The sequence below is a fragment of the Homalodisca vitripennis genome, unplaced genomic scaffold, assembly GCF_021130785.1.
Source record: "Homalodisca vitripennis isolate AUS2020 unplaced genomic scaffold, UT_GWSS_2.1 ScUCBcl_2169;HRSCAF=6654, whole genome shotgun sequence".
Lineage (NCBI taxonomy): Eukaryota > Metazoa > Arthropoda > Insecta > Hemiptera > Cicadellidae > Homalodisca > Homalodisca vitripennis.
In genome coordinates, this window is record NW_025778305.1 from 4,426 (window position 1) to 76,514 (window position 72,089).

Below are 72,089 nucleotides of genomic sequence, written 5' to 3' on the forward strand. Positions count from 1 at the left end.
CTCCTCCTCAGAATCTACTTTATAAATGTCTATTTTGTGCTTTAATACAAGAATGAGTAATTCTTGTAGAGTCATAATTGTAGGTTATTTAATAGCCATATCTCGTATGTATAAAATATTTAAAAAAATTATAACTTTGATACCATCATGAAATAAACATTCAAATATACAAATCTATTTATATTATAGCTCTAATAATCTTAAAAAAATATCCAATTAATCTAATGTTTTGTTGCAGGCTTTATATCAGTCTTTTGAAATTGAAAGCTTGCGAGAAAACCCAAATATTCAGTCTTTGGAAGTAGTAAGACAGAAACTAAGAAACTACGATATCATCACACCTGCCAATATGAGGAAGAGGTGTGAATATAAAATCTGGCAACAAGTCTGCATGATTCAAACTCCATCCATGTACATAACTGTAGGTTTCTTAATATTGTCTGTGCCCAGGAGCTGTTATTCCTCTCTAGTAATTAGCAGACAATGTTAACTCAGAGTGACAACTTTGAATACAAACACAAGATGTTATCAACAATAATTGTTAGCCAATAGAAAAACTAACGAAATGAAGAAACCTACTACTGTATTTACTTGTAAAATAAAACATATTTTAATATCATTTTCTATCTCTTTGGACAAAGAACCTTTTTGTGTACACTAAGTGTATTGGGATGTTTCAGAACATTATCTTAAACTCTTTTAAATTCAATGTTTTTAAATTCTTTATTAAAAGACATGCTAATCATGAAACTAAAACTGTTTGTTCTGTTATATATTAATGATTCCTAAACAACAAAATCTTCAACAAAGAGTCGGATTCGAGAATAAATCGACAGGATGTCAATCAAATCTACAGAAACTTGCCGCATTATTTGTCTGATCGGTAGTACACTTATTAGTACACCCAAATAACTTACCTGAATTAATTACCAATTGGTTTTTTTATAATTTGTGTTTTAAAATCATTAATAGACAATCTTACTAACAAATTATCTCAGTTTTGTAATTAATATTTTGTTTGCAATTCTATATTTATTTATTACATGCATCAAGACTGTCTGCTGAGTATTTTGCAGATGCCAGTACACAAAGTACAGATCAATGAAACAAGTTTTAGTTGCGCTTTGTGTATGAAAAAGCATAGATACATAAATTATTTGTTTTTTTTTTCAATAATATTTTGCTTTCAGTTAGTATCTTCTATGTTTGTTTGTGCAATAATGCACATCTATGCACGGATGTCAGCTCTTCAGTGGGGAAAAGAAACTGATGATCACTCTCTTTTTTTTGTTTTGTGTATGTATGTATGTATATATATTTATTATTCCTCTATAACATATATTATGTTTTTATCTTAGTATTTTTTATCATGGCTAGTGGTGGTTTTTAAATGTTTAAACACAATAAGTTTAAATTAAATTACTTTTTATTTAAGTGATACAAATATATGCATATATGCCCATATCTTTTGCAGATTAAAGATATATTCTGGAAGCCTATATTATAACCTGTCAAATTAAAATAGAAGGTAAGAGATGTGTCTTAATTCTTAAAATATAGTTATTTGTATAAATCTCTGTGGATCCTTTTAAAATAGAGTGGTATGCTTGAAATAATGTAAAGCAGCATGAGAAGCCATGTGCAAAGTGACATGTGCCAGTTCTCAACCTCAAGTCTCCATAAATTATAATCAATTCAATGGGTTCTTCACTTCTTCTGTGAGAGAGGCAGTCGAGTAATGTGGAGGTGAGACAGCTGCTACCCTGGATCTTCTCAATTCATCAAGAGATCTCTCAAGAATCATCACAGCCCCAAATTTCCAATGGAGAACTGTGCATTGTTAAGAGGTAATGTCTCATATAAATTGTCTAAAAAGCTTGAACAGTCAAGATATCTATGGCCGATCCAATGTCTTACTTAAAGCTATTGTGAATGTAGTATTACAACCACTAACCTTTTGTTATAATAAGTGTCTAACGGAAGGTATCTTTCCTAGCAAACTGAAGTTATTTAAAGTAATTCTTATATTTAAGAAAGGTAATAGGCTTCCATATAGTTACAGGCCTATATCATTAGTACCTGTGTTTGGCAATGTTCTAGAAAAAAATTATGTACATGCAACTTCACCAGCACTTGAAGATAAACACTCTTTTCTCAGCATGTCAATTTGGCTTTAGGGCAAGGAGATCTACAATTCAAGCAGTTCATTATTTATTAAATAACACACTTGTAAATTTTGACGATAGGGTTGATACTAGGGTCACTCAGTAATGTTTTTGATTGTGTTGACCACATAACTTTGCTGTCAAATTAAATTACTATAGTATCTGTGGTACCTCCTTATCCTTAATGAAATCCTATCTTGAGGGGAGGCAGCAGATTGTTTTCATAAATGGTAAATTTTCAGAATGTATTAACGTATATTTGGGTGTACCACAGGGATCTGTGATTGGTCCTTTGCTGTTCCTGATAATGATCAATGACAAATTATAATGTTCCTTGTAATGTGATTTGTTTTGCTGGTGACACAACCTTGGTTAACTCTGGTGTAGATGTAAATAATTTATAGAACGACTGTAAATATTCACTGTAAGAAGCTACTGGTTGGTTTAGAGCCAACGGATTTTTATTAAAGAGGTAAAGAGGGATAAGACTCAGTTTATTGTATTCAGAGAGAAAAAAAAGTCTGTTCAATTGATATATGTACAAACTAAGGCCTTAGAAAAAGCCAAACTGCTTAGCATTATATTAGATAAGAAACTTACATGGCCATACAAACTATATTTTTAATAACTTGTCGAGGGTAGTTTACCTGATGAAAGACTTACTTACAAATGTACCAAATTGTATCTTAAAAGTAGCCCATTTCAGCTTCTTTCAGATCATACTGTTGTATGGCATTACTCTGGGGGTTAGTTCAGTGGAATAAATAACATATTAGTGATTCAGATGAAAGTTGTCAGAATATTGGCTGGAGCAGGGTTTAGAGACCATTGTAGACCTTTGTAAAGGAAAATATTTTAACTGTATATAGTTTGTATATTTTAAATGTATACTGGAGGCTTTAAATACAAAAATCCTAATGTTATTAGAACTATTTGTCATGCTGCACCATTAGATCATTTTCAAAATATCTATTTATACAGGTACAAATACTTACCATAATTAATCTCTACATTAACCATATCGCATTATACACTAAAACAAACCTCAAACTTTTTCATTCGAAATCAATTTCATGCACACAACACCAGAAATAAAAATAAGCTTGACATTACTCAACGTTGATTGACCAAATTTGGAACATCCCATATGGTAAATTGTGTAAGATTTTTTAACAAGCTTCCAGAAGTTGAAAATGAGAATGAGAATATCTTTATTTACAATCTTTGAGATTATAAACAGTGTCATTAAATACTACATGTTCCTCATGTTACTCCCATAACTAATTTAAAAAGACAAATTTATTTGTGGCTTTTAAATAATCCATTTTATTCAATTGACAGATTTTTAACTATGGATTCAATATTCAGTTTTAAATCATCGGGTTTTAATTTTAAAATATATCTTTATTTTTACAACTATAAGAGAAATGTTTTTGAGTCTATTAAATCCAGTTTTGTGGTTTTCTATGATAGTTTGTTTCTATATTAGTGTATGTTTTATACTAAAAAGTGTATTGACAATGCATTTCATTGAATATATGATCAATGGCAATAAAGATCTTATTATTGGACATTAAGAAAGAAGCTAATTCTTTAACTTTGAGATCAGATGTACATATGTATAATACAAGAAATCGTAACAATCTTGATGTACCTTATTGTAGGCTAAGTAAGGTTGCCAGTAACTATAAAATTCAGGGCATCGAGCTATTTAACAAGCTTCCCCTGGAGTTAAGAAAAGTTGAACCAACGTCAAAGTATAAAGACGTTTTGATGTGTAGCTTTGTTAACACCTTTTTATTCTGTGCTTTGATGCTGATTTTAATTCTATATTTAAAGGTTCTTTATCACAGAAGGGCATAATTGTTTTAGAATAGATCTATTTCTAAGTTATAAATATACACTGTATATATGTACATTAACATGACTATGTCTATTACACGTATATGTGTGTAATGACAATAAACAATTATTCTAATACTTTTTATATTATTGGATATTCTCAAAAGGTTTAAGAATAGCAGACATTTGAATTGGTGATAATTTTGCCTAAATCAAACCTAGGCTATAACAACATATTTATGATTCTAAATTTAAAAATCGGGAATCGATTTTTGCCCATTAGTGTACGCATAACCTAAATAATTGACAATATAGGCTACAGATGTTTAAATTACTATGTGCATAAATAGCAAAGGATTGTTTGTTAGTAGGTTTTTCTACTGCAGATCTCAGGTTAAAAATATATAATTGCATAGAGTTGTCCTTTAAAACATCTATTATATTAGAAATAAAATTGTTTCAATTGGGAAAACATTTATTTAAATTGGATTACATAATTTAAATTATTTATAACTACCTAAAGTCTTCATTTTGAATTATTGTTTATGATTACATATTATTAGTAGTGCTAATAGAATTGTGTGAAAACCTTTTAACAATTCGTAAGAATTATAATAACTTAGTTAAAGATTTGGTGATCAAATAATTAAAATACTCAATCCAAATTTGTTACCAAATAACATTAAACAATTTATAAACCAATTGTTTACTAAGGTTTTTTATGCAGATGTATAGTGGTTTATTTTAGTTTTGTTTTAACTAAACATTATTATTTCAGAGGTCATTCACCACTAGATAGTGTAATGTTATAATGTACAGACATGATACTTACTTCTACTAATAACAATCTGCTGTTTAATACCTACCACCAAGATCTAGAAGACTTAATCACCTCATATTTTGAACTTAGGAAATTTACGTAACAGGACAAAGAAACAATAAGTACAATTTGTAAAAAATTTATTAAAAACTTACAATCTATAAAACAAAAGAATAAAAACTTGCAGTCTATGAAATAAAGCAATAACTACAGCTCACTGCTCAGCTAGTGAGTTTATCCCAGCGCCAGATGGTGCCGTCATCGCACACACAGAGCAGGACGGAGCCGTCTCGACTCAAGCTGGTCTGCCTAACAGCAGAGAGGCAGCGTGGGTGTGACAGTGTGGTGAACCGGGCTTGTGCAGGGTCCGATACCTTCAGCTCCCACACGAATGTGCGTCCCACCTGGTTTCCCAGGGCTACCAACTGATAAACACAAGAGTCGAGTTTAGATTACGTTACAAAACATTTCTTTTACATTGGCTTCCCTAGAACAAATATGTTTATGATTTTTGCTGATCATGTCTTTTCATTGTCTTGCTTGTGTCGTAATTTAAACAATCATTAGTTTGTGTAAAATCATCGGTTGCTCTTAATTAACACTCCATCATGGGTCTTTTTCTGGGATAACAAAAATTTAAAAGTTACTTTGGAATCACCAAATTAGTCCTCAATTATTTCTAATACATGTTAAGTAAGGGCCATTGTCTTCTATAATTGTTAAATTCATGCAAGCGCCTTAATGAGCGTTCATAACGCCTCTTAGCATGCTCTATAGCTGCTTCACTGTGCGTCTGTAAAATGTCCAAGAATCATCTATTGCGTGCAAGATAAGATTATCGCTATATTTTTAGACAGCAAAAACACGTCAGCTACAGACATTCTTCATCAACTTTAATGAAGTGTATACTGATGATGCAATTACCAGGTAAATAGAACAAAATGTAATAGTTCAAAGGTGGCTGTGAAAATATTTGTGACAAAAAACATCCAGATCTGCCATCTATGGTCATTAAAGAATTAGTGAGTGAAATGAAAATTTGTGACGATATTCTCTTTAATTGTCTAGATCTGTCCTATATAAAATTGTGCGAGGAAACCTTAAATCCAGAGAATTATTCTCTCAATGAGATCTAAGCTTATCACAGAGGACTGCACACCATAGAGACAAGCCTTTATTCACAAAGTGTGAACTGTTGTAGAGGTAACCAAGGCCTTGGTTATCAGAAGTCTGGTAAAGATATGAGGGTGTCGGATAACAATAATGACATTCCTTTCAAAAGTAAAGCTAACTGTAGGAAATTTATAAGAATATTGCAGGCTAAATGTAACAATGCATACGTAACAAGCTACTTGAGCTTGAACATGTGGGCGAAAGTCATAAGATAGATGCAATTTGTGTTTCGGAGCACTGGATGACAGAAAATGAAATTGACTTGTTTGTGCCCAGTGATATTTGCCTGCAAGCTTCTATTGTAGAAGAGAAAAAAAAGAATGGGGGGTCGGGGATTTTCTTAAAAAGTAGTAATAAAGTTTGAAGTTTTAGATTTTTAGTCAGTATAATGCGGAGTTAGATATTGATTGTGTGGTGTCAGGCTGATTGAACAGAATATCATCCTTGTAAGTCCTTTATAGGTCTCCTCAGGGCAATCTCAAAGTTTTTTTTTTTACAATTTTGAATTGGCAATGAAATCAATCTTTAAAAAAAAAAACAGCCTGGTGACAGTCTGTGGTGACTTCAAACATCGAAATGGCGTTGATTGACCAAAATATTTCTATCAGTTTCTCTAATTTACTCAGATCTCTAAATTTAAACTGTACTGTCAAAGTCTCCAACCCATGCAAAGGCATGTATAGATAATATTCTAGTCAATTTCTCAGAGGACTTGTATAAAAATTGCAATATGGAGTATCAATTTGCCGATCATAAAATCTAGCATGATTAATATTTATGGTAAGACAATTGGAGAATAAGAATTCAAAAGAGAATATGGGTAGTATTAAATTTGAGTTTAGAAAACAAAATGCGGCACAAATAAATAAATTTATTATGTTTTTGAAGGAGGAAAAATGGAATGAATTGGATGAAAAATATGTTATTGAACTTAGGGGTAGAACAACTTTTTAATAATTTTTTTTAAGAAATATGTAGACTTGTGGCACTTTAGCTCTCCACTAATCAGTAAAAAGTAAAAGAAGAATATTAATAGTAATAGGAAAATCAACTGGTATAATGATAAATTGGCAGAAGATAGAAATGTTATGTTAAATTTTTTTAATGTTTATAAATGCCTTAGAGATAAGGGGGTCAGAGCAGACACCTGTAGCCTACAACGTGTATTTAGCTTCTAAAAGGACTTACAGGTCAAATCTGACCACCGCAAAAAGGCAAACTTATGAGCAGTATATAGAGACATCAGCTAACAGTTGTAAGGCTGCTTGGGAAATAATCAATTTGGAAAAATCTCCTGCTTCTTCCAAAGATATTTACTTAGATCCTGAACTTACTAACCAGTTTTTCCTTGATTCAGTCACTGAGCTCTCAAACAATCTGCCACACAATAATTCTCCTTTCATGGATTTATTGGGTAATATTCCTGTTCCTCCTAACTCATTTCAGTGGAAAGAAATTAAACCAGATGATTTAGTTAAAATGGTTTTCTAAACTCTCAAATTCCAAAAGTATGGACTATTACTGGTTATCTAACAATATAGTCAAGAAAACCATCCATGAAATCAAAAGGCCATTGGCTATTGTCTTCAATAAATGTCTGGAGGCGGGTTTTTTCCCTGACTCTTTAAAAAGTGTCAAAAGTTAATTCCGATTTACAAAAAAGGTGACAAGGACAAGCGCCGCAAAGTTATCGTCCAGTTTCTATTGTCCCCATTTTCTCTAAAAATTTGGAAACCATCATGCACCAACAGCTTTTTTTGTATTTTGAATATTTCAATCTCCTGTCTGAATCACAATTTGGTTTTCGGCCAGGCAGGTCCACAACTTCAGCGGTGTTGGAGGTTGTTAGTCATACTCTTGTGGCCTTCGAGAGGAGGGAATCAACGGCTCTATCTCTCTTAGATTTAAGCAAAGCTTTTGATTGTGTCCCCTTTGATTCAATCATTCAAAAACTCAAATATTATGGTATTTCTGAGAGTGCTTGTCAGATTATTACCTCTTATCTATCGGATAGAAAGCAGTTTGTATCTATTAAGGGTGTAATTCTTCAATGAAAGAGGTAACGATTGGAGTCCCCACAGGGGTCTGTATTGGACCTTTCTTTTTTACTGTAATAATTAATGACCTGTCAGTGAACTTAAATGTAAACTCAGTTATCTATGCGGATGACACGTCTCTTTTTCTCGAGTAACCGATATCTGGATGTTCTTCAAACAGAGATTGAAAAATGCTCAAACCGGAGCATTAAATTGGTTCACCTCCAACAAATTACATTGCAATCCAGAAAAAACTCAAAATCTGTTGCTGAGTTTAACATCTAAAGAAAAGCCTCATCCTGTAAAGTTGTTAGGCTTTGTTATTGATTCGAAATTGACCTGGGCTCAGCATGTAAATAATGTGTGTATAAAAATCTCGAGAGTCAGCTATTTACTATGGAAATTAAGAGCTTTAATATCAATAGAACATCTGAGGTCTTCCTATTTTGCACTGTTTCAATCACACTTATCTTATGGTCTAATTCTTTGGGTCATTCTTCTGGTGTATCGGATAATCTCATCATACAAAAAGAAAGTCGTCAGAACACTGTGTGGAGCCAGGTATCTTGAACACTGCCGACCTTTGTTCATCCAAGCTAAAATTCTTACAGTGATCAATTTGTACATCTACCATATCCTTATCTACACTAAAACTAACTTACATTTATTTTTCACTAGGCAGCATTTTCATTGCCATTTTGACTAGATTCAGCCATAAGCTTGAACTTTTGGGGGGGGGGGGGCCGCAGCATCGCCTATCAAAAACAGGCTCCTCACATCAGGTAAATTGTGTCAAATTTTTTAACAAATTACACGTTTCGGCTCATGACACTCCCATTATTTAATTTTAAGCACAAATTGACCACCTGGTTACAGAATAATCCATTTTATTCTGTAGAGGAGTTTTTACAAACTGATGTTTGCCTTAATCTTTTAAGCATAAGTAGCCTATTTATCTGTCTAATTGTTCATTCATGAAATGTCTTATTTATGTATCTTATTTAATAGCCTGTTTTTAATGTATACAATGTGACTGTGCCTATTTCATTGTAATGATACAATGGCAATAAAGTATTTGACTTTGACACAAAAGAGATTAGACAGTTCATTGACCTTTTTGACTTGTTACTACAAAGAGATTGTCACAGGAGATGAAATATGGTTATACCCAAATTCTTTTTACAGTGCAATATCATGACAACTGTGTTCTAGCTGGTGGAATGACCATCAACGCAAAAATCTACTGCCCAACATTGGCAAAACTCTGCCAGGCAGTTCAGAACAAAAGAAGCAGCAGTTGACAAAAGTAATCTTACTCTTCCATGACAACACAGGACCTCAAACTTCTGTCTTGACTCAGGAAATGTTTTACAAGTGCCTAAATAATCAAAATGGAATAGCATTGAAAAGCTTTATTGCAGTGTATGTACAAGATAATAAAAACAATTGGTAAAATACGACCAAGTTACAACTTTTAACTTTACTTCAGAATAATATTCACTCTTTGTACACTACTTCTATAATTTTTCTTTAGCTCCAAGATATATATAAAACATATTTTTCTTTAAGTTCAAAGCTAATTTTTATAATAAAAGTAAATAACACTTTCTCGGCTGTTCCGGTCCAAGGCAGGACTCAGTCCGACATTTGTTGTAACGTGAACATCTTCCTCTATGGTTTCACTTTCGGCATTAGTACAATGTGTAGTGTTTACTTTCAGCTGACCAACTACTTGTAGCGTCTGCTGTTGTTTGGTTAAACATTTGTTTTGAATTTGTTTGTTTAGGAATAGACATATTATGATTATTTAGTTGTCAACAAAAAACATGTAAAGTGAGTTTTCATTTTCAATTGAAATGGCATCAATGAGGGAGGCTGTGTGGGCGGTGATGCAATTATTGTTTTGCAGACATGAGAATGCACTGTTGATAGTTATGATGATATTGACTCTGATTTTGCTATTTCTGAGGACAAAAGTGTAGCAAGTGATCGTGATTTAAATGACAAGACTGAACAAACTTCAGCACCAGTTAGAGTTAGGCAAAGCCTATGCCCACGCAAACCTAGACTCCATCCTACTCGTAAATAACTACAAAGAGAATACCTCAGCCTAAGCATATCTGTTGGGTGATGTGTATATTTTGTAAATAGGTCTAAGAGAGTAAATTCTCTTTTTGTTCATTTTTAATTTTATGTACTGTTCAATAAGCAATTCTTATAGTAACAATTCTAGTCATTTTTTTAAATACAATATTTACTCTTCTATGCATAGTATGGTAGAACGTATTTGAGATGATTAAAAAAAAATTCAAATTAATAGAAATACCCTTTTTCTTTTAAACTTGACCCTTACAATTAAAAATTGTCATAGTAACAACATTTATATAACTTGAATTGTGAACTAAAATATAGATAAAAATAAAAAAGCATTACTGCACAAATATAGATTGCTACACTTAATTAAACACCAAAGTGAACACAACTAAAATTTATACCAAACCCTGCATTTCATCTGTGCGTACATGCAAAATTCTCGTAGCAAGTGTACCTAACTCAAAATATCCTGTTAGACAACCGTTACAATTTTTGTGTTAGAAGACTAATTATACCATTCTAATATTGTAAGAAATAAAATTTCCACTCACTTTTTGCCAGAAATCCATCGCAAATCGGACAAACCAAATTTCACATTCTTTGTATTCAAATCGATGAATGATGGAAATGTTTGAATCATTACTACGAAGCTCTTCATCTTCCAAACGCCCCGGCTTCCAGCAGACTATACAGTTTTCACATGACTACAACAGAAAACTCTCATAATAACAGATATAAAATAGTTTGATTTTTGTTGTTGTTGTTCTTTTCAAATATAATTTCAAAATTCCTGAATGAACATACAGAAATAGATTTATAGTTAGTCATCTATAAATAATTTGTCAAATTCAAAGCCAATCTGAATTATGTAGCACTTAGAAAATCATAAAAATATCACAAAGTAATTGTTGTTTATCCATGACAGCCTGAGTGGGCGGCTTGAAAGACGAAAATAAACAAACAATGCAAGTCATCTGTTGTTGATTTGTAAACGAGCTGTTGTAGTACATTTTAGTAGAGAATAACAACACAACACAATAAACATAAAATTATGTAGTATGTGACTGCGTAAATGCTAAGACTAAAACATTGACTTTAAAATAGTATGTTTTGCATTTTTGGGAGTTCTGCATTTGGAGTACTAAACAAACGTGAAAAAAATATCCTTTAGCTTAGAATTGGTAATTTTGTTTTGTACTATAGCATATGTTGTTCAATTTGTATAATATAATTTCATTAAATTCTTTAAAATTTTAACATTGTTCTACAGTACTTGCTGAGTAAAACAATACATTTTATATAATTATTACATTTGGCAATAGCTTGAATGATAAAAAAAAAATGAAAGGGAAGTAGTTGCAATTTGTCTACAAACAGTCACCACTAATGTCCAATAACTAGGACTAGCAAGCCTACCTTGGAGAGCACAAAATCACCATACCACCGCACGCAGTCTACATAATTTCTGTGTATGTCTCTTGTAGAAAAATCAGGAAAATGCTCTTTTAAAGTGTCAAAGGGTCTTGCACTTCGGCTCGCATTAAAATCATAAGATGCACGAATTGCATCCTGGATGTGATCTTTGTCCAACTTCCACAGTTTCAGAGAATGGTCCATCCCACAAGACATTATCCGCTTTCCAAGCAAGTCAAAGTCCTAAAACATGTGCAGTAATTAAAAAGTTGATTGGAGGAACATTATAGTAAATTGAATTTGTACATCAAGTACATTAGTTTTTCTGTTCACAAGCCTGTGAAGTCAAATAATTTTATTTTAACATTCGCCATAACAATTTGACTGTTATGAGAAAAAAATAATAACAAATGTCACTTGTTAAGAATTAAATACAGGTCAGCCCTCTTTTACAGCTAATAATCTTTGTGTCTTTAATTGTAGAATTATTTTTCCACAAATCTGGCAACATTGGATAAGATGCCACCATATTACATAGAGCACCATGACGTCTTATGTGACCAACATTTATTCTGTGCTAACTTTGTACTACATAACAAATAATTTCCAATAGACAGCATTCAGAACGGCACTGGATATTAAATTCTGTTTCCCCATTGTAGTAGTATTATTGCGGGAGAACACAAATTAAACATAATCCCGACCTGAATTAAAAGGGAAGCACAATCTATGCTGGCTGGTGAAATGATAACATTGGTCTCTTCTTAAGTTAAAACAGTAAAGTTCCATCTGTGAAGTGTTTGGCCACACTTGCATGTACTTATAAAATAGTTATATCCCACTATTATGAGTTCACTTTTCCAGCAATGTTTATTGGTACACATGTATCAACTAACCCCATTGGATTTATCAGGTAATTTATAGCATATATGTATTATATATATATATATATATATATATATATATATATATATATATATATTATATATACACATTTAACACCAATTTAATGTTTTTGGTACAGAACAAAGAATAAGGATGAGTGAAATCAAACATGCCAAGACTTCTTCAAAACAATTGAGATATTTAAATTCTTAAGTATGGAGCCAAGACTCCAGCATCCTTATACAGTAACAGTTTCTACTATTTGCTTGAAGTGTTTGTATTTTTGAGTTATCTATATTTTTCTTGGGTTTTTTTCTAAATTCGTATTTGTTTCTTAAGTGTTTTGCATAGGCTTAGGTTCTATCATAGCCGGCAGAAGCTTGTAGAATGTATCTTTGTTTTCAGTACTTATTTATTCTCTCGTTATTGTTCTTGCTTGTTTTTTCTTATACTTCATCTGGGTTAACTAATTAGTTTTAGCAACTTAGTTTGTTGTCTAATGTCTATGCCATCTTGAACTGCTAATGCCTTAATTTCTGGTTTAAGCCTGTCTTGATATTTTATTGTTGTATTATACAAATTGTAAATGGTATATAAGCCCCATAAATGTGAAATAAATCAAACTTAAACTAATAATTTGTTTGACAGGTTTAACTATTACCATGAGGCAGGGATTATCAGACTAAACATTTACTCAGCCCGAAATATAACTTTTGTGTATTGATGTTTTTAATACAAATAATGAAGTATCATCAACTAGTAAAAAACAATTTTTACAAAAAGTTCAGCAGGTAGGAAAAAAATATATATAGATAAAAACATTACCATTTACATAAAATTTTAGGAATAAGATGTGCATAACCTCAATAGTAATGTAGTACATGGAGAGTTGGGTTTTCAATAATTAATAATCTTTTTCAAAGGCTTATAAACAAAAAGAAAAAAGGTTTGTGGAAACATGTCTAACAAAAATATGTAGTCTGTAAACATGCCACAACATCCCATTTACATTTTGAAACAAAAGTTTCAACTTGGCAGATTTAAGACAGTGGTTCAGTATTGGCATCTTTGGAAATGTAGAAAAAAAAACGAGGACAAACACATCCTACTGATCATTTGAAAGCCTGTAAAAAGAAGTACATTCTGTTATAAACATAATTATTATCCTTTTTTTATATATTCCCACTTATGTAATATACAAAAAGCACTATGTGATGAAAAAATTGAATTTTGGTGTTCAATAGAAATATGCGTTTATAGTAATATCAGATTAAAGTCGGTTTTTGTAAAGTTACGATTGCACATGTAAAAATAATGTACATATTAGCCAAAATCAGGTAAAAAAACAGATTGTGACCAAATAGTGGCATGCAGGTGTATAATAGTAAACAGTGGACATATTTTTTTTTTGTTTTTTTTAATAATTTTTTTATTAAAAATCTAGTTTTTAAGCAAAAAACAAACCTTTTCTAAAATCCAAGTCTTTTAATGATTTTTGTTATATTTTCATTCAAGGCTAATCTAGCTTCTACTAATCTACACAATACAATAATAATGTACTAATCAGGCTTCTACTTTTTAATAAATACTGCAGTGTTTCTCACAATGTACAAAAATAACATCAGAAGAACCATTACTTCTTAAAAAATTCAACTAAAATGAGTGAAAGAATAAATGATTTGGATCGTACCGCACTGAGCACTTCGTCCCTGTGGCCCTCCACTCCACCAAATATCGCTATGCACACGTCAGTTTTGATATTCCACAGCCGCAGGGTGTGATCCTTGGACACTGACAACAGCAAGTTTGGGTCCTGAGGATGGAACTTCAGCTCATTTATTGCATGTCCATGACCTTCAAAATACATGTTAGTTTAATAAATTTAACGTGATAATTTATTTTTCATTTGATACTTGTATGGGTTTGATGCAAATAATTAAACAAGCTTTGCAACTTAAGTTACTAACGTTATCTCAGATTTTAAATTTCAAACAATATTTATTAATTATTTTTTTGCCATTGATGGAAAGTTTAGAAACTCTGTATACCTTTACAACTCTACTCACCGATATAATGCCTGATACACTGCATATTGGCGGGGTACAAGATTCTGATGATACCTCTGGAGCCTGCGACAGCCAGCAGGGGTCTCCCAGTGTCTTCCTCTTGAGACCAGGCACAAGTGTAAAAGTTTTCATCAACCTTTACAGAGTCAAGGAACATTTCCATTCTATTATGATTTACAAATTTAAGAGAATTATACAGAATGTGCATTATTACGTCCACACTGGAGTGTGTATATATTGCCACTAGATGTCACAATACAAATGTAAGAGAATTATACAGAATGTGCATTATTACGTCCACACTGGAGTGTGTATATATTGCCACTAGATGTCACAATACAAATGTAAGAGAATTATACAGAATGTGCATTATTACGTCCACACTGGAGTGTGTATATATTGCCACTAGATGTCACAATACAAATGTAAGAGAATTATACAGAATGTGCATTATTACGTCCACACTGGAGTGTGTATATATTGCCACTAGATGTCACAATACAAATTTAAGAGAATTATACAGAATGTGCATTATTACGTCCACACTGGAGTGTGTATATATTGCCACTAGATGTCACAATACAAATGTAAGAGAATTATACAGAATGTGCATTATTACGTCCACACTGGAGTGTGTATATATTGCCACTAGATGTCACAATACAAATGTAAGAGAATTATACAGAATGTGCATTATTACGTCCACACTGGAGTGTGTATATATTGCCACTAGATGTCACAATACAAATGTAAGAGAATTATACAGAATGTGCATTATTACGTCCACACTGGAGTGTGTATATATTGCCACTAGATGTCACAATACAAATGTAAGAGAATTATACAGAATGTGCATTATTACGTCCACACTGGAGTGTGTATATATTGCCACTAGATGTCACAATACAAATGTAAGAGAATTATACAGAATGTGCATTATTACGTCCACACTGGAGTGTGTATATATTGCCACTAGATGTCACAATACAAATGTAAGAGAATTATACAGAATGTGCATTATTACGTCCACACTGGAGTGTGTATATATTGCCACTAGATGTCACAATACAAATTTAAGAGAATTATACAGAATGTGCATTATTACGTCCACACTGGAGTGTGTATATATTGCCACTAGATGTCACAATACAAATGTAAGAGAATTATACAGAATGTGCATTATTACGTCCACACTGGAGTGTGTATATATTGCCACTAGATGTCACAATACAAATGTAAGAGAATTATACAGAATGTGCATTATTACGTCCACACTGGAGTGTGTATATATTGCCACTAGATGTCACAATACAAATGTAAGAGAATTATACAGAATGTGCATTATTACGTCCACACTGGAGTGTGTATATATTGCCACTAGATGTCACAATACAAATGTAAGAGAATTATACAGAATGTGCATTATTACGTCCACACTGGAGTGTGTATATATTGCCATAGATGTCACAATACAAATGTAAGAGAATTATACAGAATGTGCATTATTACGTCCACACTGGAGTGTGTATATATTGCCACTAGATGTCACAATACAAATGTAAGACAAATTATACATGTGCATGTGACGTCCACACTGGAGTGTGTATATATTGCCACTAGATGTCACAATACAAATGTAAGAGAATTATACAGAATGTGCATTATTACGTCCACACTGGAGTGTGTATATATTGCCACTAGATGTCACAATACAAATGTAAGAGAATTATACAGAATGTGCATTATTACGTCCACACTGGAGTGTGTATATATTGCCACTAGATGTCACAATACAAATGTAAGAGAATTATACAGAATGTGCATTATTACGTCCACACTGGAGTGTGTATATATTGCCACTAGATGTCACAATACAAATGTAAGAGAATTATACAGAATGTGCATTATTACGTCCACACTGGAGTGTGTATATATTGCCACTAGATGTCACAATACAAATGTAAGAGAATTATACAGAATGTGCATTATTACGTCCACACTGGAGTGTGTATATATTGCCACTAGATGTCACAATACAAATGTAAGAGAATTATACAGAATGTGCATTATTACGTCCACACTGGAGTGTGTATATATTGCCACTAGATGTCACAATACAAATGTAAGAGAATTATACAGAATGTGCATTATTACGTCCACACTGGAGTGTGTATATATTGCCACTAGATGTCACAATACAAATGTAAGAGAATTATACAGAATGTGCATTATTACGTCCACACTGGAGTGTGTATATATTGCCACTAGATGTCACAATACAAATGTAAGAGAATTATACAGAATGTGCATTATTACGTCCACACTGGAGTGTGTATATATTGCCACTAGATGTCACAATACAAATGTAAGAGAATTATACAGAATGTGCATTATTACGTCCACACTGGAGTGTGTATATATTGCCACTAGATGTCACAATACAAATGTAAGAGAATTATACAGAATGTGCATTATTACGTCCACACTGGAGTGTGTATATATTGCCACTAGATGTCACAATACAAATGTAAGAGAATTATACAGAATGTGCATTATTACGTCCACACTGGAGTGTGTATATATTGCCACTAGATGTCACAATACAAATGTAAGAGAATTATACAGAATGTGCATTATTACGTCCACACTGGAGTGTGTATATATTGCCACTAGATGTCACAATACAAATGTAAGAGAATTATACAGAATGTGCATTATTACGTCCACACTGGAGTGTGTATATATTGCCACTAGATGTCACAATACAAATGTAAGAGAATTATACAGAATGTGCATTATTACGTCCACACTGGAGTGTGTATATATTGCCACTAGATGTCACAATACAAATGTAAGAGAATTATACAGAATGTGCATTATTACGTCCACACTGGAGTGTGTATATATTGCCACTAGATGTCACAATACAAATGTAAGAGAATTATACAGAATGTGCATTATTACGTCCACACTGGAGTGTGTATATATTGCCACTAGATGTCACAATACAAATGTAAGAGAATTATACAGAATGTGCATTATTACGTCCACACTGGAGTGTGTATATATTGCCACTAGATGTCACAATACAAATGTAAGAGAATTATACAGAATGTGCATTATTACGTCCACACTGGAGTGTGTATATATTGCCACTAGATGTCACAATACAAATGTAAGAGAATTATACAGAATGTGCATTATTACGTCCACACTGGAGTGTGTATATATTGCCACTAGATGTCACAATACAAATGTAAGAGAATTATACAGAATGTGCATTATTACGTCCACACTGGAGTGTGTATATATTGCCACTAGATGTCACAATACAAATGTAAGAGAATTATACAGAATGTGCATTATTACGTCCACACTGGAGTGTGTATATATTGCCACTAGATGTCACAATACAAATGTAAGAGAATTATACAGAATGTGCATTATTACGTCCACACTGGAGTGTGTATATATTGGCCACTAGATGTCACAATACAAATGTAAGAGAATTATACAGAATGTGCATTATTACGTCCACACTGGAGTGTGTATATATTGCCACTAGATGTCACAATACAAATGTAAGAGAATTATACAGAATGTGCATTATTACGTCCACACTGGAGTGTGTATATATTGCCACTAGATGTCACAATACAAATGTAAGAGAATTATACAGAATGTGCATTATTACGTCCACACTGGAGTGTGTATATATTGCCACTAGATGTCACAATACAAATGTAAGAGAATTATACAGAATTGTGCATTATTGTCCACACTGGAATATACAAATTTAGATGTCACAATACAAATGTATACAGAATGTGCATTATTACGTCCACACTGGAGTGTGTATATATTGCCACTAGATGTCACAATACAAATGTAAGAGAATTATACAGAATGTGCATTATTACGTCCACACTGGAGTGTGTATATATTGCCACTAGATGTCACAATACAAATGTAAGAGAATTATACAGAATGTGCATTATTACGTCCACACTGGAGTGTGTATATATTGCCACTAGATGTCACAATACAAATGTAAGAGAATTATACAGAATGTGCATTATTACGTCCACACTGGAGTGTGTATATATTGCCACTAGATGTCACAATACAAATGTAAGAGAATTATACAGAATGTGCATTATTACGTCCACACTGGAGTGTGTATATATTGCCACTAGATGTCACAATACAAATGTAAGAGAATTATACAGAATGTGCATTATTACGTCCACACTGGAGTGTGTATATATTGCCACTAGATGTCACAATACAAATGTAAGAGAATTATACAGAATGTGCATTATTACGTCCACACTGGAGTGTGTATATATTGCCACTAGATGTCACAATACAAATGTAAGAGAATTATACAGAATGTGCATTATTACGTCCACACTGGAGTGTGTATATATTGCCACTAGATGTCACAATACAAATGTAAGAGAATTATACAGAATGTGCATTATTACGTCCACACTGGAGTGTGTATATATTGCCACTAGATGTCACAATACAAATGTAAGAGAATTATACAGAATGTGCATTATTACGTCCACACTGGAGTGTGTATATATTGCCACTAGATGTCACAATACAAATGTAAGAGAATTATACAGAATGTGCATTATTACGTCCACACTGGAGTGTGTATATATTGCCACTAGATGTCACAATACAAATGTAAGAGAATTATACAGAATGTGCATTATTACGTCCACACTGGAGTGTGTATATATTGCCACTAGATGTCACAATACAAATGTAAGAGAATTATACAGAATGTGCATTATTACGTCCACACTGGAGTGTGTATATATTGCCACTAGATGTCACAATACAAATGTAAGAGAATTATACAGAATGTGCATTATTACGTCCACACTGGAGTGTGTATATATTGCCACTAGATGTCACAATACAAATGTAAGAGAATTATACAGAATGTGCATTATTACGTCCACACTGGAGTGTGTATATATTGCCACTAGATGTCACAATACAAATGTAAGAGAATTATACAGAATGTGCATTATTACGTCCACACTGGAGTGTGTATATATTGCCACTAGATGTCACAATACAAATGTAAGAGAATTATACAGAATGTGCATTATTACGTCCACACTGGAGTGTGTATATATTGCCACTAGATGTCACAATACAAATGTAAGAGAATTATACAGAATGTGCATTATTACGTCCACACTGGAGTGTGTATATATTGCCACTAGATGTCACAATACAAATGTAAGAGAATTATACAGAATGTGCATTATTACGTCCACACTGGAGTGTGTATATATTGCCACTAGATGTCACAATACAAATGTAAGAGAATTATACAGAATGTGCATTATTACGTCCACACTGGAGTGTGTATATATTGCCACTAGATGTCACAATACAAATGTAAGAGAATTATACAGAATGTGCATTATTACGTCCACACTGGAGTGTGTATATATTGCCACTAGATGTCACAATACAAATGTAAGAGAATTATACAGAATGTGCATTATTACGTCCACACTGGAGTGTGTATATATTGCCACTAGATGTCACAATACAAATGTAAGAGAATTATACAGAATGTGCATTATTACGTCCACACTGGAGTGTGTATATATTGCCACTAGATGTCACAATACAAATGTAAGAGAATTATACAGAATGTGCATTATTACGTCCACACTGGAGTGTGTATATATTGCCACTAGATGTCACAATACAAATTTAAGAGAATTATACAGAATGTGCATTATTACGTCCACACTGGAGTGTGTATATATTGCCACTAGATGTCACAATACAAATTTAAGAGAATTATACAGAATGTGCATTATTACGTCCACACTGGAGTGTGTATATATTGCCACTAGATGTCACAATACAAATTTAAGAGAATTATACAGAATGTGCATTATTACGTAATATATTGACTAGATGTATACACCAGAATGTGCATTATTACGTCCACACTGGAGTGTGTATATATTGCCACTAGATGTCACAATACAAATGTAAGAGAATTATACAGAATGTGCATTATTACGTCCACACTGGAGTGTGTATATATTGCCACTAGATGTCACAATACAAATGTAAGAGAATTATACAGAATGTGCATTATTACGTCCACACTGGAGTGTGTATATATTGCCACTAGATGTCACAATACAAATGTAAGAGAATTATACAGAATGTGCATTATTACGTCCACACTGGAGTGTGTATATATTGCCACTAGATGTCACAATACAAATGTAAGAGAATTATACAGAATGTGCATTATTACGTCCACACTGGAGTGTGTATATATTGCCACTAGATGTCACAATACAAATGTAAGAGAATTATACAGAATGTGCATTATTACGTCCACACTGGAGTGTGTATATATTGCCACTAGATGTCACAATACAAATGTAAGAGAATTATACAGAATGTGCATTATTACGTCCACACTGGAGTGTGTATATATTGCCACTAGATGTCACAATACAAATTTAAGAGAATTATACAGAATGTGCATTATTACGTCCACACTGGAGTGTGTATATATTGCCACTAGATGTCACAATACAAATTTAAGAGAATTATACAGAATGTGCATTATTACGTCCACACTGGAGTGTGTATATATTGCCACTAGATGTCACAATACAAATTTAAGAGAATTATACAGAATGTGCATTATTACGTCCACACTGGAGTGTGTATATATTGCCACTAGATGTCACAATACAAATTTAAGAGAATTATACAGAATGTGCATTATTACGTCCACACTGGAGTGTGTATATATTGCCACTAGATGTCACAATACAAATTTAAGAGAATTATACAGAATGTGCATTATTACGTCCACACTGGAGTGTGTATATATTGCCACTAGATGTCACAATACAAATTTAAGAGAATTATACAGAATGTGCATTATTACGTCCACACTGGAGTGTGTATATATTGCCACTAGATGTCACAATACAAATTTAAGAGAATTATACAGAATGTGCATTATTACGTCCACACTGGAGTGTGTATATATTACCACTAGATGTCACAATACAAATGTAAGAACAATAGCTCTTAGTAGTAGCCTACTGATAAATACTGAGCCTTACTGTTGGACTAAAAAGAAAATGTACACACTAATAGGGCTATCAGTTTCACAAATCATCAACAGGTTAAATCATTTCTCATTCATTTCCTGTTGGAACCACATGTACATAACTGACTTAGATTATTCATGTTAATAAACTAAATCCGCACCTTTGAAGAACACCTGTGTGTGTGTTATCATAAAATAGTAAGACACAATTTGCTCAGCCCATAAATTCAACTCATACAGCAACAAGAGGAAAATACAAAAAGAACAACATGGCTAGACCTTTCTGAATATAAGTGGTGCAATGCACACCTGTCCACTGCAGCCTTGGATGCAATGCTGGGTCTGCTACCACTTCACCTACACGTGAGGAAGGAAGCAATGGCCAGTGTCATAATGCTGTCGGACGAAACTTCTTTCCAGAGAACCTAATCTGCACTGGATTATCCTCATTGAGATAACTTGGGGTGAAATGTCTTAATTCAGTTCCATACATCATACAAGTTTGCTATAACTTTGAGCATCCATTCACGTAACTCTACTGGAACGCTAAGTTGGACTTCAGGAACACTCGAAACAAAGCCTGGTACACGGATGCATCTAAAATTAAAGCTGGAATGGGCATTACAGGACCTAAGTGTAAGGTTGCATAATTCCTAGGAACACATGCCACGGATTTCCAAGGGAAAGTCTATACAGGAATGTGCCTTAATAATCCTATAGAAGAAGAACTGACAGTCGCGCAGCGCTAAAAGTTCCAAGTTCTTATACCTGTCAATAGTCAAGTAAACCTTTGATGAGTGACCACAGCATCTGCCGTTTGGTTCCTTATGAAGGAGCACATCAATCGTCGATGTATTGGTGTATTGGACATCTACGTTTTCTGACAGTTTGAGACAATACACGCCTGAGTGGTCTGTTACTATACAAACTCGAGTGGTGTAATGTAAGGTGACACTACCTTACAGGCTGAGCCTCACTACACTAGTGTGGTGGTTAAAGGATACATCAGGATCAGAGTAACACTGCAGGAAGAGTATTCCACTGTCCTCAGGGCACTCGTAGATGGACACTCTGTTGCTGCCGACACAAGCAAATATCATGGGCTGGCCCTCCTTCAGCAAATGGTTAAACTGAACTCCAAAAAGAGGCTGTGCATGATCTTCTTTCACGCTGCATCTGTTTAGGGAAAAGTACATAACTCTTGTTTAATTTCTCCATAACATTTTAAATACTACATTTTTTAATTGGTAGATAACAATTTCATTAATACAAATCTATATTTTAGTTCAATACTAAAAAACGTAAATGTTACTATACCAATTCTGTGTATTAAGCTTCAAAGTTGCTATTGTAATTACCCTAACTACCTACTAAATTCCCACATCTATGATACATAAATGCTGCCCCATCACGAACAGAGTTACCACAAGCTAAACAGTTACATGAAATATTTATGACAGAATATAACTCTAAGGACAAAAATATATGTCAAACCACTGAAATTTGAAGTGTTCGTTTGAGGATGTCTTCTCTCTCTTACAGTTCGAGCTGTTCAAGAACGGAACATTGAAGCCACTGTATTTTTAAATCATTATAAATTCTAGTTTAAATTTGGAATATTTTACATAAATAACTGACAGATTTAAAACAAATAACATTGTATTTTATATTACTGCCAGGCCTTGATACCATTTTTAAGGTAGGGTATCGTTTTGAGTTAAACGAGTTTTAAAATAATGTTAAACATTTAAACCTACCGCTGACATGAAAAGAAGTTTTGTCACCAAAGGTCTGTCTGAATTGGCAACGACAAATACTCGTTGAAAAATTTTAGGTATTTACGATCATATGAATTATTTTTATTCGATACATTCTGGCATTAACTATATTAACGATTTATTGTTCTTACTTCGATTATTGTACAACATCGAACATCGTTCTCAACGAACGTAATACGCGTCAGCCACATTGCTGTGTCATTCATATTGTTGTGAAACTGTAAACAAGTGTAGTATTGTGTAGTGTGTTGTAAACAAATCCAATAGTATTTGTGGAAAAATGTATTTAATAGTGTTTTACTGTTGGTATTACTGTGGTTTAGCTTTCTTTGGATATAGTTTTAGTTGTTTATTATGGATGGAAGCTTTAAAGACCAATTATGATGTGATCTTGGAGAGCTTTTTTTGGATCATCCTATTTTTAGTGATGACGAAGTTTATTCTAACATTGAGGTAAACATGACAGACTGTGTAGCAGACATGATATCCTAGTAAGTGTTCTCTCAAAGTTGTGTGAGTCAGACAGAGAAGTTGTTCTTCCACCTACTAATGGCCTTGGCCCTGCTCATTAACTCACGGAACTAACCAACTCAAACTGTCGCTTGTGTGCCGTACGTGAGTGTAATATCTTGAAAAAGAAAACCCAATTTGTTTTCCCCTGGATGTAATTGTGGAGTTCACCCTAAGCTCTACCCTCTGATTGAACACTATGTAAGACCAGTTTCACAGGGAGGCCACAAACTCAGGGTGGAATTCAGTGATTCTGAGTGAAATTTTTTATATAATGTACATATGTAAATAAGGTAGGATTCAAATTTTGTATTTCATTTTATTTTTGCTTATAACTATCATAATTACATAAGTATAAATGCAGTCAGATATATTGCAACACGTTTACCAATGAAAGTAAATAAAAACTTGAAAGTGATATAAAACTTACTGCTAAGCTACACAACGGAATATTTACAAAATTAATTGCAAAAAGTATTTTTATACAATTTTGTTCATACAATTATTTACAATAGGTTATTTGTTATTTTAATATTCTTGAAATACATACGAATAAATTGACGTATAAGGGTCATTCTCAGGAAAAGGTACCATCCAGACATGTCTTTTGAGAATATATCAAAGTGTGAAAATTAATATATTTTTAAAACTCTCTGTCATTGCATAATAGTATTAAACACTTACAAACCAAAGGCAAAGTTTTTAAATATGTGTATATATTTTTTAAAGTTATTTTTATTTTGAAGGTGTCCACGGAGGGGACGGGAAATGTCAACGGAGGGGAATTAATTGTATCTGTGAGCTTATTGAGAAAATGTAGGATCCAATAAGAATGTATTTTTATTACCTCGAGAAAGACGGAACATACATATATTTTAAACTACCTATGTTACATAATTATTTGTTATTTTAGTAGGTATTTGAATAATATTTTAAGTGCTTCATCATATAAATGACATTTAATGAAATGTTAGTCAATCAAAAGTTTGATGAACTCTAGCATCTAACTTACTTGGTCCTAGTAAAAATAATCAAAATCACTAACTTAAAATGAGTATTCAACACGTTATAACATTGTTACACACTAGACTCTTTCACATTAAATTTATAAAAACTTCCACGTCCTTGCAATCAAAAACGTAGCGATTCCTTGAGTCCAAAACAGGTTGCTGAAGAACTTTTGTAATGTCAGAAACATCAACCACAGATATATCCTCAATACTTGGAAAAATAAATTTTATTCAACCCAGTTGATTTTCTTAAATATTTAACTGTATATTCTCCAATCCCCTTCTTCTGCTATAATCAACCCAACATAATGCCTAACACATTTCTTTCCGGGAAAACACACAACTACATAGTCATTAATTTTAGGTTCATGGATTTGTTTGGATTTAACTTGGTCTCCTTTTTCTTCTTGGTTTGGTGCATCTTCTTGTTCACTGTCAGTATACACATCCTTGTAAAACAACTTTTTGGAAACTGTTCATTTACCTGAAGTAATATGGTTAAGGAACACATTTTTATTAAAACTAAAAAGCCACAAAACAATATAGAAAAGTGTAAAAAAATACAAATATTCCCTTATAAAATTGTTATAGAGTTTTAGAAATGTTAAAACTATTGAACTTTAAATTGATTGATCCCTCTTTCTAAATCTCATAAGGTAAAATTTGAGAAGTACTTAAAAATAATTCAACTTACCAATATCATATTAAGAATCAAGAATCTGTTTATTGTCGTCCCACAATATTACAATGCATTGACAAAGTCATTTTGTTATACATTTACACAAGTTATAACAAGATAGTATAAAATAAAATACATACTAGACACTTATGGTTAAAAGTACAAGTCAAAAGGAAATAAAATCTAAAAGGCTAAATCGTCTATACTACACAGAAGCATTTCCATCTATACTATAAAAGGCTTTTTCTTTTAACCACTTAATTACAACATTTTTAAAGTTTTTTACAGGTAACATCCTTAGCAGACATAGGCAGCTTGTTAAACAGTTTGATACCAATATAAGAGTATGCGTGCTGAGTTTTTGTTAGTCTAGCGTGCTTTAGGTCAATAAGGTCTCGTTGTCTAGTTGCAGTAGTCATGCTTAGAGCGTCTAAGTTTAAATAAATCTAGATTTCCTTAACATACATTAAGCTTTGCAAGATATAAATGGAAGGAACAGTGAGTATACTATGCTTTATAAATAGTGGCTTACAAGAGTCAGTGACATTAAAATTAAACATTATGCGCAAAGCTTTCTTTGGCATGAGAAGACCTCCTTAGCCCCACCTGAATTTCCCCAAAGAAAAGTTCCATACAAAAGATGTGAGTGAATAATGCAAAGTATGCTTTCATTAATAGACTACAGCTTGTACAGGTTTTTAAGTTTTTTTAGTAAAAATATAACACTCTAGACAACCGAGCACAAAGAGCATCTGTGTGATGTTTCCAGGTAAGCTTAGAGTCTCAGTTAATTCCAAGTAGCTTAACTGACTTAGTTACAGAACTGGTGCTTAGGCTAAAGATGATGTTTTCTGTCTTATCTTCATTCACACATAGGCCCATTGGCAGAAAACCAGAGGTTGGACCTTTCTCTCATATATGTGATCATGGCTGCATTGATTTCAGGATTTAAGTTAGAGCACATTAAACGTAGTGTCATCAGCATAAAGTACACATTTATTAGGAACAAAATTTGGAAAATCGTTAATTAAAGACAGTGAATAAGAAGGGACCCAGGACAGAGCCCTGGGAACCCCGCTTACCACCTGCTTAAGATCCGACCTCTGTTCGCCTATTTTAACAAACTGTATCGCTGTGATATATAAGAAGTTATAAGTGATAATTCGTTACCTTCAACTCCATAGTACTTTAGTTTCTTAATAAGTTCTTGGTGAGGCACAGTATCAAAAGCCTTGCTTAAGTCCAATAGCAAAGTGTTAACTTCTTCTTTATTTTCAAAACTATTAATAATATATGAGACAACACTCTCAACAACAGCCTTAATAGTAGATAAGCTTTGCCTAAAACCAAACTGTGCAGATAAAAGCAGGTGGTTAAATTCAAAATAATACTCAATTTGACACTTAATAATATATTCAACCAACTTAGATAAGACAGGTACCAAGGCAATAGGTCTGTAGTTATTTACATTATTTTTATCACCTTTCTTATAAATAGGGACAGTGACTGTTACTTTTAGGCACTGTGGGAAGAGTCCAGCGTTGAACATCCAGTTTACAAGAAAAGTAAAAGGATACAAAATTTCACAAATTATTTTTTTAATTACAAAATTGGAGAGATCCAAAGAACATCCTCAGCTCTTGAGTTACTAAGCCTAGTGGTTGTCTTAAGAATATCAGTAGGATTTACAGTGTGCCATTTTAAAGATGGTGCCTTAGGTCCATTTATGCCAGACGACTCTATCATAATCACTGGAACTAGCTGTATTTAAGCCTAAATTAACATTTGTACTATTTACATGACTAGAAATATTTACAAAATAGTTGTTAAATTCATTAAACAGAGATAGGAGGTAGCGTTTGAGAGCATTTTTTTGAAGCACGCCCTGTTTCTGTATTAATTACTCTCCAAGCTGCTTTGCATAGGTTATGCGACTGTAATATGAATTCATCATTGGCGTTCTTTTTTGCTAAGATTATCTGGTTCCGATATAACTTCTTAATTCTCCTATGGTTTTCTAATAGGTCAGGATTTAAATTTTACATTTTTCATAACTTACATCAAGTAGTATCTTAATTTTAGCTAACAGAGGTGTATACCAACATTTGGGCTTTAGTACCTTATTGCCAAGATTATTTCCTAACATAGTCTTCAAAGGACAGCAGTCATTAAAGTTGTGAGACACAACTTCCATAAAGTTGTTAAAAGCTACATCAAGATCATCTCCAGCAATTGCCTCTGTCCAGTCAGTGTTGCTTAGTCTATATTTTTAATTCATTAATACTAACATCATTTAATACTCTGTAAGTATAGTTTGATTTTACAGACATATTAGCAGGCGAGGAAGAGACATCAGCAATTCGTGCAGACTAATTTAAATGTTAAAAGCAGACCCAGATGAGCCTGTAACTGTTTTACAACTATACATTGAGGGGTGAAGGTTTGAGACAAAATTATCTAAGCATGAATTTCCTCTAGTAGGTAAATGGTTGAGGCAAAAACAGTCGTAGGACTTGAGGGTGTTGATAAATTTAGTTTTTGAAGAGCTGCATCTATTGAGATCAACATTTAGGTCTCCCGCAATAACAATCTTAAAATTTCGATACTTAGCATTGTTGTTAACAAAATCAAGAAGCTGAGACAACTTATACAAAACCATCTAAAGATGAATCAGGGGTACGATATACAGCTATGACTAACAATTTTATAGTACCAAAGGCTATCATTACAGATTACAGATTAAATTTAATATAAGTGCAAAAGTAAATATAACAGTATTAAAAAGGATACTGTTGGAGTCTGCAAGCTGAAATGAACCCAAATGGAAATGGTTACAAGTTTCTGCTCCACAATCAGTACACGTGAGACGTCTAAACTCAAGGGTTGGTGTACCTTTTATGAAAACCACTTCATGTATTTTCATTGTTCCTTTGAATGGTACAATGTTCTCAGGTATGTACTTGTCAGTTTCATTAACTGAAGCTTCAGAAACTAATTTAATTTTTACACTCTTACAGTGTTCTTGAAGACACTTGTACAAGAGTATCACAATCTGGGATATCAACTTGATGAGCGACTAAGTTTGTCAGCTGTTCTTTTTAAGTACTGCTCCAACTCCGTCTGGAGCACCTTTCCCATGAGAACTTTCACTAAAATGCCAGTGCATTTCTTCAGCTCCAAATTGTGAGGATAAATATACACCCATTAATTGAAACATTTTTTTATTTTTATATTGTGTGCTTGGCCCGTCACTAAGGAAATGGACTTTCTTCAAATTGGGAATCAAAGACATAATTTCCTCTTTTAGAGACAGTAAATGTGCAGTAATTGCAGCTGCATCATGCCTAGTGCTTTCACTGAAAGTTTCCGTATGAACTGGGATTTTCTTTGGTTTCTTTATTAAAATATACAACAACAGTATGTATTGAAACTTGGGGTTTTGAGCCTCCAAAATGAGCTGATTGGATTTCTCTGTTATATTTACAAACATAATTTTTCAGAGAAATCCATGTGTATTAGAACATCATTTTTTGCAAGGTTTTTCTTAATTTTTGACACTTCCTCATGCTGATGTACTATGTTACAGACATGGTTTTAAAAACACTTCAAGATCATTAAAAAAAGTTTCTACAAGCTTTTTCTTGGTGCTTTCAGTCTCAGTTTTCAACAGTTTTCGGACACATCTTTATCACTCCTTTAATCTGCACAGGTACTAATTTTCGTATCCATTTCTGAAATAGCACAGGCTCATCTGTAAATTCATTAACATGAATCTGTTTCAACATACAATGTTTACAGTTTCTACTCAGACAAAGTTGATTTTTAGGGTCACAGCAAATTTTTTTGAGAACATCTGTTGTACGACTCTCATTTAATATACTGAGGTTGTGCAAATTTTCTTACCAAAAGTAGCATAATTTTCATGCACTTTGCATAAGCATGTTTCCCTGTCAGATGCTTTTGGATGTAAAATCCAGAAGGGACGAAGGCGGCAGAATGTTTGGTAGCTCAAACTTTTGTGCTGAGGGTACACATTCTTGAATTCTTCATATAAGTTATGAAGGCTATCGTTCAAGAAGCGCTTTTGCTTTTTTTACCTTTTTTTGGTAATTGTCTCTTTTTTTCCAGAACATAGACACTTGCTTTATCTGTCTCTAAAAAACGACTGAACAGTTTTCCTAGCTTTTTGTGAAGCATAGTTCTTTTTTGAAATAATTTTAAGTTTTTCATCATAACCACTAGGCCTATCAAACATTTTTTTTGAAGTTAGTTTCTTCAGCTCGTTGACTAATCGATATTTTTTTACAATTTTTCCGGCTAAAGCCTGAGTTATTGCTCTTTTTAACTCGAGTGAACTTTGTTTCTTATAGTTTTCTTTGATTTGCTTACTTACAGCTTCAGCAAATAGTATTTTCTGAATGTAGAACTGCATCTCTGTCTTCATTAATAAGTTTCTTGACGGTCTTTCTTGGGGTTTTTCATTTAAAATTATTTTTTCTCCATTTTTCTTAAGTCTGCTTAATCGTTTTTTATATTTTTTCTAGTCTAGTATTCAGTCTTTGGTTTCTTTCCTCTAAATCTTTTATTTTGTTTTTCAGTTTGTATCGATTTCTTCTTGCCATTTTCTTACCCCTTTTGATTCCGCTTCTGTCATGGTCCTCTTCTCTACTATTGGAGAATTATTTAGAAGGGATGGTGAGTTAGGGGGAGTATTTTCCTCCAGACGCTGAGTCATTTCTTCCTTGTGTTTCCTTTCATGACGATACTTTCTTGCCTTCTCTCTCCATGTCTTTCCTGAAATGTCTTTTTTCTCGTTCATTCCATTTCCTTCACTGTTTAATTGACCCCTTTATCTTCCTTTGGTGGTATCGTTCTCTTTCTTTTCTTTTTACTTTCTTCGTACGATGCAGAATTATTTTTCAATTTTTGCCTAGCACGCTGCATGCTCAATTTTTTTTTGCTCACGTCTTCTAGCTATTTGAGCATCAGACTGATTTGGCTTCTTTTTTTTTGTTCGTGTCATAGTCCTAAAAATAACATCAAACTTAGACATGTTAAACACAAAAAACTTTGATTTGTATTTCCAAAGGCATTGTAATTGTTAGAAAAATCAACTATGGAGTTTTTCACAGTGCATTTAGTGGACAGCTTGAGATAATAGAAAAAAAGATTCATTATTTACTATTAGTCAAACTACAAATTTATAAATTATAAAACTAATATTCTAGAACCATTATTGCAATTTTATAGTTAGGCTAAATTAAACCATTAACAATAATTCAAAATTCTGTTTTAAATGCATTATTTTATTGTACTATTTTTTATTTGTCCCCTCCGTGGAGATGGATGTTCCCTCCGTGGACACAGTAAGACCACGGAGGGGACGTCCACGGAGGGGATAAATCTTGATTATTCATTTCTATAAAATACATTTCAGAGGTTAGGATAATGGTGTGCTTATTTCTTAAATATTAACTGTTAGAAATATAAAAAAATACATGATAGCTGTTGACATTATACTTTTCTTACCTTGTATGTGATGTCCACACGTAGTATACACTTACAACTTTGCCAAGAAGAATTGTACTCAAAAACTTTAAAATATATCCATTAACTTCCACAGGAGAAACATAAAACTCTCACCAGCAACAAAAAATGGCTTCCTTGAAATTCAACTGGAGATATGAAGATGAAAGGTGCTGCACTCTACCTGGCTTTTTTAACAAGTTTTTTTGCTGTGTCCATGGAGGGGACTTAAAAGTTATGGACCAAGTTTCATCTATGATTAAAACTTGTAAAATATAATTCAATCTTTAAAAATTCTAAAAACCAAAATTAAATTAGTTAATACATTAGTGAATGAAAATAAAACTGTCAAAATAAGAATAGAAGATTATGAAATATTCGTTGTATTTCCTTCCAGTTCAATGCAAGGGACGTCCACGGAGGGGACTAAAGCTAAGAATTAATGACAAAATAATGTATCCTTAGTGACCAAATCAAGCCTAACTCATTGTGAATATTTTGAACCTAAATGATGTATATGTTAAACTTATTTTCCTGTAGATTTATTCCCGTTTTATGATATTTTATCAACAGTGACCTAAAAAACCCCCTTTTCGTGAGAATGACCCATAATTGTTTACATTTGAACTGCCAGTTATGAAATGGAATAAATTATAAAAAAACATCTGTGTGGTTGTTGAAATAGTCGCCAATACAGAATGATACTATTGCCAGTTCTAGGTTTAACATAGCCTTTTATTAAAATTTTTAATAACATCCTCCTCTAGGTCGAAACAATTAAATTCTGTATTAGAAAATGAAGGCAAACGTTTTCAAACTATACTAAATTTCAACTTTTTTATCTGAGCTAATTCATAAAAAATTAACCTTATTCAAAACATTTTATAAATTCTGTATTTATAGATAATACTAAAACATATATATTAACAAAAACGACAAATTAAACACACATTACTTCCCACAAATCTATAAATACAACGCTGTATTAACAAGTATTCTGAAATTAAAAAGTACAAACAAACTCTAGTCAAGGTAAATATTATTGTCATATAATGTGGTGCTTGGTTTATGTTTTTTTACTTTGAAACTCAACTCACGTAAATTTATAGCCGAACTTTGATGTCTTGTTAACAACTTTTTGCCTTCCCCTCCGCCCTTTCCTCCCTTTGTTTGTCGGAGTTTCACTTCTTGAAGATGTGTTGTCGGTAGTCCCACTTCCCACACTTGAAGTTTCATCCTATTAGCAAAACAATCAACATTAGAATTGTATCATTCTACAATCTTAATTTAAATGAGAAAATATAGTTTTAAAATTATTAATTATGTACTGTAATTTCCTTTAACAATTTCAGTGACACTTAAAGGGTTAAATGAATTATTTTAACACTATCTTCTGAATAACCATTCAGTGTAATTCATCATGCTGAATATCTTAGAAACAAGTTCTTCAATCACTGTTCGTAACGATGGAAGTGACATCAGAAAAATGAAAAATAGTTTTGATAAAACTGTGGATAGAATGTACAAGTATATAAAAAAAAATACAAATGTGTCCAAATATTGTTGGAACTGGTTGTATAAAGGGGTCTAGGGGATGGGCTGATGTTACGAGAGGGTACCCTAAAGAAACCAGAGTAATTTTTTTAAAGCTGTATATTTTGAATTATTTACAAAAAAAAAACCTTATCCTATTAAAACCACTCTCCAATACAACTAATACATTTGTTCCACCAGTGTTTCCACTGTTCGAAACATTTTTTGTACTCCTCTTTAGAAATGGTTGACAGCTCCTCCCTCACTTTTTTCGACATCTGGTTTCACAGAGGCTCTCTAATCAATTCTAATGAGGAGATGAAACTTGTTGGATCGTACCTTTTGTCTGCTTGCTAGATAATAGCAATAACCTTTTTTCATTTGCAAACCTATTTTTGTTGTTGATTTTCTCCACAAACAATTAATGCAAGGTATTAGATACTTTTGTATTATCCACAGGCCACTATTTTTGGAAGAATTTTTCTTACCAGAGACCTACAAAATCTACAATAGACAGGATAGATTTTAATTGACTCACTGTGAAAATTACACGTCATTATGATGATTGGATCATGTTTTGTCTCTCAAACAGAAGCGATGATGATAAGGAGGCCACTCTGTCTCTATTTACTATTTGTTATAAGCTATATAAGTAGGTAACTACATATGTACGTATTATAAAAATAAAAAGTAAACAAACGCTCACGTGATCCGAGTTTGAATTTAGGTACTATCATGAGGAATTTTTTTTCTTTTTTTTATCAGAAATGCGAGGTGGCAACAAAGACATTACCAAACCCACATTGACTACCTACCAGGGGCATTTCCGATTGGTACTTTCCAGACCTTAGATCATGTGATAGATCATCCAATTTTTTTGATATCTGATAACGTTGGACAATAAGGCACATGATCTGAGCTCAAAAAACTACAGATTGGAAATGCCCCTGGCCATCGTTGGCACCTTCCACACTTCTGACAAAAAAGGAACGCATCACTCAAGATATACCAAATTCAAGCTCAGATCACATGAGTGCTTGTAAAGGTTATCTTTAACTTTGGTACAACTATAACATATTTATAATAACCTAATCTAAACCTACTTATATCATGTAGTAACAAGAAGTAGATAGGGACAGAGTGACCTACTTCTTGCCGACATTGCTTTCTTTTGGAAGGCAGAGAACACAGAACCAATTCCAATAATTTTTTCCTTTTCTTCCTTATAATGTAGTTTGTTCAAGTCTCCGGTAAAAAAAGTCTTCTAGAAATAGTAGCTTCTGCATAATACTAGAGTACCCAATATTATTATATATATATATATAGTATTTAATGCCAAAAAATAATTGTTCTGAAGGAAAAGTTTGATTGCATGATGGGAATCACTGGAACATCCACTTCACATATTTTTGGACCCCTCCCTCAGAAAAGCGTTTGGAGACCAGTGTTTCGAAGACAACGATTTAATGGAGGCATTTGTGCTCCATTGGCTATGAGAACAACCAATGAGATTAAACGATGATGAAATAAAAGCCCCCAATCCGATGATTAAATTTATTTTAAGGATGAGAGAATAAGTAAAAAAAAATAACAGCCTATACATTGATAACTTTAGTCAAATTATGTTCTAATTTTTAAAAATCATTTCTGATTAAATATGTAATCAATCCACCTTTGTACACTTGCCTATCATGAATTCCTACATTAAGTCCTGATGTTGCTAATGGGTCCAATGGAACTATAGTAACTATCGTGTTTAGGGACACCATAATCAAAACGATCTAAATTCATCTTTAAAATGTTCTTGACTAGACCTATGTAAAACTTTCATTACTAACTCAAATTTTAATAAGAAATGTTACCAGGTACTAGATTACAAAACCCAATTTTAGGATTTTATTTATATTTAATTGAAAGTGTTTAAAGAGTGACTATTATAGCTATATTAACTATATATATATGAGAACAGGCCTAAAAACTAAATAAAAAGTACGGTGGTTGGCCCATGAAAATGCTTAAACGTGACTACGATAGCAGTATTAATTACATAAAAGAGAGGAAAGGCCCAAAACACTGGAAAATATATTCCCCCCTAAAAGAAAGAAATATTTCATTGGGTAGGTAAGAGTCAGGTAATCTGGTTAGGTTAGCTTTATGAACAAAGTAACATTTTTTTTTGTTATTCCCTTCCATAAGAAATTCTGGTAAATCTTAAGCTCAGCGACTACCGCTCCAATCGCCGTGATTTTTTGCATACTAACACAGGTTAACGTAATTTCACCGAAAAAAATAATCCTGATTATCGCCGTAGCCGTTTACTCCCCCCCCCCCAAAAAAATGTCGGAAAAAATAAAATTAAAAAAAACCTGACTGACATCGCATTTATTCGTTTTTTTGGTATTATTAGTTCATAGGGCAGTAGTCCAGGTACTACTTCTAGTATAAACTCGTCTTATCTTATCAGTGATAAACGCGCGCCGGTTACCTTTTGCTTGTTATGAAACCTGCGTTAAGTTAGTTCTGTCTGAGTTTTGTGTATGTAAGCAGTCATGGCGTGATCTGGGCTTGGACTTAATTTTTTTTAATTTTTTAATTTTTTTTGTTAATTTATTTTCTAAAAGAGAAGCATCGCATGATCTGAGTTTTGAATACGCAAGCTAGGGTCTTTTTAGCGTGTAACAAGAACCATCGCACGCCATGTCAATAACTTTACTAATTATTCCTTGTCCATGTGGGTTTGTTTGTTTACGTCTGGCGGTCAATCGAAGCCGTCCTATAGGTCACGTGACCCGCCCGGCCAATCGGAAACTTTCCTGTTTGTCACGTGACTACTGTAAACTCATCAAAACGACCATGGTCGGCCATTGTTTTTAGTTTGATAGTCGAAAATCTCGTTATTTATGTGTTTTGTATTGCCAACATTTTACTGCCGAAAAACTGGTTTTTATATGTTAGCGATAATCGGGACTATTGTTTTCGGTGAAATTACGTTAACCTGTGTTAGTATGCAAAAAATTACGGCGATTGGAGCGGTAGTCGCTGAGCTTAAGATTTACCGACATTTTTTCAATAATTTTTTTTAAGTATCTCTAAGTTTGGAAGATTAATTAATATTGTTTGCTAATTTCAATATACAAAAACCAGGTCTGCTTATAGTAGGCCTACACTACCCCAGCCCAGCACTTTATATATATGATGGGTTATGCATATGATAAGGATTAAGGAATTGGGTTCCTAATGTGCAAATGTTTTTTACTCGATCTTTCCTCACTTTTTCTTGAATATTGTTATCTTTAACACTTGTAAGTACTTTCCATTTAAAAAATGAACAACTCAGACAAAATAGAACTTGTAACAGTTTACCAAGGAGAGAAAATCGGGTTCAGTTTTGGGATCAAAATGGTATAAGGGTATCTGAACAATCCAAGTCAACCATCCTATCTCAGAATATTGTTAGAAGTAGGCTAAACTGATGAAAACTCACTAAACTACCTAACATAACTTTCCTGTTTCCTAACATTAAATTTTCATTTTCTAAATTAGTCCACACCAAATGTATTTTGGAGCTTTATATCATTTATAGTATAAAAAACTTGAGTCTAGTGTAGACTATTTTGAAGTCACGATCTAACCTACATTGGTTACATTTTTTTTAAACATTAATTCTTCAAGTTCCTATTTTCTTTGTTTCAATGAACTAGGGTAATTTAATTTGTATAGACTATTTACTAGGCTAAAAAACAACCTATAAAGATAACCTCAATTATGGTAAACTAACCACATCGTCTCCTGAATCTTCCGTATTTGTTGAGACTTCAGAATTAGTTTGGTTGGGTTTCATTGTCAATTTACCAATTGAGATCAAATTAACAACTTCATATCAAATGAAATCACAAAACATTTTAAACTAGTTTAGAAACAGGCACAAATTAATACTTTGTTTGTTAGTATCTATGTAACCGTAAAACCATTCCCAATGTTCATTGATAAAATGCCGGCAGACAAAATTTTCTAGTTGCTCTGAGTCACTAACTCATGCTTTTGTTACCTGAAAAGTCGCGGGAAATCAAAGAAAAGAAGTTAAACAATATCATATGTCTGCCGAACTATTTTTTTTTTTTACTCCCTTGATACTACCAAAAACATATAATTTGATTATAAACAATTGATAAAAATGTTTAGTCTTATGTTCCTTTTTATATTTTCTTCATTATTTATACAAGTAATAATGAAAAGTAAATTTAAGAAAGAAAACAATAATTGTCCCAATTTATTGAACCGCTTGGAGTAGAAAATACATTAAATTTTAAGATATTATGTCGATAATATTTTCTTACAATTTGTGTTCTTATTTGACTCATTATTCAGCGTTTTAGCTATGGCTGCTTCGAAGTACACTGCATTCAGCAAGTCATGAAATGATATGTCCATCTCATATACAACAAATACCAGTTGTTGAGTTGTTACTTTGTTGAATCTTTACTATTTAAGATAGCGTAACCTGGCGCAAAAGGCACGACAGTTGCATAGCTTTCAGATTGAAAATTACTCAAAACTTAAGACTTCCTTTAATCATTCAGCCCATTATATCAGGAGGTAAAACAACTTGTAGTGCCCTATCAGGGATTGGGAGCAACAAACTTACTCCCCTAGATCCCCCTTACTTGACTTCCTTCATTTTTCTGTAGTATCTAAACAATCTGTACTGGTAAGGATCTGCCAAGCACTGACCATAGGAATCGTATTAGTTGTAATAGAAATCAACAACAGGTAGCTTTTAGTCTTTCTCCTTTACCTTACCTCATAAACCGAAATCATAACCAAGACGAAAAAGATACACAACTCGACTTAGTTTGATACACAAAAAATCTATGTGGGAGTCCCGCAGCAAAGTTTTGTCAAAACAGGGTCGCTTCTAAGAGGATCATCACATAGACTGAAGGTAATATGTTGCGTCTTAGCTTCACAACAGCGTTGCGTGTTGCGTTGTAGGGACAGCTTGTTCTCAATGAACCAGTGAAAGGCAACAGAAAAGAGTAGATCTGCTGCTGTGCTTGCAAGCTTAGCACTGTTATTTCGAGAAAACAGGGTAATGTCATCTAGAAACATTGAAACACTACCCTCTAACCTAAAGTAGGCTACAGTGAAGGAAACAGGATTTTTCTGGACATTTGCCATCGTTCAGTGAAACAAAAAATTAGTAACACTACGTTTAGAGATCTGCAATCTGATCTCTTCTTCATTTAAATAACTAACTTAATACACAATTATTAGAAACTAGGTTAAAATAAACACATCATAATAAAGCGTTGCGGTACCCCTAAGTCAGGAATCAAAATCACCATATTGTGTGTCAACTTCACTAACTCTCAAAAATGCACTTAATAAAAAACTATACACAACACTAATCATTAAAACTGAACTACAGAATACAGGTCACAATACGTCTGAATTCGTCTACCGACCACCTACGACTGACCAGAGGCTAATAGCAAATGACAATCGTCACGGCAGAAAGAAACAAGATGGCGAAAATAAAAAGGTAGGGGAACAGGAGTGGGCCTTTTTTCTAAAGTACAGATCATTAAGCAGAATTAAAAAATAAAAGGGGTTTACACAGAGCCCTGAGGAACTGCGTGTTCATCTGGCGTTGGACTGGATGTGGAGCCATTCCAGTTCATCACTTTGTGTTTACCTGTAGGGATAAGATTCAACCACCTTAATCGCACTAGCCTCTAAACGATACACTTTAAGGCTCTCAATGAGAGTTTTGTGCTGAACACAATTAAAAGCATGTGAAAGATCACAAAGTAGAACCGAAGTGGCTTGCTAGGCTTCAAAGGAGTTAAGAATATTGAACAAGCGATTCAACTTTCAAAACCACTGGTATACACTTACGAAAACCGAACTGCCCAGGACCAGGAGATGGTACAACTCAAAGTAGTCGTACAGATGGATGAACATATAAGCTTCAAACATCTTAGCCAGTACAGGAATTATAGATATAGGCCTATAACATGAGACATCACTTCGATATCCCTTTTTCTACACTGAAACTGACAAATCAAATCAAAACATCCTTTATTCCATATAACATATTACAATGCATTGGTTTGCGTCAACTTAGTACAATCATGTGTAGAGAACAATCTACATAGGAACAAAATACATATGAAGGACTAAATAAATTACGTATTGCTATTAATGTAGTCATCTACAGAATAGAAACAGTGTTCAATAAGATAAGCTTTAAGCATTCTTTTAAAACAAAATAAATCCTTTTCAGCTCTAAGAGCATCAGGAAGAGCGTTAAAAAGAGACGTGGCATTGTAAAAGGTGTGATGTTTAAAAAAAGTAATGGAATGGTAAGGAATATTCAGTTTATGTTTTTGTCGAAGACTGTATCCCGACTGAGGAACAAGGGACCGGAAAACACCATGGTTCTGCTGTAAGAAAGTCAAGGTCTGAAAAACATAAATGCTTGGGAAGGTAAGCAATTTAAGTTCTTTAAAAACATGCTTGCAAGTCTCCATTCGACGGATGCCATCTACTATTCTCACTGCCTTCTTCTGCAAGACAAAAAGCCGTTTTGTGTGACAACTTTCCGATCCCCAGATTGTCACCGCATAGGAAAGATAAGGGAAAATTAGAGCGTAGTAGGTTGTTAAGAGGATCGCAGCGTTTGTAAAAGGTGCCAGTCTACGAAGCACAAAGATTCCAGAACAAAGCTTGCGTGCTACATAATTGATGTGGGATGAAAAATTCAGGTTTCTGTCTATAGACAATCCCAAAAACCTCACATGCTGTTCAGAAAGGATTTCCATATCATCGACCCAAACGCTGAGATTATTAATGCTATTAGATGAGATTGCGAATTCAACAATTGCGGTTTTAGCAGCATTTACCACTAGACCATTTTCCCTAAACCATTGAACAATCTTATTAGACTCCACAAAAGTGCTAACCTCCATAGCCTCACGACATTGGTTTTCCATTACGATGGACGTGTCGTCTGCAAACAAACACAACTGGGCCTCCGCAATACAACTCCTGAGGTCGTTTACATATATAATAAACAGAAGAGGGCCGAGTATGGAGCCCTGTGGCACCCCCGCCTTAACGCTCAGCACATCCGAGTAGCATCGTCTCACAGTGCCTGCAGCATCGATGAAGGACACTTCTACGGCCTGTCGACGATCCCTCAAATAAGATGAAAGCCATTGGTTCGCCACTCCTCGAACTCCAATGCCTTCGAGCCTGGAGTTGTGCTTTCCAACATTATGTCATGGGAAACCACATCGAAAGCCTTCCGAAGATCGAAAAAGACACCGGAAGCAGACCTACCTCTATCCAAGGCATTTACTATTTTGTTGATGAGCGTAAACATTGCATTGACAGTTGACCGTCCTTTAACAAACCCAAACTGATTCTCAAACAAAATACTGTTGTGATTAATAAAATACCATAATCTATTTAAGACTACCCTTTCAAATATCTTTGAAAACGTTGATGTGATAGATATTGGTCTAAAATTATCGAGTTCATCCACTCTTCCTTTTTTAAGCAAGGGCTTCACAACAGAAAGCTTCCACAAATCTGGGAAAACTCCACCTTCGAATGAACAGTTAATAAGGTGAACGAGTGGGTCAACAAAACATTCACTATATGACATAAGCAATTTAGATGATATCCTGTCGCAGCCAGAAGACGTCTTTGGCTTCAAAGACCTGATGATATCTGTTATCTCTCTCCTAGTAACTAGTGATAAGAAAAATTAAGATGTACACAATCCAGGCTGCACATAAGAATGAGGAATACTGGATGAGGTTGAGGCACTATTAGAAACATCAATAAAGAATCTGTTAAACATGTTTGAGACCAGTTTTGGATCACTGATATCAACTCCCTTGTCATCTTTGACGGTGCGGGGGACATTACATGGAGACTGATTCTTCCCTCTACTTTCATTAACGATCTCCCACATAGTTTTGACTTTATTAGAAGATTTTTGTATAACATCAAGCACCTTAGATGACTTAGCAAGCCTAACACAAGACTTGTATTCTCTCTTCAATGATAGGTAATGCTCAGGTCAGAAGAATCCAAATCTTTAGTGAAGCAATACCACTGGAGAACCATATCTCTAAGTTTCAATTGGTCATCACTCAAGGACACTTTTCTGCGTGAGGCACCTTTGCGAACTCTTCTTTTCTTTTCAGGAAAAGCCTGTTCAAAATAAAAGGAGATTGGAGATTGGAATAGACGCATTTTATCATTTATAGTCCCAGCCTCGTAAACATTAGACCACGTTTCTTTGTCAATTAGATATTTGAAAAATACAGATATTATCATCAGAAAACGATCGCTTGAGATAATACTTAGGATGACTTGAGTCACTTGAAGTGGGTAGTTTGACACTGATCACCAGTGCATGGTGATCGGACAATGCAGTAATTAAAACGGAACAACTACAAACGTCATCAGGGAGATCGGTGTAAACATGGTCAATCAGGCACTTGGAGTTTTTAAATTCCCTGGTATAAGATTTTACCTTATTTTCAAGGTCATGAGAAGCCATGGTGTAAATCAAGTCGTCAACTTTACCATCAGACACAGACAAGTCGACATTGAAGTCGCCCACAACAATGGTTCTGATATCTGGACTTATATTTTTTCCAAACATTCTGATAAACACCTGTAAAATGTCTCATGTTCCTGTATTGAGGACGAAAAAGGTTGTGCCTTATAAGCAGTGATTATCAAAAATGAGGTGTTACTAAGGTGAAACCTGGCAGCAGCAAGCTCGCACCTGCCCTCCAGACAAAAACGTGAGACATCTATTACCTCAGATTTGATTGAAGACTTATTATAAATACATACACCTCCCTTATGAAGAGTTTTTCGACAGTAGGCTGTGATGCTATTATATCCGTAGAAAGATGCGACTTCAAATTCAAAGTCTCTTAAATGGTGTTCCGAAAGGCAAATTGTGTCTGGATCTTCAGAGTCAATGAACATTTGAAAATGGTCAAACTTACTTGAAAGACCCTGAACATTATGGTGAACTATCTTTAGTTTGCAAGGTGAACTGTGCTCAGCTACAGTGGTAGGGTCATTTGAGACAATTCCTATAAAAAAATGTTCTCCTTGGGTGATATCAGATGGACTGCAAGGAACCTCCTCGGGCAGAATTGGCTCTTTTGAAGCATTTTCCTCCAAGCCAGGAATTACACCAACAGTGTCATATCCCTTTTTAAGACCAAAGGCAACACAAAACACTTTTGAAAACAGAGTTCCTAGTTGATGGCTACCTCTTCTATACAGAGGCACTTTGAGATCCTCATATAAAAACACCTTCAGTAACACATAAATTAATAAGATATCTCAAGATAGGTGTTCGAACTCAGATCAGTTTTTAACAGGTTTGCTGTCATGCAACTCAGAGGCTTTAAAATCATTAACTACTCTGTTCACATCAAAAACACTTACATGCTACCATTTAAACTTAGCTAGTACCTGAGATATGCTTCCCAATTTACTAACTCTATCAGGCTCACTATTAAGGATATTATCTAACATTTTTTCCTACCGAACCAATACAAAATTATTAAATTAAAGGAAAACGATTGGACTTATTTTAAATAAATTTCAATGCTGCTTTGCAATGATTCGGAACCTCAGAAATGTACAAGGCATTATCATTTGTCTTTTAAATATACATACACACACACACACACACACACACACACACACACACACACATATATATATATATATATATATATATATATATATATATATATATATATATATATATATAAGTAGATAGTAATATGGGGTTCCTGGCGCACTTTCGGAGCCGACCGAAAAGCAATGTAAAATACTGTTCAATGTACCATAAAGGAAGCTGAGAAATAACACAGCAAATCTCAATGAAAAATTAACCGAATCTACAGTCGTTCGTCTCCAAAAGCGATCGGTACATTACTATCTACTCTGTGGAATGAAAAATTAACCAAATCTGAGCTTCTACTTTCTTAAGCTGTGCTTTGTAAAATGTTGTCAAATCTGCTACGAATAAAGGAAAAATCTTCGAAATCTTAATAAAATTTAATCAATTTAAAACATTTTTACTAAAAACATACTTTAATAAAAAAACTTTTCTACTAAATAGTCACCAAACAACATGAACTCACCAAGCTCTCTACAATTTCTAGCATTAAAACAGTGCAACAAAGATGAATTCAGTGAATTGCCGGTTTATTCTCAACAACAGTTGATACCGTCTTTAAATGAAACAGAATTAAAAGAACTTGTAGAGTCTTTTGCAGAAAGAACGTCTAATGGAGTGTTTTACTATCGGCAAAAAACGAAAAAAATAAGGGATTATATATTTAATATAATTACGAAAGATATTGAAAAGGAAGTAAAAAATAAACAAACAGAGAGTTTTCATCGTTTTTTTATGACATTTTCCCCATATTATACGTCCTTTCAAGATAATCAAGACTTAATTGATGAATTTCTTAGGAATTTTTGTGAGTATCAAGATTTATCAACACAATTCATTAAAGAGCATTATAGAATTTTTCTTATAGAATATAGCCACATTTTGTGTGAAACAAAAGGTATTACTGTAGATAATATTCCATGTGATTCCTATGAAGAAAGACACCAACTATGGTTATCAAAACAGTACTATGACGTGGGGAGGGACTGCAAGTTTTAGAGTTAAGACTTTATTCTACAAAGTTAATTGTTATAATTTCTTTATCTTTTATAGTCTTCTTTCCAGTAACAATCAAGTGTAATTTTTCATTTTTGTTTAATTCTTTAATCTTTTTCTCATCCAAAACAGTCAAAAATCTGTTCGGCAAGTGTACTTTACAATCTTCCAACTCGGCAATTATTGTAAACCCGAATTTATCTTTCATTTTCTCCAAATTCAAGATTCTATGTTTCTTCCTTTCTTCCAATTCATTTAACTTCTTATACTCTTTAAACTTACATTCTCCAATATCATTTAAACTCTTTCAAGAACTCCATTTAAATAGAAAAAATTTAAAGACGGAAAAAAATGAAATTCGCTAACCTTCACTCGAGAAGTCGGGGAGAATGTGAGTAAAACCGCATTCTTTTCAAGAGGTTCTTCGTTTAATTTCTCCAAATGTACTATAAAATCATCGAGGATTTCTGGTTCAAAATCATAAACAAATTCAACATCCAGATAATGAAAAAATACAGGTAATATCTTTTCATAATAAACGTGTGTATCGATACCTACAAACCTAATGTATTCTTTGAAAAGGAAAATAATTTTGTCAATGGTTCCAAGAGATAAGTAAAAATTTTTATTCTGTTTTCTAAATTCTGTAACAAATTTTGTTTGCTTCTTGTCTCCATATTGCAATTTTGTAAGCAGGTTATTCAAATGTGTTAATTTATTTCGAAATTTCTTAGGTTTAGGTCTTTCTAACAAAATTAAATTACAACCTCTACAAACTAAATATCTTTTATCGATAATTTCTCCTCTATTAGAACACTTGTAACAGTTGGCATTATACTCTTCCATTTAAACAAAAAGATTTTTTTATAAATGGAGATTATGGAACTAACTCTGCCGAGATATAAATTTTTCAACGCAAATGTTTATGTTTATATTTCAACTACCGAGATAAAAAGAAATGATTTTATTTTATTATTCAACTATTTAGGATATTTTGTCTATGACTACAAAGATTATTCCGGAAGAAATCGAGATTTTTCAGTGGCGAAAGAGTATATTTTTGAAGTATTAGAAGGAATGAAAGAGAATAATATGAACATCATGAATTTTTGTAAAAGACAAAATGAATGATTGTGTCTTTGGTGTAGTGTTGTTAGTGTGCGTGTTTGCGCTATGGGGAATCACATCACATTCAACTTCTACGGTGTCTATTGTTTAGAGACTTGGCCCTGCACTGCTACTGTCCAACCAAGTTAATGGCTAGGAGCTGTAATTCGGGTCTTAGACTCTGGAATTTTTTTGTTCCCAAGTCTCATTTTTCTTTGGTAACTACTGTGTAGAAGTTGATGGAGAGATACAATTAGGGAATTTGTGTCGGGTGTTTTGTAAGTGTAATGTTGTATTAATGAATGATGTGAATGATGAATGTAATGAACGAATTAAGGAAGAGAAGGAATGTACGAATTAAGGAAGAGAAGGAATTAAGGAATGAAGTGGAAAGGTGAGGAAGCAAATGGCGCGCCAACCACAGTTGTCATTACTCGGCTTGTTCTATAGTCATTACACTATGGCCACTCGTGTAAAGACTTGTCCCCAACCACTGAACGACAACCATGTCTTCCTCAATAAAAAGCGCGCCTGAAGCTCTGGGATTTGAACCCAGAACCTCAGGCTTTGAAGGCAAGCGTCTTACCAACTGAGCTACGGAGAGTCTCGAAAGATATAAGCTATATCTCTGCTATATAAGTTGTTCTCACTTGTACAATTAGGATTGCTAGTTTACAAATTTATTAATAATTTTATATTTCAAAAACCACTCAACCGATTTTAATGAAATTTGGTTACACATATAGTAAATACTTAACTCTTTCGACTTAACTTATCCATAAGGGTGAAATCATCCCCTATTTCTTAATATTCATAAAAAAATAAAAAAAATTATCAGAAAAATCTGAAACTTCAAAAACAAGCGAGTTCAACTTAAAATTTCATGAAAATAACAAAATTTTCAAAAACTACCCCAATCATCCCTTATCTTAAAACTCTTATATCTCGAGAACTATTGGAGCTTTTTTGCTGAAATTTGGTATATAGGATCAGTAAATATTAAAGTATTTTTTAAAATCATAACTTCCGGTCCAACCCTTAAGATGACCTTGGAATAGTTTTTTGTTAATATCATCCCCATTTTTTAAGATATTCTTTTGAAATTAAAAATGAATACTTATATCAATGTCTTTAACAATTCTGTAAAGTTTTAAAATTATCCGATGAATAATAGTGAAAATAACGTGATTTTTACTGAATTTCTCTAATATCGTTTCTTAATCACATCATAGGCTAAAAATTTCTCAGAGACAACAACAACATAACAAATCGCGTTTGTAACAGCTTTTTGAAAATCCATATTGATAATTATATCGTTCTTTGAACCAGAAATATTTGTCAAACTCTTTGTTGTATCAATGACATAAATAGGTCTATTCGCTAAAAATTCTTTAGGATTGTAATACATTTCCTTATTATTACAGTAAACTTTCTTAAAATCTTGATACATCTGATACATGATTCTGAAAAGACCTCCGGAAATGTTTAAATTTTGTAATTCATCTGGATAATAAGAACCGTTCAATTTTACTCTGATATTTTTTACATCCAAACTATCAAACTTTGAAGGATTTTTTTCTTGATTATTCTGTCTACCTGTTTGAAAACCAATGATAACGAACTTGGGATTGAAGATATTTCTATAAATATTTGTAATATCGAACGAATAAGTTGTTCCGGAAATACCTTTTTGTTCAATACATTGCCAATCTAGAAAATTAAACATAATGTTTTGACTTTTTGTAATTTCATCAATCAACCTTATTTTACTCGTGATTTTATAATCAATCATTGGAACTCTAATAAAAAAATCTGTAATTGTTATTTTTCCATCAACAGGCATAACATTTCCAGTTGCAGTCTTCAGAATCGCATCATCGTCTTCTGCTCTTATAAAACTTAGATAAAATCCTCCTTTATAGATCGGAATAGTAACATTTTCAAAAAATCCTAATCCAAAATGAGATAAATTTCCAGCTGCTTCAAAAACACCAAATTTAAAATCTGATTCAAAGCCATTAGAAGTTTGAGAAATAACATCACTTTTTGAATACGAAATAGTTCCTTTAATTGTGCTTAATTGGCCACAGTTTTCGACTTCTTCTATCAATTTATTGTGTTTTCTTACTTCAATCTTAGAAAATAAAAACGGTATAAAATTATCGATTAATCTAACATTATCAGTTCCAAGATATGCTTGACCATCTTGTTTTGTTAAAGTTCCAGAAATATAAAACTGGAAGTTAGACGAGCAAAAGTTATCTCCAAAATCAATATTAAACTCAGTTCTTTTATTCGGTTCATTCAAATGTTGTTTACTAATTGGATAGAAATTTTTAAACTCCGCCCTTTCAATATCACTAGCATATTTTCTGTAGTCCGCCATTTAATAAGAGAAAATTTAGAAATTTTAAACATCGTGTATCATTTTTTCATCGATCTAATGTACGTTTTTATAAGAAAAGATATAAATTTTAGTAAAATAATTAAAAAGATTAGAGTCATTTTTAATGATCTACTTCGTCATATTCAGGATTCTCTTCCTTAAATTTTGCGATCTCGGTCACATATTTCAATAAAATCTGCACAGGATAGTAACCGCTATCTATAATATTGTTCCAATCAACTGTATCTTTATTTTCATCCAAAAACTTTATACTCAAGTGTTGATAGAGACAAAGAACAGACATATGATCTTTTAATTGATAATGTATATTTTCTTGAATGAACTCTGATGATAAAGTTTGATATTTAGCAATGTTATACCAATTCAATTTGTTTTACGTATAATCTCATCATATCTTCGGATAATTCATATTTTTGAGAAATGTCATCCCAATGTTCTTTTTTCAAATCTCTTTCGTGTTGCATGATAAAAAGATCGAAAGCACTGTAATGTCCCGTCATCTCTATTTATTAAGAAAAAATTTCAAAATCAAGTTTTTATAAATTGGCTCTTTTTAGCGTTACATTCAGCACATTTTCCAGATATTCTCTTAACTCCATTGATGTTTGCATAGTATTTTATATCATTTGTTTCAGTTTTTGCCTTACACCTCACACAGTATATGAGCGCCATTTATATAAGGAAAATTAGTCATCATAGCCGCCTACTCCATTAAATCTGTTGTCGGTGTTTTCAAAAGTTTTATCGACATATTCTTTAAATTTATTAAAGTTTTCTTCTAGTTTATTTACTTTATCGAGATATAAAGAGTATCGATCATCTATACTTTTAAGTAATTCATTATTATGTGTTATTTGCTCATTTAAACGTGTACCAAAATCTTCAAAAAAGTTTATTTTCTCATTAAAACTTGTATCAAAATTTTTCAGAATTTTGTTAATTACTTCACCAACTAATACATTAACACTATTTTTATATGTATTAAAGTTTTCTTCTAGTTTATTTACTTTATCAAGTAATTCACCAACATCGTCTACTGATCTTCTATTTCTGGCTTCTAACTTGTCATAGACTTCTGTTGTAAAATCTTTAACATGCTGTTTATGATTCTCGTAATTTTTGTTTAGTTCATTAAACATTTTAATATGATCTTCTAATTGAATCATTACAACAACATCAAATGGATTAATTCCTTTACTAACACTGCTAATTCTTTTTCCTTTAAAATCTAAGGCATTTTTAACATTCGGATCATGTAAATCAACAATATCGATGTTTTCTGATAATTTTAGAGGTTTTAAAATTTGTTCTTTAACAACAACATCATGTTTGTCAATACCAGGTCGAACACCGACAATTCTTTTCTTATTAGCCAAACTAACATAATTCTTTTCAACTTTGATCGCTTCAGTAATTTCATCAGCTTTTTCGATATGAGACATTAAATTGGTAAATAATTTTTTTACACCATCATCAACTTCTTTTTCCAATGTTTTTATTTTATCAGCAACTTCATTTGAACTCATGAAATTTGCAAGTTTGTTATCATATTCTGCTTTAAAATCTTCAATCTCGACAGCAAACATATCTGAATCTGGAAGGTTTTGTAATAAATTTTCTAACTTGTTATCAAACTCATTTCTCAAACTATCAAAATTCAAACTATTATCTACATTTTGAATAATTTGTGTTCCAAATACGTCAAAAATATTTTGTGAATCCATATTTATTAAGCAATAATTTGTTAACAACTTCTTTAAAATCTTTACCAGTACTCAGTTCATTCAAAAACAAAAACACATAAATGACCACAAATTGGGGGATCTTTATAGTCTTGAATCTGAGAATCATTGTAGTAGACGCTTGATTTTTTCAAATATTTAATCAATTCTATAGGTGGTTTGTCCTCAATTCTTCCATACGAATCAAAATAACATGCATTCTTATCATTTTTATAATAACAAATCCAATGCGTTCCACTTCCCATAATCGAGTCTAAATTCACAATTCCACATTCAAATTTCTTAACTTTTTCAGGTAATGTATCTCTCATGAAGATTCCTCTAAAATGTTTAATATTTTTGCAGATTTCTTCCAATTCCCCGAATGTTAAAGGTTTAAATTTTTTTTTTTAATGTTTGATTTCACGTAATTCAAAGTTTTCTCATCTAATCCAGATCCTGTAACATCTTCCAACTCTTTATCTAACCAATTTAAAATGTTTCGAACAATAGGAATCACATCCTTTTTAACGATTGGAGCAGCTTTACGAACATAAGGAACAACATTTTTAACAACTGGAATATTTTCTCCAAAATCTAATAAATCTTTCAAAAGTCCACCATTTTTAAGTTCTTTCAACTGATTATAAGAAAATTCTATTCTGGTTCCTTTATTGTTTTTCTTATGTTTTTCGAGTTTATTGTATTGTCTATTTGTTAAAAATATCTTATCTTCGCCATTTTTTAGTTGATCTATTTTAAATTGAATACTAACGGGTATTTTCTTCTTAAAAGCGGATTTTATTTTTTCTTTCTGATTTTTGCTGAAGTTTACGTTCACCTCCATTTATATAGTTAAAATTTCAAGTTCTCTTCGATTCCCATTCCTAGTTTTCTCTTCAAAAACATTGCTCCAGCTGTTGGAAGCGCAACAAATCTTTCACCTAAACTAGCATCTTTTGATAAAAATCTATCCATTGCCTTATCTTGCAAAACTTTATCTGCTATATGTCTGGAATTTGTGTCTCTATGTTTTGCATAAAAAATATCGTGTTCCATAGCAGCTTGATCTAATTTATTTATACCAGGATCTCCTCTTTTTAGTCTTTTTTCGAGTTTTGTGCCAGGCCCCAGATACTGATAAGTTGGTACGTGTAATTCAAAAGGTAAATTGTTGATAAAATCATTCAAAAGTCCACTACCCTCAATCATAGATGAACTTATTGCCGGCAAAACTCGTTTTAAATATTTAATTCCATCAGGTTTTTCAATCATTTCGTCAAGTTTGTTCGAAATAAAATCTTTAATCGCTTTCTTTTCGTTCAAAAAATTGTTGTTTCCAGCCTTTTCTTGAGCATAAATATAATTAATAATTCCATCGAGTTTTGTCAAATCGTCGATATATCTGTATTCAATCTTATTATCACTGTATTTTCTCACACCTGATCCTTCGATTCTTTTTTCCCAAATTGGTTTAATCAAATTGAGATATTTTTTACCTTTACTTGACTTTGGTTTCTTAGTTGATGGATCATTATTTTTGTAAATTGAATCAGATTTCCATAAAATTTCAGTATACTTTTTCAAGTCTTCTTCAGAATATAAACCGTCTTTTGGAACATCAGTGCCTGTTAATAATCTCCATAAACCTTGAGTTCCTTCATATGTTTTTTCATTAATAATGATATCATTATGCTCAAAATTCACGGGCAAATTTCCAATCATAAAACTTTTCTTTTTTCTGTCCCAATACAAACCAAATTTATCATCCTTTGCTCTAGGAAGAAATTTTTTACCAATTTCACCAATTATTATATCCGTTGTTCCAGGACTTATTGGTTCAACTATGGTAGAGTCTTCAATGATTCGAGGTCTAAATGGTGTTGAAGATGGTAATTTTGGCAATTCAAACTCAGATTCTGGTATCGAAATATCAGCAAATTGTCGTACAACTGGAACCAAATTCATTAAATTTTGATTATCGCTTAAAACATTTTCAATTTTGCCCTCAACATTTTTTATTGCAGATGTTACAGGTTGATTAATTTTTTGAATAAATTCTTGTTCTTTTTCATCAATTCGAATCTGTTCTTTAAATTCTTTGATTAATTTCTTTTCTATTTGATCAAGTTTTTTCGCTTCTTCAGAAGTTACGTTCGCCATTTATTTAGGAAAATTTTGAAACGTAAACGTGGAACGTGGAAACGTGAACACGAAACGAGAACACGAAACGTGGAACGTAAAACGTGAACACGGAACGTAAAACGTGAACGTGGAACGTGGGAAACGTGAACACGAAACGAGAACACGAAACGTGGAACGTAAAACGTGAACGTGAAACATGAACGTGAAACATGAACGTGAACGTGGAACGTGAACGTAAAAACATGAAAACAACTAGATTATCACACGTTTATATTGGAAAATTTATTCAAATATTTGCCATTTTTAGGCTTCAAAGTTAGATTAATAGTTAAAAATCCGTAGTCTTCCTTCCAAATTTTATCACATAACTCAATAAAGTGGTTAAAACTCATATCAGATCCCACATAATTGTTATAAATCTTTCTCGAATAGTGATCATCTTGCTTAAAAATACACAACATATTCAGGTTATTTCTTATAACTTGTTTATCAACCTTTGAAAAGCATTGGGAAAGATAGATACAAGATATGTTTTTGTGACGAGACATTACGAAATATTCCTTAATAACGTCCTGATTTTCCAAAATACAATCATCAAAAACGATTAACGAATTGGGTTTACATTCGCTTAACGGAACTATGTCCTCAGAAGCATTATAAAAATGTGATATTTTTTTGTTTAAGTTTTTCTCAATATTTTCAAATCTTTCTTGTAATTTTTTATAGGCGTCTTGTTCTAAAGATTTACTAAAGACGTACAAATTGGAATAAGGAATCAACCTATTGTAGATGAAATTCAATAATAAAGTTGTTTTTCCACATCCACTTGAACCAACAATTAACAATCTGATTGGTTGATCTTTCTTATTTTCTTCAAACGTTTGAAGTTTTATCTGATCTTTTTGCTTTAAAAATTTCTCCATTTAAATAGAAGATTTTCATCTTGAAGCAACGCTTGCGAAAATGAAGCTGTTCAAGTTGACTTCAGAAAGCTCTCAATTATTTTTAAACTTGGAACATCCTATACACTTAGAGGAAGAATCAAATTATTTTATCGGTTTAAGCGGTTTTTATTCTGACAATTTTGTAATAAATATTAGTGAAAGTTCTCCTTATTGTATAGGATTTAGTGAGAAGAACATAACAAAATACTATGGTTTAAACAAAGGATATTATACTTTCGATCAAATAAAAAATTCCCTTAAAAATTATCTGAAAACATTCAAACAATCAGATAAATCTTTAAACTTTGACGAAAACAAGTTTGAAATGCAAAAAAATTATCTCTCTAATAAAATTCAAATAAAATCACCAGTAAGAATAATGTTTTCAGCAATTATAGTAGATTTATTAGGGTTTGTTCAAGAAACTATTGAGCCAAATCAGGTATATTTAGGAAATAAAACGCCAAAATTTAGACCGTTCGATGTAATTGAAGTGCACTGCAATCTCGTTGAACCTAGTTTTGAAAATCATACCGAACATTTACACAAAGAATCTGAAATTTTGTACACTTTTTTCCCAAATGTTGCTTATGGATCAAAAATCAGTGAAAAACCGAATGAAATCGATTATATTCCAATTAGAAAAAATATTAAAAGAATTCAAAAAATCGTCTTAACTGTTCAAGACTCTGAGGGAAATTTATTAAATAATGAGAGTAAAACAACAATATATTTAAGATTGAAAAAGGAATAAAAATGAGTTGATGATGATGACAAAATTCAATATTTTTACTTAAAAAACAAGGGGCTATTCGAATGGCCCCTTAACAATCTTCATCCTGACACTGTTTTTATCAATGAATCTGGCCTTCATTCTCAAAATAAAAATTACTAGTTAAATTTCTTTTCTATCTAAATGGAGTCAGTTGTAGACCTACTCAATAATCAACTTAGATTTAAAAGCAAACATATCTTTACAATTGTTGACGAAAATAATGAATTTTGGTTTAAGGCTAAAGATGTTGCAGAAATATTGGAATTTAAAAATACGAGACAAGCTATCATAGATCATGTTAAAGAAAAATACAAAAAAGCTTTGAAAACATAGATTCTGACAAGGGTATCGAATCGCGACTCTTACAAAAATTACATCCAGACACTATTTTCATCAATGAACCAGGCATATATTCTTTAATACTGAAATCTAAAATGAAAATAGCAGAAATGTTTCAAGATTGGGTTTTAGAAGAAGTTTTACCAAGTATTCGTAAATTTGGTGTGTACAAACTTGAAAACGAAAATAAGCAGTTAAAAGATGAAATAAAACAGTTACAAATTAAAGATGAAATGAAATCCTTGAAAATAGAGAATCAAGAATTGCGAATGGAATTAATGAAGAGAGATATGATATGTAAAAATTTTGATAAGAAAAAGCACCATGTTTTTGTATTAATTAAGAAGAATCACATGTGGGAATGGCCTTATTATGTTATCAGAGCTCAGAAACGAGAAATACCAAACCGATTAAAACATCTAAAAATAAATTATCCTGAATTAGAGATTTTGTTCATTGATGACGAACCAAATTCTATCAATCTGTATAACCAAATGAAAGAATCTTTGAATATTTTATACAACGGAAATCATTTTACTACAAATATGGCAGAATCTCGACTGATTTATAGAATATCTAAATTACACGATGAAAATGTTTCTAAATTTTACTAAAAACTCTCGATTTATTATATTTTGTTTGTAAATGTTTAGCATAACTAGGTAACCATTGTAGAATTCTTTTTTCATATTCACAAGGCATTTCGTTTTTATAACTTTCGCTGAAAATTTTTTTAGCACAATCTTTGCAAAAAGCATCTTTTCTATCTTTACTATACTGCCAGTTATTAAATTCAGAAATATTTTTAATTTCTTTACAAAAGTAACACTTTTTCTCTTCTAAAGTTAATTTGTTCATTTTATCGTATAATTCCTTACAATAACAGTCTTTTCTATTCTCTTCTTGACACTTTGTACATTTCTTTTGAGACTCCATTTATATAGAAAAAATTATTACACGATGAAAATGTTAAACTCTTGAATTATGATATTTTGTTTGTAAATGTTTTTGATAATTATTTAACCATTTTATAGTTCTTCCACATTCACATTGAGTATCTTCATAATATAATCTATGGTGATTCTTCTTTACACAATCTTTACAATATGAGTCTTTCTTATCTCTACTATAGTGATCACTATTAAACTCTGAATTTTTTTTATTTTCTTTACATTTAAGACATTCTTTATCTTCCAAAGTTAATTTTTCTATTTTATCATATAATTCTTTATGATATTCCCTTTCACAATCTTTGCAATTATAATGCATTCCATCTTTCCTATTTTTATCTTTATAAAATTCATTTAAATCTTTAAATTCTTTGCACTTTGTACATTTCTTTTGATGCGCCATTTATATATAGAAAATTTATATTACAGTTTTGACTTCTTCAATTCATATTCATAAAACTTTCCGGTTATTTCTTCATTATTTAAATCTTTTATACTATAAGTTACAGGATCTGTGTTATTAATTTGATAAATCACAAAGATTTCTCTTGACCAATTGTTCTTATATTTGTTCGAAAATGTTTGTTTTTTACTAACAATTCTTACATGATCATTGACTTTAAATTTAGTTTTCGTGTGAATTTCAGGTGGAACATACTTGAAAACGGTCTCTAATAACTCCTTTTCTGCATCCTTATCTACGTCTTTCGGTTTCATTTTGATTGTGCTGTGAACTGTATCGTTATAATTGTTTACGATTTTTTGAAGAATATCGATCCATTTAAAGTTTTTATTAATCTCAAAAAATTACTTTCATTCTCTCATTTTGAGTTCTGTTATATCTCTCTACAATACTTGATTTCTCTTCGTTTTCAGTATGATAAATCTTAATGTTGTATTTCCTCAAAACATCGTTAAATTCTTTATTTTTAAACTCTAAACCCTTATCTGTATGAAGTAGGTTAGGAGGTTTGTGATTGATCCTTATGGCATCTTTTACTATATCTTCGAAAGCTTTTGAAATATCCTTGCCGTTTTTTCTTTTGATAGCTCTTGACCAAGCATATTTTGAGAAAGTATCAATAACATTTAACATATACTTAAATCCATCATTTTGATCTGAATAGTTAGACATTATAACTAAATCTGCTGCCCATAAATCGTCAATTCCTAATGTTATAATTTTTCTCTTTTTAAACTTTTTTCGTACTGGTGCATGAATTTCTCTAGCTTCAATCTCGATTTCTTCCTTATTCTTAGATTCTTTCTTTACTTGTTTTTCATAAGGATTCGTTATAAATTTACTCTTATTTGTCTTACATTTTGAACATTTTGCTGCAATTCTATACAATCCGTTTTGAGTTTGAACAATTTTAGAATCTATATTTTTCGTTTTCTTTTTACACTTGTGACAGTGAATTAAATCATCTTCCATTTATATATATCAAAGTTTCCAAGTTTATTTAATTCGTCTAATATATCTGTTTTATATCCATACGGTACTGTATCGATCTTATTTTCTAGGACAATTCTCTTATCATCTTTAGCGTTCAGTGCTAACTTGTTTATAGTGACGGTGTACAACTCATGTTTGTAGCTTTTGATTACTGTCATCTCCCTAAATTCTTCTTTATCTTCGAACAAACATTTCTTCAAGTTTTCGATATTTATTGTTTTATTTACAACGCTTCTCTTAATTCCTTTACACCTAACTGGGTTTTTATCTAGATATTTGTACGAGTACATCTTAGACCTTAAACCACAAAATTCTTCTAAAACTTCGCTATTTAACTCATCTTTGAATTTCCCTATTACCTTCTTATTTTTAGTAGTGAAACATTCGTGATCTTTTGGATAATCACTTGTATCAAAGTCATCTATATTTTCTTTAATAATTTTAAAAGGATCTCGTTTCAATTCTAGAAAATAACTGTCTGTATCCATGTAACACAGATTCAAATCTGGATCAAACTTCTTTAATTTGTTTGTAATAAAACTCGTACATTAGCAATTTTGAGAGGTCGAGAACTGAAAATCCTATGTAAATCGGTTTGTTAAATTTAACCTTTTGTTTTGTACATGTGACTCGCTATACAGTTGTCGTCAAAGATGTTAAAGCATTTGAAATTTGTTTTCTTAGCTTGTTTCATTGAAAATTCTTCATTTCCAAGCTTAATATCACATCTGTTTCTCACATTTTCCATAGATTTTCCAAACACTGAGTTGTTCATCAGCTTATAAAAGTCCTTTTCAAAGTCGCTTGTAGCTTTGGTTCTCATGTTTGTGTTAAAATCAATGTATTCTTTCATAAAAGGCTTCTGATCGAATGCAATAACTCTATTCACATGTTTCAAAATCATACCTTGTTCCAAATAGAACTTCAAATTTCTCGAATGAACAACGTATTCAGTTTTATCCAGTAGAGTTGTGCAAAGTTTGTTTTTAAAATGTTCTGGAGCAAGAGGTAAATCCTTGTGATGTTCGTGTAAATTCGTTGGATATCCAAGATCAACTTCGAGAATATAGCCATAATCTTCGTCGCCAGTGAGTTCTAAAATTGTTTCTTGCCACTCTTCTTTTGTATACGTTTTAGGATCCATCCACTTGATATCACTAAACGGCAGTTTTTGCATAAGACCATACCCATAAAGGTTGTTTGCATCGAGATAGAGTAAATAGTTTTCGGGCTTTGTCTTATCAAAATCTTTTAAATATTTGTTATTTGCTTTCACATATCGCTTAATACACTGAGAAATGCCTCCGCGAATACCTTTTTCGATCATTAAATACATATTATAATCACTAATTAATTGTAATTCTATCTTCGTTAATTTTAACATAGCATCCCATGCAAGACTGGGAGCTGTTAGATAGTGTGCTGGATCAAGCTTATAGCAATTCAAACAAATATTCCTAAAATTTTCAAAGATATCAGCGAGCAATAGAACATCTTGAATGTTATAGAGATCAGAGTAATTTCCTAGATTTTTCTCTTTTAATTTGTTCCAAACATTTAAGTAGTGTTGAAAATCTTTCTCAGATATGCTCTCATCTGTCAAAAGTGAATAGAAATCTTGAATTCTCAATTCTTCTGTGTAATCAAGTTTTTCAATACTGTCGATAAATTCATAGGGAAATATTCCTTTTCCAGATAGAATTTTAAAAATCTCGTCGTCGTCATTTGGCTGTCTTTCTATTATCTCATTCAGTCCATCTTGTATAAAATGATTTGTATGTTTGAAGTCTTCTCTCTTTAGATTTTTAGCTAACTTTTCTATAGACGAGGCCATGAATCTGAACGTGTCTACAAACGAAAACTTGATGAATTTTCTTGGCTTATCACCTTCGAATTCATAGCCATATCCAGAATTTACAGAATAATTTATATATTTTTCATCGGTGTTTGCAATCAAATCAACATTACCGTACTGTTTAGCCAATTCTTTTATGTACAAATGAGTATCGTAATTTGACATATTGTGGCAGAAAACGGGAATATTCTGAGGAAATTTCAAATTTAGATTGCAACATGCATGAGCTGCGCCTTGAAACTTGCCGGTTAAATGACAATGATCTCTCACTTTATTATAACTCTTATCTTTCCAACTATCAGGAGTAAAACCATACTGAATTGACCCAACATCATAAGCAGACCATTCACAGATATGACAAACGTTTGAATTTTGATACGAAATTTCTTCTTCTTCTGTCAATTTCATAGGTTTCATGTTCTTAGAATTATATTTTTTCGCTATGTATTTCGATAATTTATTGAGTTCTTCAAACAATTTTGTCGGGACGTTTTTCAAATCTTCTTCATTTTTGGCACGATAACATATCGGTTTGTACATGCGATTGGTCACATTCGACACTAAATATAGAGTAAAAACCATAAGGAATGTGCCTCTGAATCTTGGTTGTAGTTGATCTTTCTGGATTGTTCTTACATGTCGGAATCTTTTCCAATATGCTCTCAAAGTCCATATAAATTACGTACGGATGGTTAAATTTCTTTTGATAATTAGTAAATTTAGTTGTTTGACCTGGAAATGGCATAATTGGCTTACAAACTTCATGATTTTTACAAATTTCTAAGTGATCTGTTAAATCTCCAGATTTGTAAAAATGGCTTAAACATCTTCTACAAAGAAATTTTCTTTCCTTATGCTTGGATAACTGAGAACTCACGAGTTTATTTAAATCGGTTATCAAAACATAATGAGATTTTTCTTCTTGTTTAACATACAATAAATCGATTTCTAACTCGGCATCATATTTTTCAGAAATTTGTAACGGAACAATATTGAGTTTCTCATCATAACTGTAGATATTTATAGACATTTTTGGATATTTGTACTTGGAATTGTAGCTTCGTTTTTCAAATATTTGTATATCTTTCAGAGACATTGGATACTCAAAACCTGAAAATATTTCGTCATTCACAAATTTTTCGTATTGCTTTACACGTTCACAGTCTCTTTCTGGTTTTTCAATAGCACATCTTATTGAGTAAATAAAGCAAAAATCATCTCTATTTTTTATATTTATACAAGCTTTTTTATCTTTGATATTCTTTGGTAAATCGATGTATGATCCTGCATTCATCATTTCGTGTTTGTTAAGGCTCAAAACTAGTTGTTTACAACTTTTAAATGTCCATCCGGAACCTTTATTTGGATTATTCGTTTGTTCTCGATGTGTTAATTTATTAAATTGCTTAGTAATAAAGTCGTTTACGTCAAAGATTTCGTCTGCTTTGATAGTAAAATACATTAGACATGTTTGCGGTTCACCATTCACTAAAGTTCGTTCGTATTCACATTCCAAAGAGAGATAGCCCTTCATATTTTTAACATTTTCTTGAAATTTCTCGATTAAACTTTTAATTTCTGACCGCATAATTGAAAGATATTTGTAAATTGACATGGAATTGTCGTTCAAGTTTGTTAAAATGTATTGCTTGAAAAGACCGTGTATTGAGGATAAAACTTCTACATCAATGATATTTTCGGATTTTACTTTAAGAGTTTTATCAATTTCTTCGATCATTTCAGACTTGGTTTTATCGTTAGTACCGATAGCCAACTTTTCAGCTATTGAATGAAGTTTTTCATCATTAAATAGGTCGAGATTTTTCTTTTCAACTTTGAAATTTCTCTTTAATTCACGTAATTTCTCAATATTAAACATGTTTTCGTGATCGGCAATTTTATTTTCTCTAGCCCACTGTCTTAAATAATTTAGTTCATTATTGTAAATTTGCTTGTTTTTTTCATGACTTTTAGAATTATAATGGCGATCATAGTTTTTTCTTAAAATTTCTATTTTGCAGAACGGACATGATATTTTATCGCGCTCCATTTAGATAGAAAAATTTATTTAACTAAATGGTGCTTGTAAACCAACGATTGCGCCTCTCACGGCGTGATATCACTACGGATATGACGCAGGCGAAGCGATTATCGTGATGGTCGGTCTGTAGTAGCACACCTCGACTGTCATTAAAGAATTAAACAAAAATGAAAAATTACACTTGATTGTTACTGGAAAGAAGACTATAAAAGATAAAGAAATTATAACAATTAACTTTGTAGAATAAAGTCTTAACTCTAAAACTTGCAGTCCCTCCCCACGTCATAGTACTGTTTTGATAACCATAGTTGGTGTCTTTCTTCATAGGAATCACATGGAATATTATCTACAGTAATACCTTTTGTTTCACACAAAATGTGGCTATATTCTATAAGAAAAATTCTATAATGCTCTTTAATGAATTGTGTTGATAAATCTTGATACTCACAAAAATTCCTAAGAAATTCATCAATTAAGTCTTGATTATCTTGAAAGGACGTATAATATGGGAAAAATGTCATAAAAAAACGATGAAAACTCTCTGTTTGTTTATTTTTTACTTCCTTTTCAATATCTTTCGTAATTATATTAAATATATAATCCCTTATTTTTTTCGTTTTTTGCCGATAGTAAAACACTCCATTAGACGTTCTTTCTGCAAAAGACTCTACAAGTTCTTTTAATTCTGTTTCATTTAAAGACGGTATCAACTGTTGTTGAGAATAAACCGGCAATTCACTGAATTCATCTTTGTTGCACTGTTTTAATGCTAGAAATTGTAGAGAGCTTGGTGAGTTCATGTTGTTTGGTGACTATTTAGTAGAAAAGTTTTTTATTAAAGTATGTTTTTAGTAAAAATGTTTTAAATTGATTAAATTTTATTAAGATTTCGAAGATTTTTCCTTTATTCGTAGCAGATTTGACAACATTTTACAAAGCACAGCTTAAGAAAGTAGAAGCTCAGATTTGGTTAATTTTTCATTCCACAGAGTAGATAGTAATGTACCGATCGCTTTTGGAGACGAACGACTGTAGATTCGGTTAATTTTTCATTGAGATTTGCTGTGTTATTTCTCAGCTTCCTTTATGGTACATTGAACAGTATTTTACATTGCTTTTCGGTCGGCTCCGAAAGTGCGCCAGGAACCCCATATTACTATCTACTTATATATATATATATATATATATATATATATATATATATATATATATATATATATAATATTTTATATTATACATGTCAAATTGTGCTCCTATGATTTCTAAATTTTTTGTACCATAATGGAAATAAAGATGTTTTTTGATTTGATTTGATCAAACGAAATTCTAAAAGGAAAAAGAAACTGTAGGTTATCACTGTGTGGCTTGTACATTGCCGCTACAGCCATAGACTAGGAATAAGTAATCCAGTAAATTCATCCTGGTGTTCTTCACAGTATTCACTCAGATTTATAGGCCTAGTTTTGAAAAGAGAGTTTGTTTTTTATAAAATAGCAACCCCACCAATTGATGTACTCCAACAATAATATTTTTTATTTTTAAGATTGACAATATTTCCGAAACTCCTTATTTCATCTTCTACTAACTAATGTTTACATACTAACCACATATCTATGGCCTTTAGGTCACACAAAACCTCTAGCTCGAGAATTTTATTACGGATATATTGCGCATTTTTAACATAAATTAGTCTTTCATGGCTATAATTAAACTCACAACTCAGGTCAGATGGCGCATAAAACACTCTTAGACATTGTTCTTTGATAAAAAAGGTTCTAAATGCAATATAAACATCACCCTCAGTGCCAAACGTTGATTTGGCTACGAGGCTGAATGAACCCTTTGAAAAAGATGCCCCTGGGCCAGAACTCGGCTCTCAAAACTATCAAAATGAAGTTCAGGTACGCCTACCTTCATTTCTGTATTCAGAGTCTTTCAAACTGATTGACTCTTGGTAAAGTCAATCAGTCTGATTTTTCTCCTTTGACTAAAGGAGGAAAATCAGCAGACTCAACGTTTGATTTTGGATTAACCGTTTTTGACCGAACTGTCTGAGATCTAAAGTGAACACACAAAACCTTTTCAACTTTTGGAAGATTACCATAAAATCTATGTTGGAATTATGCCAATTTATAAATTTTCTCGTTCAGAGCAATATTACTGTCAATAACAATATTTACAGGATTAATTAAGCTCTCTACAGACATGCACATTTATACAACTACCCACATCATCCACCGTCTTGATGACTATGGTTAACCTCAAATAACTTGCTTTGTACACCTACTTGGTTGATTTCTTGGAAAGCAACTTCATACATTCGTATTCTTCATCACGAATTTTAACACATGAATGGAACTATTATTTTTACAAAATATTGCACATGTAACAGCTTTATTATTTGATAAAATTCTATTTTATACGACGTACAAATATCTTGACTACTACCACCCATTACCGGAAAAAGCTTGTATTGTGAAAGTACAAATTTGTTTTAGTCGACTTCATTAGGAATTAACCTTTTTCTATTATTTTTCATTGCCTTCTTTCAATATAGCGTTATATAATATAACAACACCATGTCTTTTCCTCTTTCTACGTAATTCTTTGCAAATTTCACAGACAGTATCTCCTTGTTTTTACATTTTTTTAATCTCAGGCGCCGTCGTCACCTCACCACAATCACATAACATTTGTCAGACTTCATTTCAAGTGTCAAATAAAATGTAGTGGTCGTTATTATTTGTTGTTGGGAATATGAGCTGTAAAACCATTTGTATTTGTAAGTCACTAATCTATTACCTGATAAAAGTCTGAAGAATTATAATTATTAAATATAACTACTCTTTGGGTACTGATATAGTTTTGTTAGAGTAACTTGGTATTTACTGGAGTTGAGCAAGTCAGCCTAGTTTTGTAATCACAGGATGGTAAGTAAGCACATTTTTGTGTAATCTGTTTAATATTACTACTTAACTACTCTTTCTTAAGCGGAATAAAGTTTATGGCACTTGTAAAATTAAAAGTAGTTTTCTTATATTCTTGTCTAAAAGTACTTGATGAACATAAAAATTATTTTTCAATGGAAAACCAGTATTAAAATTCGTAAATATTTACTTTAGCCACTTCACAATATTTGTCAAAATTTCAACGTTAAATAAGAAAATAAATGTAAAGAAGAGTAGTACAATAGACATTAAAGTGAGGAAAGCCTAAATAATAACAGGGTAATTCCATGTCAGTTCAACCAGGCCATCTCACCCACCATCTCAGATTTTGATGAAACTTGGCTTGTTTGTTCTACCCATGAAGATAAGTCACCATGCCAAATTTTAACACTCTACCTCTTACCGTTCCCTTTTTATAGCCTTTCAAAGTTTTGCATTTCCGCAAATTCTAACCTATGGATATCGCAAAATGAAGGACGCTTACGTTTCGAAAATAATTTGTAACTTTTTTATTTACCATTAAATCTCTATGAAAAATTTATAGGCTTATTCTTAAAACAATGAAGATTCTAGAAAAAAATACCTTAAACCTCTAAGTTAACCTACTAGGGCTGAAAAAAATATTTTGTTTGCATCTTTGTATTTTTTTTAAACAAAGACATAGTTTAGCGTTACATTAAATATCGTCGAAAGGGTATGTGATAATCACAAAAACTTTTTTTCTAAATAATCCTTACTAAATGGGCTATCAAATGATGAAAAAATATTAATGGGGTTTTGACACCTTTGTTGTGTTTCATTACATTAAATAATAGGTTTCCAATTTATTTTTTCTGCTCAATTATACTGAGCAATAAGGATTTCCAGGGATTATAATGATCTCTAGGCTTGCATTATTATTCAGGACATCTGAAGGTATATTTTATTATTCAATTCATAACATCATATTTTAACCTGAATCATCTTGTTCAAAGAACTTAATTTCAAACAAACTCAAAAATTAAAAATAAACAATGTGTTAACTTACCTATATAAACTATTTAATATTTCCAACATCTTAATTACATTCCAAATTTTACAGGAAAACATTTAATGGAGTTTTGAAAATTTCTCTTCAATTGAGCGGACACATTTTTCTGGAAACCTATAGGTTCTTCCGGTCGAAATGTAAGGAGGATCAACAATTGCAAGTACATGAGGTATCGGCACGGGGCAAATGTCCTCTAGCTTTGGCCAATGAAATGATGGTGATGGCCCTGCAGGATGCATAAATTTAACAGTCACATCACCTTCTTCTTTATTCACTTCAGTTATGTGATTCTAAAGTACTATAGATCATATTTACAAGCCACGTAGCATGATGGATTCAAATTTTCTTCTGTCACAAATGATGTTGATTTATTCCTCAAGTTAAATGTCAGGGCAGGTTTCTCATCGGAACTGATCCTCCATGCTTCCAAGTTCCCTGAACTGTCTATCGGATTAAAGTTATGGAAGCTTCTGGTTCCATGGACTGTTTGTACGTCCTCAAAGCGTTCTAAGTCAGAACGTGTTTTAAGCATATCATCTATTGAAGTAAAACAAAAATTAACTTTTGTAATGTTTGATTTACAAACTCATACAAATGTGATGGAGACAGAATCTAATTACCAAGAGGTCTCTGAAGACTTTCCTTTCTTGCCAACCTTTTCACGGTGCCTCCAATTCCATCGCATTCTGTCTTCCCATGGCTAGTTGCAAAAAAACGACCACTGTGCCTTGATCTTAAAATCTTGTTCATGCAAGCAGAAGTTGATAAAATTAAATGTATTTTTATATTGGTCTGCACAGCCATCACTGAAGTAGTGAATCTCTGTTACATGTGAATAATTTTCTTTAATGTACTCTGACACAATTTCTTGAATTTTGTAGACCATAGAAACATCATGTTTCATGTCATCGGATATTATACAGAGACAACACTAATCTTTCATTTTCAACACTGCTTAGGTTAACTATAATAGGGTGTACAGTGCAGGAATCAGATGTCCAGTGGTATCCCTGGGCTTCATCCTGGATCGTGGACGAGTAATTTTCACTGAAGTCCAATGACACTACAGGTTTTGAAAAACTTTGATTGCGACAGCAATGAAGGAGTGGGGAACAAGTTTTTCCAATTTAGATGTTAGGTTTTAAATATAGCCTTCAATGTTTGCTGTTTGAGTAATCACTTGAGATCTGTCGGTTGAAACCCACTGATTAAATTCAATTGAGTCGTCTTCGTCATAATCTTCAAATTTTGTAAGTAAAAAACTTGTTAGATTTTCCTTTGGTGGGCATAGGCTACAGTGCCTTAACATACATTCTCTATTTTGGTTTTCACATACACCAACATTTTTGTCAGGTCTTTGTAGTTTTCTTCAAAGTGTGCTGCATGAATTAGTGCTGTGTTTCTGATAAATAGTGCAAATAGATATTACGTTTTTTTAAAAACAAGAAAAAACCCAATTAAATGTGTTATTATCAAATTTTGTACTGTTTTAAAGTTAAATCTTGGTTTAGTAGAATGTCTGCTATTTATCAAATTCCAGTAAAAAAAAAAAAAAAAAAAAAAAAAAAAAAAATACTTCTAGGACATGGTAAAATCTGTAAAACTGAAATGTTACAACTTATATTTAACATAACATACAACACAACAAAGGTGTCAAAACCCCATTAATATTTTTTCATCATTTGATAGCCCATTTAGTAAGGATGATTTAGAAAAAAAAAGTTTTTGTGATTATCACATACCCTTTCGACGATATTTAATGTAACGCTAAACTATGTCTTCCTTTAAAAAATATACAAAGATGCAAACAAAATATTTTTTTCAGCCCTAGTAGGTTAACTTAGAGGTTTAAGGTATTTTTTTCTAGAATCTTCATTGTTTTAAGAATAAGCCTATAAATTTTCATGGAGATTTAATGGTAAATAAAAAAGTTACAAATTATTTTCGAAACGTAAGCGTCCTTCATTTTGCGATATCCATAGGTTAGAATTTGCGGAAATGCAAAACTTTGAAAGGCTATAAAAAGGGAACGGTAAGAGGTAGAGTGTTTAAAATTTGGCATGGTGACTTTATCTTCATGGGTAGAACAAACAAGCCAAGTTTCATCAAAATCTGAGATGGTGGGTGAGAAAGTGATTTTTTCTTTGGTTGAATTGATATGGAATGACCCAACAGAAATGATGTTGGAAATGCCTCTGGCAATCAGTGCCGGCTTTAGTGGTGCTTTCCAATGGCATAGTGCAGCGGGTACAACGGTACCAAGATAACCGGATCAAGCAACGTCGAGTGTGATTGCTGCTTGGATGGGTGACCGCGATCCTGTCCTTTTAAGCAGCCTGCGTACTTTGCCATTGGTGGTGGTTCGAAAGTCACCTTAGGTTAAGTGTTAGAGAGGGCTTCTTGGCCCTAACTTCACCTGGTAAAATAAGACTACTTTACTTTTTACTTTCCTTGCACCTCGCACTTCTGGCTAGAAAAAATAACAAAATCCTCAAGATAATTTAAATTCAAGCTCATATAATCATGTGGGGAAGCCCTTTTCCATCAGTGTGGACTTCATTGGCGCTTATGGCACAAAAAACGGACCCAGTTTTTTATATTGAGTAGTATAATCATCGATACATAATATTCATGTATGGAATACTAGGGTAGGGTACGATAAGCGGACCCGGTTTTTTATATCAAAGAATGTAGTCATCGATACCTAATATTCACATCTCAAATCCTAGACTATCAGTCGATATAATAGTACCTATAGTCTTCAATAACAATCATATGTTTTAAATCAAAATATGAATTTTATATCTACAGTGATCAAACAAATTATAACCAAAATTAGGAGAGCTGAAGATGACTATATTTGCTCCTCTCACAGTTACAGTTGTTTCTTTCCCACAAATTTCACATAATGGGTTTTTCGGTACAAGTCCAACATGTTGAAGCCACGAAAAATATGTCTTATCATCTTTCAAATCAATGTCGTGTAGTTTTCTAAAATTGACTGCCATTTTTAGTAATCAAAATTACTTATGTAAAATTGAAATATTACCCTACGTGTATTATTTTAAAGTGTTAACAGCTGTTGATATAGATTTTTTAAGTTAACAGTTCAAAATTATGAATCAGTATCTATTGATTGTATCGATGGTTATGATTAAGTAATATCGTTTGCCAATTTCGATATATAAAAAACAGGGTCCGCTTATCGTACCCTACCCTATCAATCGATATTAACATCTATAGCCATAACAATAATCATGTTCGAAATTAAAATAATTAAATTTATATATATATATGGTGACAATCTCATAAATAATAAAGGAACCATAACAATCAATTACGTCGCTACCATTTTACAAGCTAAGCCAGTGTATTTTCAATATCATATTGACACTGGTAAGAGTGTTTCTAGCTAAACTTATAAACACAGAAGAACTGTGAAAACAACTGATTGACATACATCCCACTATTAAAGACCAATATATCAACAACTAAGTAACTAATTGTAACTTGATTACAATAATATACATTTTTGTTATTATAATACAGCATTAAGACTGACAAGATATTTAAAATTATGCTCATGTATCCTCAGTTTACAAATTGTATTTAGTAGTAGTTTGAAATAGCAATCAAATATCTTAGAATATTGTTGTAAGTGTTTATTATAGTAATTTATTTTAATTTAGTTTCAAAAATACAGCAATTCCACAAACTTTTTGTTGGTTCTGTTAACATGTTTGCTTCAAAGTAACTGTTTAATTAGTTTAGAGTTGTTTGTAGTATTTACTTGTTAATGGTTGCAACTAAAATATAGAATGTCGCACAAAACAGACTATCTTTAATTTATTCATGAGAAAATATTCTTATTTGTTGAACTAATTATCATAAGTATTAAGATATATCATTAAAGTTTTAATATTTTTCAGATGCAGTTTATGCTACTTTTTAGTAGACAAGGGAAACTGCGCCTCCAAAAGTGGTATGTTGCTCATCCTGACAAGCTGAAGAAGAAAATAACAAGGGAACTCATCACAACAATTTTGGCAAGAAAGCCGAAAATGTGTAGCTTTTTGGAATGGAAGGACGTTAAAGTTGTTTACAAAAGGTAAAATTTATGTAACATTCAGTCATATACTGCTTGGAAAGTGACTTGCTCGAAAACTATTAAGGAAGCAATACATTTAATTACATTCATTATTTAATTATATAAACAGATACATTTTTAGATAAAAGTAGTGATTTTTAACTAACTTATGTATGTTAGCTAAATAGCATGGTACAAAAAATGTGTTCTCTCTTATACATACTTAGTAGTTATATTACAACAGCCTATTTTGCCTACTTTTATTATGTCTATTATGAGGTACGGTTTAATTCTATGGGATAATTTCACTATGGCACAAGAAATGTAGAATAAATAAATGTAGAATAGAAAAAAAAAACACTGAGGGATAAAGCAAGAGGAAGGCTCACCGTAGAACTCTCTTTGTAGAACAAAATATTTTGACAATAACAAATCTGAACATTATTTAATTGTTTGTATAATAAAAATACAAATATGTTGAAATTTCATTCAGATATACACAAATGAACAGTAGATCAATTATAGACTACCACCGCCTTAGTAAAACACAAAATAGTCATATAGTCATCAATTAGTTTTCAACATTTGTACAACCCTTAGTAAATGCATATACTTGGCTGATGTTTAAAAGAGAATTTTATAAATGGTTATCATCCAATCCTTTCTATAGCTTCCATGAATTCATAAGTATAAATCAGATTTCTTTTGATGAATGTGAAAAAAATAACGTAATTAGATTATAATCATATACACTTTTATGTTTCAATCTGTTTAAAATTGTTTTCTAAGTGTTATTTCTAAAAGAGATTTTAATTTCAGTATTATATTTTGTTGTAATTTGTAAAGTTTAGTTTGTACCTTTTTTATCTTATATACAATAGGCTACTTAAAATTTTAAATTTATAAGATGAATTTATGTAACTTACAACTTAGAATAATTTTTTGCTTAAAGTAATTTTTAATTCATGTTATAATTTAGCGTTTTCTTTAATTATTGTTTACCTAGTCTTAAACGATTGAATTTTGACTTTGTTAAGAACTTGTATGAGTGCTTACAACAAATAAAAATGATTAATTGATTGTAAAATTTTATCCCATGTTACATTTTTTGAATGTGCTATTTGAAACTTATACCATAATTTTTGGGAATTTACTTCCAAAAAGAAATTAACTTTTGGAAGTTTAATTATTGATGACTTCTAATTGTACACACACACAAATTAAACGACTTCAATACTAACTTGAAATCATCCCACCATTAATGTTGGTGAAAGTAATCCTTTTTTTAGAGATACCTAACCACAATTTAAAAACAAGTTAAAATTATATATTTCAGAATATTTTGAAGACAATAACTATTTTATTTTTAGGATTAAAACACATTTTCATCTCAATTTATATCTTATGTTTTTTTGTTTGTAGGTATGCTAGTTTGTATTTCTGTTGTGCTATTGAGCAAAATGACAATGAACTTTTAACTCTGGAAATAATTCATCGATATGTTGAGCTGTTGGACAAATATTTTGGAAGTGTAAGTATATAACTTTCCACTAGAATTAGTTTTAAATCTTGTCTTGAATTGAATTGAAAATCTCTTTATTCATAGAATATATATTTTGTATACATTGAATAGCGCCATAAGAAAGGCCACAATAGTTGCAGCTTTTTAGCCATATCACAGATCAATTTTTTAAATACAGAAAAAGTTAACAAGAATTATGAATAATAAAAAAGAAACTTTTTTAAAGTATGGAACTAAAACAATAACAATAATAATATATTTCATTAATTAACAATAAGTTAGCAACAATAATTTAAATAAATAGACAAAAACACAAATTGATACATTGCAGTTGTATAAAAAACTCAGCTCAACCCAGAATTATAAAACTCGTCAAATGAATATAAAGATAAATAGATTAAGTATGACTTGAATTTTATTTTTTAATATTGCATTATTTTTCTCTGCAGTTATTGTTAATGGTATTTTAGTTTAAAACATTTTCTCCATGTTTATCTGTTTTATCTCATAAAACTGCGGTCTATGTTTGTCCAGTTATAATAGCATATCTTGTACTGTACTTATGGCTCACTCTTAACATAGAAGGACTGTTATTATATAAACATTATTTTCCATGATAAGTCCCATATATATATATATATATATATATATATATATATATATGTATATATGTATAAACGATTTAAATATATTATTACTCAAAAAATGAAACGTAATTCCTCATTATATATATATATATTAACGATAATTATTATATTAATATATGTAGTACATTACTTTGAGAAGGGTAAGGTAATAAACTTACTTAGGTAAATAAATCATTGAAAGAATTAAGTTATTATTACCTTACCCTTCTCAAAGTAATTTACCTATAAATATTAATATAATAATTATCGTTAAAATATATATAATGAGGAATAACATTAGGTATAACATGAGGTATAAAGATCTGAAAAGTATATCTGCATCCTTGGCTCCTGTTCTGGCCAAAGCTATAAATATATCGATTTCGACGGGGGTATTTCCAGAAAATTAAAAAACTTCCATTGTTAGACCAATATACAAAAAGGGGCCCAGAGAGGCCTATATTAATTACCGTCCGATTGCCTTGCTTTCAAGCATAGAAAAAATAACTGAGATGTTCATTGTCGGAAAAATAAATAAATATCTTAATGAATGTAGTTTAATTAATGAAAACCAATTTGCATTTCAAAAAGGCAAAGGAGCAGAAGATCTCTTACATGTATTTGGTACATATATTAATAAACAATTATATAAAGGATGTCACGTACTGTGCCTATTTATTGACTTGTCAAAGGCATTTGACACAATTGATTATTGCAAAATGGCTGAGACACTGAAAAGCATTGGGGTGGTTGGTTTGCAGCTGCAATGGTTCCAGTCCTATTTGAAAAATCGGATGTTTACAGTTAAAATTTCCAACATATTTAGCACTTACAAAACAAATACTTGTGGGGTGCCCCAAGGTAGCAATCTTGGGCCAGTACTTTTTAATATTTACCTTAATAAAGTGTTTGAAACTGTAAAACATGTAAAATTATGGGCCTATGCTGATGATTTGCTACTAGTAGCAAGTCATCATTGCTTGCCGACAGCTCAATCCATGTTGCAGGCCGACTTTGGCCGGGTTTGTGAATGGTTTCATGACATGGAACTGATCGTGAACTCGGAGAAGACGGTTATGATGCACATTCACTTGAGAAATAAAAATGTAGCAATAAATCCAGTAATAAAATATCACAAGTGTTCCTGTCCAAATTTTAGAAATTCAACAAATGGAATAGTAACAGTATGCAGTTGCAAAGAAATAGAACTGGTAGAAGATTGCAGTTATTTAGGAATAATAATTGACAGTGGTCTTACTTGGAAAAAACGTACTGAAAAAAATTCAAAAGAAAATGTTGTCATGTATGACTGCGTTTTATAGATTGAAAAACACCATTAATTTAGAATGTAAAATATCCATATATAAAGCATTAATTGAGTCTATTATTAGATATGGAATACAACTGTATGGGTCAGCAGCGAATTGCCATTTGAATAAGATTTGCCAACTTCAAAACAGGAGTCTACAGCTGATGTTTTACACGCAGCCCAGATGATATAAATATTAGCAATCTACGTAGGGCGAATACATTAACCCCTCAAGATTTTTATAAATATACGATATACGTGAGACACTTTGGTAATGACGAATACATGATGGTAAAACTCTAATACTACATCTGCAAATTTAAGAAAACACAAAAAAAACTAATTGTTCCTTACATAAAAACGGATTTTGGGAAGAGACTGGTGGAATTTATTGTGCCTACTCTTTACAATAACTTGCCTAACCACATTTACAATGAAAATAATTTTACAAAATTTAAAAAATCTGTATATAATTGGTTAGTTCACACATATTAATGGTAAGGCTGAACATTTCCTGATACTTTATGGACCTTGTTGTTGTTTTGTTTCACTATAATATTGTTTTTATTTCATATTTTTAAGAACTGTTAATGCCAAAGATGTATTCCTGTAGTTGTATTGATGTTTTTCTATGTTCATTAGTTTAGATCACTGTTGTTATTTATTATTGTCATGTTTACTAAGTATTATTTATATATAATTTTACTCATTACAAATAACATCTATAAAAGACAAGACCTATCTACAAGTGTTTGATTATATATCTGTCAGAGAAAATGTTTTGCTTTCTTTTATTGTTATGTGTACAGTTTAATAAGATATCTTTATTTGTTTTACTAATTAATTCAAGTATATCTCTCTAGACTTCTGTTATCCTCAGGGATGGATTTTCATTATTGTTTTTTCTTCTGTTTAAAACTTAAATAATATATTTTTGCTTATTTCACACTTTAATGAACATATTGAATAATCGACTAGGTATAAGGTAATCTGAACTTTACTTAAAACTGATGATTGCAATTTGCTACTGGTGTTCCATTTAATACTGCACAGTATAGCGCTTTGATAATGCATGGTTGCATGGAGGGGAATCTGAAGAACATACAAAGCCACCTGAAGAAGAGGAAGAGCATAATTTAGAACATTCTTCAATACCAGCACAGACACTGAGTTCTGGACATAATGGTTTTTTAGACAAGTGAGAAACAGTAGGCTAAATAGTTTAGTAACTGAACATAAAAAAGTACAGTTTGCACAAACAGGTTTTTTATTTTTAAATATTCAGGGTCTGGATGGTAAGATAACACTTTTAGAAAGTTTCCTGGTTAACTTAAAAAAATTAGATTTTATTTGTATATCGGAGCATTGGCTAAAACAATTAGAAATTAGTTTAACATTTCCAGTAGGTTATCGCTGTGTTAGTGCCTTCTTCAGGAAAGAGA

At 32.0% G+C, this 72,089-nt stretch overlaps 3 protein-coding genes across 4 annotated transcripts in view; 2 read left to right on the plus strand and 1 right to left on the minus strand.

The window, feature by feature from the left end:
* The window catches only part of LOC124371875, a 2,544-nt gene extending 2,034 nt beyond the window's left edge, over nt 1–510 (plus strand). Inside the window, exon 3 of the mRNA XM_046830240.1 lies at nt 239–510. Coding sequence (XP_046686196.1) covers nt 239–490 — 252 coding nt within the window. The 3' untranslated portion in view covers nt 491–510. The remainder of the gene's footprint in view (nt 1–238) is intronic.
* A 4,440-nt stretch (nt 511–4,950) lies between these two features.
* LOC124371876 (polycomb protein eed-B-like) lies at nt 4,951–36,732 on the minus strand. The gene is made up of 8 exons (XM_046830241.1): nt 36,438–36,732; nt 32,224–32,363; nt 22,628–22,799; nt 14,495–14,630; nt 14,119–14,282; nt 11,547–11,786; nt 10,682–10,834; nt 4,951–5,252 (listed from the first exon to the last, which is right to left on the minus strand). The coding sequence occupies exons 1-8, from the start codon at nt 36,498–36,500 to the stop codon at nt 5,049–5,051; spliced, it is 1,272 nt and encodes a 423-aa protein (XP_046686197.1). The 5' UTR covers nt 36,501–36,732; the 3' UTR covers nt 4,951–5,048.
* Nucleotides 36,733–61,772: 25,040 nt separating this feature from the next.
* Nucleotides 61,773–68,795, plus strand: LOC124371874 (AP-1 complex subunit sigma-2-like). 2 transcript variants are annotated; one of them, XM_046830238.1, is made up of 3 exons: nt 61,773–62,055; nt 67,033–67,211; nt 68,613–68,795. In XM_046830238.1, exons 1-3 carry the CDS (start codon nt 62,053–62,055, stop codon nt 68,731–68,733), a joined length of 303 nt encoding a protein of 100 aa, XP_046686194.1. In that variant the 5' UTR covers nt 61,773–62,052; the 3' UTR covers nt 68,734–68,795. The 2 variants fall into 2 exon arrangements, with proteins under 2 accessions (XP_046686194.1, XP_046686195.1); XM_046830239.1 differs by having other exon boundaries at nt 61,773–61,907.
* The last annotated feature ends 3,294 nt before the right edge of the window (nt 68,796–72,089 follow it).

Coding starts and splice junctions, on each gene's coding strand:
- LOC124371876 (XM_046830241.1), bottom strand. CDS start 36,500: ATGAAACCCAACCAAACTAATTCTGAAGTCTCAACAAATACGGAAGAT. Junction 22,800..32,223: donor AAGTTCGGCTATAAATTTAC/GTGAGTTGAGTT, acceptor TTCCCTAAACAG/ATGCAGCGTGAAAGAAGATC. Junction 14,283..14,494: donor GTGTATCAGGCATTATATCG/GTGAGTAGAGTT, acceptor TGTATTTTGAAG/GTCATGGACATGCAATAAAT.
- LOC124371874 (XM_046830238.1), top strand. Junction 67,212..68,612: donor GTTAAAGTTGTTTACAAAAG/GTAAAATTTATG, acceptor TTTTGTTTGTAG/GTATGCTAGTTTGTATTTCT.